The sequence below is a fragment of the Coloeus monedula genome (genome assembly GCF_965178545.1).
Source record: "Coloeus monedula genome assembly, chromosome: 4".
In the NCBI taxonomy this organism is placed as follows: Eukaryota; Metazoa; Chordata; class Aves; order Passeriformes; family Corvidae; genus Coloeus; species Coloeus monedula.
Window position 1 is genome coordinate 32,350,692 of NC_138784.1, and position 69,802 is coordinate 32,420,493.

Sequence of the window (69,802 nt, forward strand, 5' to 3'; positions counted from 1 at the left end):
TTGTCAGTGTCCCTGGAGCTCTGGGCTTTGTGGATTTCTGAGCCCTAATGTAGCGGCTCAGGTGGCTGCAGCTACTCTTTGTCCTGAGGAGAACTCAGGCAAGCAGCTGTGGTGGTTAGCAACCCAAGTTAAGCATGTGACTTTGCAGTCATGGTGTGAACCTATGATTCCCTTGTTTTGCCTTTTGCATGTTTTCCCCTGATTAGTTAATATTTTGTCTCCTTGTTTTTTGTATGAAATGATGTAGATTCATTTTCCTTCTTTAATATGTATTAGCTCTAGAAAGTTCCTTGTTCCTCGACGCCCCATTGGATCCTTCCCTGAGTCCCTCCTATGTGTTGTTCCCATTGGTTCCCTTCCCGTCAATCCCACCTGCTTGTGTCTATACCATTGGCTGAGATCCCTTTCCCCACCTACTCCATACCCAGTATAAGATCCCTGGACCCTCCCAGCAATTGGCCTCTTCGTCCTGTCTTTTCACGGGACTAAACCTGCGTGGAACACATACAGAGAGTCCCCTCCTCCCTTTACTTCTTTCCCTTGGCCTGCGTGCCTGCATAATGGTGACAGGAAGATACAGCCCCTTTGGGTGAGGAGCTCTAACCAGTTTTCACTGAATGCTGGGCACTGAGGGCTGCCTTCCAGAGGGGTTTCAGCGTTGACATCCGGGCTTCTTTGTGTTGGCACGCGAGAGGTGAAACCATCCTTCTGCAAGCTCCCAGGGGCTGAAAATACCTCCACCCGAACCTTCCCCTAAGCCTAACCCTACACCTAGGCACAGTCAGAGAAACTGCATTGGGCTGAGGGGAGTTCAAGTCAGGAAAACATGAAGGCTGCAAGGTTTGGACAGTGCCACGCTCCCCTTGGCATGCCTCTCGCTTTGTCAGTGTCCCTGGAGCTCTGGGCTTTGTGGTTTCCTAAACCCCAACCCTAGGCATATCCCTAACCCTAACCCTAGCTCCAGGCGCAGCCTAAGAAAGAGCAGTGGGCTGAGGCCAGCTCCAGTCAAGAAAAGTGGGAAGCTGCAAGGTTGTTCCAGTTCTGCGCTCCCCTTGGCATGCCTCCCGCATTGTCAGTGTCCCTGGAGCTCTGGGCTTTGTGGTTTTCTGAATCCTAACCCTGGGCGTAACCCTAACCCTAACCCTAGCTCCAGGCGCAGCCTAAGAAAGAGCAGTGGGCTGAGGCCAGCTCCAGTCAAGAAAAGTGGGAAGCTGCAAGGTTGTTCCAGTTCTGCGCTCCCCTTGGCATGCCTCCCGCATTTTCAGTGTCCCTGGAGCTCTGGGCTTTGTGGTTTTCTGAACCCTAACCCTAGGCGTTACCCTTACCCTAACCCTACTCCTAGGCGCAGCCTAAGAAATTGCATGGGGCTGAGGGGAGTTCCAGTCAGGAAAACATGAAGGCTGCAATTTGGGGCAGTGCCGCGCTCCCCTTGGCATGCCTTTCGTATTGTCAGTGTCCCTGGAGCTCTGGGCTTTGTGGTTTTCTGAATCCTAACCCTGGGCGTAACCCTAACCCTAACCCTAGCTCCAGGCGCAGCCTAAGAAACAGCAGTGGCTGAGGCCAGCTCCAGTCAGGAAAAGAGGGAAGCTGTAAGGTTGTTCCAGTTCTGCGCTCCCCTTGGCATGCCTCTCGCATTGTCAGTGTCCCTGGAGCTCTGGGCTTTGTGGTTTTCTGAATCCTAACCCTAGGCGTAACCCTAACCCTAACCCTAGCTCCAGGCACAGCCTAAGAAAGAGCAGTGGGCTGAGGCCAGCTCCAGTCAAGAAAAGTGGGAAGCTGCAAGGTTGTTCCAGTTCTGCGCTCCCCTTGGCATGCCTTTCGTATTGTCAGTGTCCCTGGAGCTCTGGGCTTTGTGGTTTTCTGAATCCTAACCCTGGGCGTAACCCTAACCCTAACCCTAGCTCCAGGCGCAGCCTAAGAAACAGCAGTGGCTGAGGCCAGCTCCAGTCAGGAAAAGAGGGAAGCTGTAAGGTTGTTCCAGTTCTGCGCTCCCCTTGGCATGCCTCTCGCATTGTCAGTGTCCCTGGAGCTCTGGGCTTTGTGGTTTTCTGAATCCTAACCCTAGGCGTAACCCTAACCCTAACCCTAGCTCCAGGCACAGCCTAAGAAAGAGCAGTGGGCTGAGGCCAGCTCCAGTCAAGAAAAGTGGGAAGCTGCAAGGTTGTTCCAGTTCTGCGCTCCCCTTGGCATGCCTTTCGTATTGTCAGTGTCCCTGGAGCTCTGGGCTTTGTGGTTTTCTGAATCCTAACCCTGGGCGTAACCCTAACCCTAACCCTAGCTCCAGGCGCAGCCTAAGAAATTGCATGGGGCTGAGGGGAGTTCCAGTCAGGAAAACATGAAGGCTGCAATTTGGGGCAGTGCCGCGCTCCCCTTGGCATGCCTTTCGTATTGTCAGTGTCCCTGGAGCTCTGGGCTTTGTGGTTTTCTGAATCCTAACCCTGGGCGTAACCCTAACCCTAACCCTAGCTCCAGGCGCAGCCTAAGAAACAGCAGTGGCTGAGGCCAGCTCCAGTCAGGAAAAGAGGGAAGCTGTAAGGTTGTTCCAGTTCTGCGCTCCCCTTGGCATGCCTCTCGCATTGTCAGTGTCCCTGGAGCTCTGGGCTTTGTGGTTTTCTGAATCCTAACCCTAGGCGTAACCCTAACCCTAACCCTAGCTCCAGGCACAGCCTAAGAAAGAGCAGTGGGCTGAGGCCAGCTCCAGTCAAGAAAAGTGGGAAGCTGTAAGGTTGTTCCAGTTCTGCGCTCCCCTTGGCATGCCTTTCGTATTGTCAGTGTCCCTGGAGCTCTGGGCTTTGTGGTTTTCTGAATCCTAACCCTAGGCGTTACCCTTACCCTAACCCTACTCCTAGGCGCAGCCTAAGAAATTGCATGGGGCTGAGGGGAGTTCCAGTCAGGAAAACATGAAGGCTGCAATTTGGGGCAGTGCCGCGCTCCCCTTGGCATGCCTTTCGTATTGTCAGTGTCCCTGGAGCTCTGGGCTTTGTGGTTTTCTGATTCCTAACCCTGGGCGTAACCCTAACCCTAACCCTAGCTCCAGGCGCAGCCTAAGAAACAGCAGTGGCTGAGGCCAGCTCCAGTCAGGAAAAGAGGGAAGCTGTAAGGTTGTTCCAGTTCTGCGCTCCCCTTGGCATGCCTCTCGCATTGTCAGTGTCCCTGGAGCTCTGGGCTTTGTGGTTTTCTGAATCCTAACCCTAGGCGTAACCCTAACCCTAACCCTAGCTCCAGGCACAGCCTAAGAAAGAGCAGTGGGCTGAGGCCAGCTCCAGTCAAGAAAAGAGGGAAGCTGCAAGGTTGTTCCAGTTCTGCGCTCCCCTTGGCATGCCTCCCGCATTGTCAGTGTCCCTGGAGCTCTGGGCTTTGTGGTTTTCTGAACCCTAACCCTAGGCGTTACCCTTACCCTAACCCTACTCCTAGGCGCAGCCTAAGAAATTGCATGGGGCTGAGGGGAGTTCCAGTCAGGAAAACATGAAGGCTGCAATTTGGGGCAGTGCCGCGCTCCCCTTGGCATGCCTTTCGTATTGTCAGTGTCCCTGGAGCTCTGGGCTTTGTGGTTTTCTGAATCCTAACCCTGGGCGTAACCCTAACCCTAACCCTAGCTCCAGGCGCAGCCTAAGAAACAGCAGTGGCTGAGGCCAGCTCCAGTCAGGAAAAGAGGGAAGCTGTAAGGTTGTTCCAGTTCTGCGCTCCCCTTGGCATGCCTCTCGCATTGTCAGTGTCCCTGGAGCTCTGGGCTTTGTGGTTTTCTGAATCCTAACCCTAGGCGTAACCCTAACCCTAACCCTAGCTCCAGGCACAGCCTAAGAAAGAGCAGTGGGCTGAGGCCAGCTCCAGTCAAGAAAAGTGGGAAGCTGCAAGGTTGTTCCAGTTCTGCGCTCCCCTTGGCATGCCTTTCGTATTGTCAGTGTCCCTGGAGCTCTGGGCTTTGTGGTTTTCTGAATCCTAACCCTGGGCGTAACCCTAACCCTAACCCTAGCTCCAGGCGCAGCCTAAGAAACAGCAGTGGCTGAGGCCAGCTCCAGTCAGGAAAAGAGGGAAGCTGTAAGGTTGTTCCAGTTCTGCGCTCCCCTTGGCATGCCTCTCGCATTGTCAGTGTCCCTGGAGCTCTGGGCTTTGTGGTTTTCTGAATCCTAACCCTAGGCGTAACCCTAACCCTAACCCTAGCTCCAGGCACAGCCTAAGAAAGAGCAGTGGGCTGAGGCCAGCTCCAGTCAAGAAAAGTGGGAAGCTGCAAGGTTGTTCCAGTTCTGCGCTCCCCTTGGCATGCCTTTCGTATTGTCAGTGTCCCTGGAGCTCTGGGCTTTGTGGTTTTCTGAATCCTAACCCTGGGCGTAACCCTAACCCTAACCCTAGCTCCAGGCGCAGCCTAAGAAATTGCATGGGGCTGAGGGGAGTTCCAGTCAGGAAAACATGAAGGCTGCAATTTGGGGCAGTGCCGCGCTCCCCTTGGCATGCCTTTCGTATTGTCAGTGTCCCTGGAGCTCTGGGCTTTGTGGTTTTCTGAATCCTAACCCTGGGCGTAACCCTAACCCTAACCCTAGCTCCAGGCGCAGCCTAAGAAACAGCAGTGGCTGAGGCCAGCTCCAGTCAGGAAAAGAGGGAAGCTGTAAGGTTGTTCCAGTTCTGCGCTCCCCTTGGCATGCCTCTCGCATTGTCAGTGTCCCTGGAGCTCTGGGCTTTGTGGTTTTCTGAATCCTAACCCTAGGCGTAACCCTAACCCTAACCCTACTCCAGGCACAGCCTAAGAAAGAGCAGTGGGCTGAGGCCAGCTCCAGTCAAGAAAAGTGGGAAGCTGCAAGGTTGTTCCAGTTCTGCGCTCCCCTTGGCATGCCTCCCGCATTGTCAGTGTCCCTGGAGCTCTGGGCTTTGTGGTTTTCTGAATCCTAACCCTAGGCGTAACCCTAACCCTAACCCTAGCTCCAGGCACAGCCTAAGAAAGAGCAGTGGGCTGAGGCCAGCTCCAGTCAAGAAAAGTGGGAAGCTGCAAGGTTGTTCCAGTTCTGCGCTCCCCTTGGCATGCCTCCCGCATTGTCAGTGTCCCTGGAGCTCTGGGCTTTGTGGTTTTCTGAACCCTAACCCTAGGCGTTCCCCTTACCCTAACCCTACTCCTAGGCGCAGCCTAAGAAATTGCATGGGGCTGAGGGGAGTTCCAGTCAGGAAAACATGAAGGCTGCAATTTGGGGCAGTGCCGCGCTCCCCTTGGCATGCCTTTCGTATTGTCAGTGTCCCTGGAGCTCTGGGCTTTGTGGTTTTCTGAATCCTAACCCTGGGCGTAACCCTAACCCTAACCCTAGCTCCAGGCGCAGCCTAAGAAACAGCAGTGGCTGAGGCCAGCTCCAGTCAGGAAAAGAGGGAAGCTGTAAGGTTGTTCCAGTTCTGCGCTCCCCTTGGCATGCCTCTCGCATTGTCAGTGTCCCTGGAGCTCTGGGCTTTGTGGTTTTCTGAACCCTAACCCTAGGCGTTACCCTTACCCTAACCCTACTCCTAGGCGCAGCCTAAGAAATTGCATGGGGCTGAGGGGAGTTCCAGTCAGGAAAACATGAAGGCTGCAATTTGGGGCAGTGCCGCGCTCCCCTTGGCATGCCTTTCGTATTGTCAGTGTCCCTGGAGCTCTGGGCTTTGTGGTTTTCTGAATCCTAACCCTGGGCGTAACCCTAACCCTAACCCTAGCTCCAGGCGCAGCCTAAGAAAGAGCAGTGGCTGAGGCCAGCTCCAGTCAGGAAAAGAGGGAAGCTGCAAGGTTGTTCCAGTTCGGCGCTCCCCTTGGCATGCCTCTCGCATTGTCAGTGTCCCTGGAGCTCATTGCTTTGTGGTTTTCTGAGCCCTAATGTAGCGGCTCAGGTGGCTGCAGCTACTCTTTGTCCTGAGGAGAACTCAGGCAAGCAGCTGTGGTGGTTAGCAACCCAAGTTAAGCATGTGACTTTGCAGTCATGGTGTGAACCTATGATTCCCTTGTTTTGGCTTTTGCATGTTTTCCCCTGATTAGTTAATATTTTGTCTCCTTGTTTTTTGTATGAAATGATGTAGATTCATTTTCCTTCTTTAATATGTATTAGCTCTAGAAAGTTCCTTGTTCCTCGACGCCCCATTGGATCCTTCCCTGAGTCCCTCCTATGTGTTGTTCCCAGTGGTTCCCTTCCCGTCAATCCCACCTGCTTGTGTCTATACCATTGGCTGAGATCCCTTTCCCCACCTACTCCATACCCAGTATAAGATCCCTGGACCCTCCCAGCAATTGGCCTCTTCGTCCTGTCTTTTCGCGGGAATAAGCCTGCGTGGAACACATACAGAGAGTCCCCTCCTCCCTTTACTTCTTTCCCTTGGCCTGCGTGCCTGCATAATGGTGACAGGAAGATACAGCCCCTTTGGGTGAGGAGCTCTAACCAGTTTTCACTGAATGCTGGGCACTGAGGGCTGCCTTCCAGAGGGGTTTCAGCGTTGACATCCGGGCTTCTTTGTGTTGGCACGCGAGAGGTGAAACCATCCTTCTGCAAGCTCCCAGGGGCTGAAAATACCTCCACCCGAACCTTCCCCTAAGCCTAACCCTACACCTAGGCACAGTCAGAGAAACTGCATTGGGCTGAGGGGAGTTCAAGTCAGGAAAACATGAAGGCTGCAAGGTTTGGCCAGTGCCACGCTCCCCTTGGCATGCCTCTCGCTTTGTCAGTGTCCCTGGAGCTCTGGGCTTTGTGGTTTCCTAAACCCCAACCCTAGGCATAACCCTAACCCTAACCCTAGCTCCAGGCGCAGCCTAAGAAAGAGCAGTGGGCTGAGGCCAGCTCCAGTCAGGAAAAGAGGGAAGCTGTAAGGTTGTTCCAGTTCTGCGCTCCCCTTGGCATGCCTCTCGCATTGTCAGTGTCCCTGGAGCTCTGGGCTTTGTGGTTTTCTGAATCCTAACCCTAGGCGTAACCCTAACCCTAACCCTAGCTCCAGGCACAGCCTAAGAAAGAGCAGTGGGCTGAGGCCAGCTCCAGTCAAGAAAAGTGGGAAGCTGCAAGGTTGTTCCAGTTCTGCGCTCCCCTTGGCATGCCTCCCGCATTGTCAGTGTCCCTGGAGCTCTGGGCTTTGTGGTTTTCTGAACCCTAACCCTAGGCGTTACCCTTACCCTAACCCTACTCCTAGGCGCAGCCTAAGAAATTGCATGGGGCTGAGGGGAGTTCCAGTCAGGAAAACATGAAGGCTGCAATTTGGGGCAGTGCCGCGCTCCCCTTGGCATGCCTTTCGTATTGTCAGTGTCCCTGGAGCTCTGGGCTTTGTGGTTTTCTGAATCCTAACCCTGGGCATAACCCTAACCCTAACCCTAGCTCCAGGCGCAGCCTAAGAAACAGCAGTGGCTGAGGCCAGCTCCAGTCAGGAAAAGAGGGAAGCTGTAAGGTTGTTCCAGTTCTGCGCTCCCCTTGGCATGCCTCTCGCATTGTCAGTGTCCCTGGAGCTCTGGGCTTTGTGGTTTTCTGAATCCTAACCCTAGGCGTAACCCTAACCCTAACCCTAGCTCCAGGCACAGCCTAAGAAAGAGCAGTGGGCTGAGGCCAGCTCCAGTCAAGAAAAGTGGGAAGCTGCAAGGTTGTTCCAGTTCTGCGCTCCCCTTGGCATGCCTCCCGCATTGTCAGTGTCCCTGGAGCTCTGGGCTTTGTGGTTTTCTGAACCCTAACCCTAGGCGTTACCCTTACCCTAACCCTCCTCCTAGGCGCAGCCTAAGAAATTGCATGGGGCTGAGGGGAGTTCCAGTCAGGAAAACATGAAGGCTGCAATTTGGGGCAGTGCCGCGCTCCCCTTGGCATGCCTTTCGTATTGTCAGTGTCCCTGGAGCTCTGGGCTTTGTGGTTTTCTGAATCCTAACCCTGGGCGTAACCCTAACCCTAACCCTAGCTCCAGGCGCAGCCTAAGAAACAGCAGTGGCTGAGGCCAGCTCCAGTCAGGAAAAGAGGGAAGCTGCAAGGTTGTTCCAGTTCGGCGCTCCCCTTGGCATGCCTCTCGCATTGTCAGTGTCCCTGGAGCTCATTGCTTTGTGGTTTTCTGAGCCCTAATGTAGCGGCTCAGGTGGCTGCAGCTACTCTTTGTCCTGAGGAGAACTCAGGCAAGCAGCTGTGGTGGTTAGCAACCCAAGTTAAGCATGTGACTTTGCAGTCATGGTGTGAACCTATGATTCCCTTGTTTTGCCTTTTGCATGTTTTCCCCTGATTAGTTAATATTTTGTCTCCTTGTTTTTTGTATGAAATGATGTAGATTCATTTTCCTTCTTTAATATGTATTAGCTCTAGAAAGTTCCTTGTTCCTCGACGCCCCATTGGATCCTTCCCTGAGTCCCTCCTATGTGTTGTTCCCAGTGGTTCCCTTCCCGTCAATCCCACCTGCTTGTGTCTATACCATTGGCTGAGATCCCTTTCCCCACCTACTCCATACCCAGTATAAGATCCCTGGACCCTCCCAGCAATTGGCCTCTTCGTCCTGTCTTTTCACGGGACTAAACCTGCGTGGAACACATACAGAGAGTCCCCTCCTCCCTTTACTTCTTTCCCTTGGCCTGCGTGCCTGCATAATGGTGACAGGAAGATACAGCCCCTTTGGGTGAGGAGCTCTAACCAGTTTTCACTGAATGCTGGGCACTGAGGGCTGCCTTCCAGAGGGGTTTCAGCGTTGACATCCGGGCTTCTTTGTGTTGGCACGCGAGAGGTGAAACCATCCTTCTGCAAGCTCCCAGGGGCTGAAAATACCTCCACCCGAACCTTCCCCTAAGCCTAACCCTACACCTAGGCACAGTCAGAGAAACTGCATTGGGCTGAGGGGAGTTCAAGTCAGGAAAACATGAAGGCTGCAAGGTTTGGCCAGTGCCACGCTCCCCTTGGCATGCCTCTCGCTTTGTCAGTGTCCCTGGAGCTCTGGGCTTTGTGGTTTCCTAATCCCCAACCCTAGGCATATCCCTTACCCTAACCCTAGCTCCAGGCGCAGCCTAAGAAAGAGCAGTGGGCTGAGGCCAGCTCCAGTCAAGAAAAGAGGGAAGCTGTAAGGTTGTTCCAGTTCTGCGCTCCCCTTGGCATGCCTCTCGCATTGTCAGTGTCCCTGGAGCTCTGGGCTTTGTGGTTTTCTGAATCCTAACCCTAGGCGTAACCCTAACCCTAACCCTAGCTCCAGGCACAGCCTAAGAAAGAGCAGTGGGCTGAGGCCAGCTCCAGTCAAGAAAAGTGGGAAGCTGCAAGGTTGTTCCAGTTCTGCGCTCCCCTTGGCATGCCTCCCGCATTGTCAGTGTCCCTGGAGCTCTGGGCTTTGTGGTTTTCTGAACCCTAACCCTAGGTGTTACCCTTACCCTAACCCTCCTCCTATGCGCAGCCTAAGAAATTGCATGGGGCTGAGGGGAGTTCCAGTCAGGAAAACATGAAGGCTGCAATTTGGGGCAGTGCCGCGCTCCCCTTGGCATGCCTTTCGTATTGTCAGTGTCCCTGGAGCTCTGGGCTTTGTGGTTTTCTGAATCCTAACCCTGGGCGTAACCCTAACCCTAACCCTACTCCAGGCACAGCCTAAGAAAGAGCAGTGGGCTGAGGCCAGCTCCAGTCAAGAAAAGTGGGAAGCTGCAAGGTTGTTCCAGTTCTGCGCTCCCCTTGGCATGCCTCTCGCATTGTCAGTGTCCCTGGAGCTCTGGGCTTTGTGGTTTTCTGAATCCTAACCCTGGGCGTAACCCTAACCCTAACCCTAGCTCCAGGCGCAGCCTAAGAAACAGCAGTGGCTGAGGCCAGCTCCAGTCAGGAAAAGAGGGAAGCTGTAAGGTTGTTCCAGTTCTGCGCTCCCCTTGGCATGCCTCTCGCATTGTCAGTGTCCCTGGAGCTCTGGGCTTTGTGGTTTTCTGAATCCTAACCCTAGGCGTAACCCTAACCCTAACCCTACTCCAGGCACAGCCTAAGAAAGAGCAGTGGGCTGAGGCCAGCTCCAGTCAAGAAAAGTGGGAAGCTGCAAGGTTGTTCCAGTTCTGCGCTCCCCTTGGCATGCCTCCCGCATTGTCAGTGTCCCTGGAGCTCTGGGCTTTGTGGTTTTCTGAACCCTAACCCTAGGCGTTACCCTTACCCTAACCCTACTCCTAGGCGCAGCCTAAGAAATTGCATGGGGCTGAGGGGAGTTCCAGTCAGGAAAACATGAAGGCTGCAATTTGGGGCAGTGCCGCGCTCCCCTTGGCATGCCTTTCGTATTGTCAGTGTCCCTGGAGCTCTGGGCTTTGTGGTTTTCTGAATCCTAACCCTGGGCGTAACCCTAACCCTAACCCTAGCTCCAGGCGCAGCCTAAGAAACAGCAGTGGCTGAGGCCAGCTCCAGTCAGGAAAAGAGGGAAGCTGCAAGGTTGTTCCAGTTCTGCGCTCCCCTTGGCATGCCTCTCGCATTGTCAGTGTCCCTGGAGCTCATTGCTTTGTGGTTTTCTGAGCCCTAATGTAGCGGCTCAGGTGGCTGCAGCTACTCTTTGTCCTGAGGAGAACTCAGGCAAGCAGCTGTGGTGGTTAGCAACCCAAGTTAAGCATGTGACTTTGCAGTCATGGTGTGAACCTATGATTCCCTTGTTTTGCCTTTTGCATGTTTTCCCCTGATTAGTTAATATTTTGTCTCCTTGTTTTTTGTATGAAATGATGTAGATTCATTTTCCTTCTTTAATATGTATTAGCTCTAGAAAGTTCCTTGTTCCTCGACGCCCCATTGGATCCTTCCCTGAGTCCCTCCTATGTGTTGTTCCCATTGGTTCCCTTCCCGTCAATCCCACCTGCTTGTGTCTATACCATTGGCTGAGATCCCTTTCCCCACCTACTCCATACCCAGTATAAGATCCCTGGACCCTCCCAGCAATTGGCCTCTTCGTCCTGTCTTTTCACGGGAATAAGCCTGCGTGGAACACATACAGAGAGTCCCCTCCTCCCTTTACTTCTTTCCCTTGGCCTGCGTGCCTGCATAATGGTGACAGGAAGATACAGCCCCTTTGGGTGAGGAGCTCTAAACAGTTTTCACTGAATGCTGGGCACTGAGGGCTGCCTTCCAGAGGGGTTTCAGCGTTGACATCCGGGCTTCTTTGTGTTGGCACGCGAGAGGTGAAACCATCCTTCTGCAAGCTCCCAGGGGCTGAAAATACCTCCACCCGAACCTTCCCCTAAGCCTAACCCTACACCTAGGCACAGTCAGAGAAACTGCATTGGGCTGAGGGGAGTTCAAGTCAGGAAAACATGAAGGCTGCAAGGTTTGGCCAGTGCCACACTCCCCTTGGCATGCCTCTCGCTTTGTCAGTGTCCCTGGAGCTCTGGGCTTTGTGGTTTTCTGAATCCTAACCCTAGGCGTAACCCTAACCCTAACCCTAGCTCCAGGCACAGCCTAAGAAAGAGCAGTGGGCTGAGGCCAGCTCCAGTCAGGAAAAGAGGGAAGCTGCAAGGTTGTTCCAGTTCGGCGCTCCCCTTGGCATGCCTCCCGCATTGTCAGTGTCCCTGGAGCTCTGGGCTTTGTGGTTTTCTGAACCCTAACCCTAGGCGTTCCCCTTACCCTAACCCTACTCCTAGGCGCAGCCTAAGAAATTGCATGGGGCTGAGGGGAGTTCCAGTCAGGAAAACATGAAGGCTGCAATTTGGGGCAGTGCCGCGCTCCCCTTGGCATGCCTTTCGTATTGTCAGTGTCCCTGGAGCTCTGGGCTTTGTGGTTTTCTGAATCCTAACCCTGGGCGTAACCCTAACCCTAACCCTAGCTCCAGGCGCAGCCTAAGAAACAGCAGTGGCTGAGGCCAGCTCCAGTCAGGAAAAGAGGGAAGCTGTAAGGTTGTTCCAGTTCGGCGCTCCCCTTGGCATGCCTCTCGCATTGTCAGTGTCCCTGGAGCTCTGGGCTTTGTGGATTTCTGAGCCCTAATGTAGCGGCTCAGGTGGCTGCAGCTACTCTTTGTCCTGAGGAGAACTCAGGCAAGCAGCTGTGGTGGTTAGCAACCCAAGTTAAGCATGTGACTTTGCAGTCATGGTGTGAACCTATGATTCCCTTGTTTTGCCTTTTGCATGTTTTCCCCTGATTAGTTAATATTTTGTCTCCTTGTTTTTTGTATGAAATGATGTAGATTCATTTTCCTTCTTTAATATGTATTAGCTCTAGAAAGTTCCTTGTTCCTCGACGCCCCATTGGATCCTTCCCTGAGTCCCTCCTATGTGTTGTTCCCATTGGTTCCCTTCCCGTCAATCCCACCTGCTTGTGTCTATACCATTGGCTGAGATCCCTTTCCCCACCTACTCCATACCCAGTATAAGATCCCTGGACCCTCCCAGCAATTGGCCTCTTCGTCCTGTCTTTTCACGGGACTAAACCTGCGTGGAACACATACAGAGAGTCCCCTCCTCCCTTTACTTCTTTCCCTTGGCCTGCGTGCCTGCATAATGGTGACAGGAAGATACAGCCCCTTTGGGTGAGGAGCTCTAACCAGTTTTCACTGAATGCTGGGCACTGAGGGCTGCCTTCCAGAGGGGTTTCAGCGTTGACATCCGGGCTTCTTTGTGTTGGCACGCGAGAGGTGAAACCATCCTTCTGCAAGCTCCCAGGGGCTGAAAATACCTCCACCCGAACCTTCCCCTAAGCCTAACCCTACACCTAGGCACAGTCAGAGAAACTGCATTGGGCTGAGGGGAGTTCAAGTCAGGAAAACATGAAGGCTGCAAGGTTTGGACAGTGCCACGCTCCCCTTGGCATGCCTCTCGCTTTGTCAGTGTCCCTGGAGCTCTGGGCTTTGTGGTTTCCTAAACCCCAACCCTAGGCATATCCCTAACCCTAACCCTAGCTCCAGGCGCAGCCTAAGAAAGAGCAGTGGGCTGAGGCCAGCTCCAGTCAAGAAAAGTGGGAAGCTGCAAGGTTGTTCCAGTTCTGCGCTCCCCTTGGCATGCCTCCCGCATTGTCAGTGTCCCTGGAGCTCTGGGCTTTGTGGTTTTCTGAATCCTAACCCTGGGCGTAACCCTAACCCTAACCCTAGCTCCAGGCGCAGCCTAAGAAAGAGCAGTGGGCTGAGGCCAGCTCCAGTCAAGAAAAGTGGGAAGCTGCAAGGTTGTTCCAGTTCTGCGCTCCCCTTGGCATGCCTCCCGCATTTTCAGTGTCCCTGGAGCTCTGGGCTTTGTGGTTTTCTGAACCCTAACCCTAGGCGTTACCCTTACCCTAACCCTACTCCTAGGCGCAGCCTAAGAAATTGCATGGGGCTGAGGGGAGTTCCAGTCAGGAAAACATGAAGGCTGCAATTTGGGGCAGTGCCGCGCTCCCCTTGGCATGCCTTTCGTATTGTCAGTGTCCCTGGAGCTCTGGGCTTTGTGGTTTTCTGAATCCTAACCCTGGGCGTAACCCTAACCCTAACCCTAGCTCCAGGCGCAGCCTAAGAAACAGCAGTGGCTGAGGCCAGCTCCAGTCAGGAAAAGAGGGAAGCTGTAAGGTTGTTCCAGTTCTGCGCTCCCCTTGGCATGCCTCTCGCATTGTCAGTGTCCCTGGAGCTCTGGGCTTTGTGGTTTTCTGAATCCTAACCCTAGGCGTAACCCTAACCCTAACCCTAGCTCCAGGCACAGCCTAAGAAAGAGCAGTGGGCTGAGGCCAGCTCCAGTCAAGAAAAGTGGGAAGCTGCAAGGTTGTTCCAGTTCTGCGCTCCCCTTGGCATGCCTTTCGTATTGTCAGTGTCCCTGGAGCTCTGGGCTTTGTGGTTTTCTGAATCCTAACCCTGGGCGTAACCCTAACCCTAACCCTAGCTCCAGGCGCAGCCTAAGAAACAGCAGTGGCTGAGGCCAGCTCCAGTCAGGAAAAGAGGGAAGCTGTAAGGTTGTTCCAGTTCTGCGCTCCCCTTGGCATGCCTCTCGCATTGTCAGTGTCCCTGGAGCTCTGGGCTTTGTGGTTTTCTGAATCCTAACCCTAGGCGTAACCCTAACCCTAACCCTAGCTCCAGGCACAGCCTAAGAAAGAGCAGTGGGCTGAGGCCAGCTCCAGTCAAGAAAAGTGGGAAGCTGCAAGGTTGTTCCAGTTCTGCGCTCCCCTTGGCATGCCTTTCGTATTGTCAGTGTCCCTGGAGCTCTGGGCTTTGTGGTTTTCTGAATCCTAACCCTGGGCGTAACCCTAACCCTAACCCTAGCTCCAGGCGCAGCCTAAGAAATTGCATGGGGCTGAGGGGAGTTCCAGTCAGGAAAACATGAAGGCTGCAATTTGGGGCAGTGCCGCGCTCCCCTTGGCATGCCTTTCGTATTGTCAGTGTCCCTGGAGCTCTGGGCTTTGTGGTTTTCTGAATCCTAACCCTGGGCGTAACCCTAACCCTAACCCTAGCTCCAGGCGCAGCCTAAGAAACAGCAGTGGCTGAGGCCAGCTCCAGTCAGGAAAAGAGGGAAGCTGTAAGGTTGTTCCAGTTCTGCGCTCCCCTTGGCATGCCTCTCGCATTGTCAGTGTCCCTGGAGCTCTGGGCTTTGTGGTTTTCTGAATCCTAACCCTAGGCGTAACCCTAACCCTAACCCTAGCTCCAGGCACAGCCTAAGAAAGAGCAGTGGGCTGAGGCCAGCTCCAGTCAAGAAAAGTGGGAAGCTGTAAGGTTGTTCCAGTTCTGCGCTCCCCTTGGCATGCCTTTCGTATTGTCAGTGTCCCTGGAGCTCTGGGCTTTGTGGTTTTCTGAATCCTAACCCTAGGCGTTACCCTTACCCTAACCCTACTCCTAGGCGCAGCCTAAGAAATTGCATGGGGCTGAGGGGAGTTCCAGTCAGGAAAACATGAAGGCTGCAATTTGGGGCAGTGCCGCGCTCCCCTTGGCATGCCTTTCGTATTGTCAGTGTCCCTGGAGCTCTGGGCTTTGTGGTTTTCTGATTCCTAACCCTGGGCGTAACCCTAACCCTAACCCTAGCTCCAGGCGCAGCCTAAGAAACAGCAGTGGCTGAGGCCAGCTCCAGTCAGGAAAAGAGGGAAGCTGTAAGGTTGTTCCAGTTCTGCGCTCCCCTTGGCATGCCTCTCGCATTGTCAGTGTCCCTGGAGCTCTGGGCTTTGTGGTTTTCTGATTCCTAACCCTAGGCGTAACCCTAACCCTAACCCTAGCTCCAGGCACAGCCTAAGAAAGAGCAGTGGGCTGAGGCCAGCTCCAGTCAAGAAAAGAGGGAAGCTGCAAGGTTGTTCCAGTTCTGCGCTCCCCTTGGCATGCCTCCCGCATTGTCAGTGTCCCTGGAGCTCTGGGCTTTGTGGTTTTCTGAACCCTAACCCTAGGCGTTACCCTTACCCTAACCCTACTCCTAGGCGCAGCCTAAGAAATTGCATGGGGCTGAGGGGAGTTCCAGTCAGGAAAACATGAAGGCTGCAATTTGGGGCAGTGCCGCGCTCCCCTTGGCATGCCTTTCGTATTGTCAGTGTCCCTGGAGCTCTGGGCTTTGTGGTTTTCTGAATCCTAACCCTGGGCGTAACCCTAACCCTAACCCTAGCTCCAGGCGCAGCCTAAGAAACAGCAGTGGCTGAGGCCAGCTCCAGTCAGGAAAAGAGGGAAGCTGTAAGGTTGTTCCAGTTCTGCGCTCCCCTTGGCATGCCTCTCGCATTGTCAGTGTCCCTGGAGCTCTGGGCTTTGTGGTTTTCTGAATCCTAACCCTAGGCGTAACCCTAACCCTAACCCTAGCTCCAGGCACAGCCTAAGAAAGAGCAGTGGGCTGAGGCCAGCTCCAGTCAAGAAAAGTGGGAAGCTGCAAGGTTGTTCCAGTTCTGCGCTCCCCTTGGCATGCCTTTCGTATTGTCAGTGTCCCTGGAGCTCTGGGCTTTGTGGTTTTCTGAATCCTAACCCTGGGCGTAACCCTAACCCTAACCCTAGCTCCAGGCGCAGCCTAAGAAATTGCATGGGGCTGAGGGGAGTTCCAGTCAGGAAAACATGAAGGCTGCAATTTGGGGCAGTGCCGCGCTCCCCTTGGCATGCCTTTCGTATTGTCAGTGTCCCTGGAGCTCTGGGCTTTGTGGTTTTCTGAATCCTAACCCTGGGCGTAACCCTAACCCTAACCCTAGCTCCAGGCGCAGCCTAAGAAACAGCAGTGGCTGAGGCCAGCTCCAGTCAGGAAAAGAGGGAAGCTGTAAGGTTGTTCCAGTTCTGCGCTCCCCTTGGCATGCCTCTCGCATTGTCAGTGTCCCTGGAGCTCTGGGCTTTGTGGTTTTCTGAATCCTAACCCTAGGCGTAACCCTAACCCTAACCCTACTCCAGGCACAGCCTAAGAAAGAGCAGTGGGCTGAGGCCAGCTCCAGTCAAGAAAAGTGGGAAGCTGCAAGGTTGTTCCAGTTCTGCGCTCCCCTTGGCATGCCTCCCGCATTGTCAGTGTCCCTGGAGCTCTGGGCTTTGTGGTTTTCTGAACCCTAACCCTAGGCGTTCCCCTTACCCTAACCCTACTCCTAGGCGCAGCCTAAGAAATTGCATGGGGCTGAGGGGAGTTCCAGTCAGGAAAACATGAAGGCTGCAATTTGGGGCAGTGCCGCGCTCCCCTTGGCATGCCTTTCGTATTGTCAGTGTCCCTGGAGCTCTGGGCTTTGTGGTTTTCTGAATCCTAACCCTGGGCGTAACCCTAACCCTAACCCTAGCTCCAGGCGCAGCCTAAGAAACAGCAGTGGCTGAGGCCAGCTCCAGTCAGGAAAAGAGGGAAGCTGTAAGGTTGTTCCAGTTCTGCGCTCCCCTTGGCATGCCTCTCGCATTGTCAGTGTCCCTGGAGCTCTGGGCTTTGTGGTTTTCTGAATCCTAACCCTAGGCGTAACCCTAACCCTAACCCTAGCTCCAGGCACAGCCTAAGAAAGAGCAGTGGGCTGAGGCCAGCTCCAGTCAGGAAAAGAGGGATGCTGCAAGGTTGTTCCAGTTCGGCGCTCCCCTTGGCATGCCTCCCGCATTGTCAGTGTCCCTGGAGCTCTGGGCTTTGTGGTTTTCTGAACCCTAACCCTAGGCGTTACCCTTACCCTAACCCTACTCCTAGGCGCAGCCTAAGAAATTGCATGGGGCTGAGGGGAGTTCCAGTCAGGAAAACATGAAGGCTGCAATTTGGGGCAGTGCCGCGCTCCCCTTGGCATGCCTTTCGTATTGTCAGTGTCCCTGGAGCTCTGGGCTTTGTGGTTTTCTGAATCCTAACCCTGGGCGTAACCCTAACCCTAACCCTAGCTCCAGGCGCAGCCTAAGAAACAGCAGTGGCTGAGGCCAGCTCCAGTCAGGAAAAGAGGGAAGCTGTAAGGTTGTTCCAGTTCGGCGCTCCCCTTGGCATGCCTCTCGCATTGTCAGTGTCCCTGGAGCTCTGGGCTTTGTGGATTTCTGAGCCCTAATGTAGCGGCTCAGGTGGCTGCAGCTACTCTTTGTCCTGAGGAGAACTCAGGCAAGCAGCTGTGGTGGTTAGCAACCCAAGTTAAGCATGTGACTTTGCAGTCATGGTGTGAACCTATGATTCCCTTGTTTTGCCTTTTGCATGTTTTCCCCTGATTAGTTAATATTTTGTCTCCTTGTTTTTTGTATGAAATGATGTAGATTCATTTTCCTTCTTTAATATGTATTAGCTCTAGAAAGTTCCTTGTTCCTCGACGCCCCATTGGATCCTTCCCTGAGTCCCTCCTATGTGTTGTTCCCATTGGTTCCCTTCCCGTCAATCCCACCTGCTTGTGTCTATACCATTGGCTGAGATCCCTTTCCCCACCTACTCCATACCCAGTATAAGATCCCTGGACCCTCCCAGCAATTGGCCTCTTCGTCCTGTCTTTTCACGGGACTAAACCTGCGTGGAACACATACAGAGAGTCCCCTCCTCCCTTTACTTCTTTCCCTTGGCCTGCGTGCCTGCATAATGGTGACAGGAAGATACAGCCCCTTTGGGTGAGGAGCTCTAACCAGTTTTCACTGAATGCTGGGCACTGAGGGCTGCCTTCCAGAGGGGTTTCAGCGTTGACATCTGGGCTTCTTTGTGTTGGCACGCGAGAGGTGAAACCATCCTTCTGCAAGCTCCCAGGGGCTGAAAATACCTCCACCCGAACCTTCCCCTAAGCCTAACCCTACACCTAGGCACAGTCAGAGAAACTGCATTGGGCTGAGGGGAGTTCAAGTCAGGAAAACATGAAGGCTGCAAGGTTTGGACAGTGCCACGCTCCCCTTGGCATGCCTCTCGCATTGTCAGTGTCCCTGGAGCTCTGGGCTTTGTGGTTTTCTGAATCCTAACCCTAGGCGTAACCCTAACCCTAACCCTAGCTCCAGGCGCAGCCTAAGAAAGAGCAGTGGGCTGAGGCCAGCTCCAGTCAAGAAAAGTGGGAAGCTGCAAGGTTGTTCCAGTTCTGCGCTCCCCTTGGCATGCCTCCCGCATTGTCAGTGTCCCTGGAGCTCTGGGCTTTGTGGTTTTCTGAATCCTAACCCTGGGCGTAACCCTAACCCTAACCCTAGCTCCAGGTGCAGCCTAAGAAAGAGCAGTGGGCTGAGGCCAGCTCCAGTCAGGAAAAGAGGGATGCTGCAAGGTTGTTCCAGTTCGGCGCTCCCCTTGGCATGCCTCCCGCATTGTCAGTGTCCCTGGAGCTCTGGGCTTTGTGGTTTTCTGAATCCTAACCCTGGGCGTAACCCTAACCCTAACCCTAGCTCCAGGCGCAGCCTAAGAAAGAGCAGTGGGCTGAGGCCAGCTCCAGTCAAGAAAAGTGGGAAGCTGCAAGGTTGTTCCAGTTCTGCGCTCCCCTTGGCATGCCTCCCGCATTGTCAGTGTCCCTGGAGCTCTGGGCTTTGTGGTTTTCTGAATCCTAACCCTGGGCGTAACCCTAACCCTAACCCTAGCTCCAGGTGCAGCCTAAGAAAGAGCAGTGGGCTGAGGCCAGCTCCAGTCAAGAAAAGTGGGAAGCTGCAAGGTTGTTCCAGTTCTGCGCTCCCCTTGGCATGCCTCCCGCATTTTCAGTGTCCCTGGAGCTCTGGGCTTTGTGGTTTTCTGAACCCTAACCCTAGGCGTTACCCTTACCCTAACCCTACTCCTAGGCGCAGCCTAAGAAATTGCATGGGGCTGAGGGGAGTTCCAGTCAGGAAAACATGAAGGCTGCAATTTGGGGCAGTGCCGCGCTCCCCTTGGCATGCCTTTCGTATTGTCAGTGTCCCTGGAGCTCTGGGCTTTGTGGTTTTCTGAATCCTAACCCTGGGCGTAACCCTAACCCTAACCCTAGCTCCAGGCGCAGCCTAAGAAACAGCAGTGGCTGAGGCCAGCTCCAGTCAGGAAAAGAGGGAAGCTGTAAGGTTGTTCCAGTTCTGCGCTCCCCTTGGCATGCCTCTCGCATTGTCAGTGTCCCTGGAGCTCTGGGCTTTGTGGTTTTCTGAATCCTAACCCTAGGCGTAACCCTAACCCTAACCCTAGCTCCAGGCACAGCCTAAGAAAGAGCAGTGGGCTGAGGCCAGCTCCAGTCAAGAAAAGTGGGAAGCTGCAAGGTTGTTCCAGTTCTGCGCTCCCCTTGGCATGCCTTTCGTATTGTCAGTGTCCCTGGAGCTCTGGGCTTTGTGGTTTTCTGAATCCTAACCCTGGGCGTAACCCTAACCCTAACCCTAGCTCCAGGCGCAGCCTAAGAAACAGCAGTGGCTGAGGCCAGCTCCAGTCAGGAAAAGAGGGAAGCTGTAAGGTTGTTCCAGTTCTGCGCTCCCCTTGGCATGCCTCTCGCATTGTCAGTGTCCCTGGAGCTCTGGGCTTTGTGGTTTTCTGAATCCTAACCCTAGGCGTAACCCTAACCCTAACCCTAGCTCCAGGCACAGCCTAAGAAAGAGCAGTGGGCTGAGGCCAGCTCCAGTCAAGAAAAGTGGGAAGCTGTAAGGTTGTTCCAGTTCTGCGCTCCCCTTGGCATGCCTTTCGTATTGTCAGTGTCCCTGGAGCTCTGGGCTTTGTGGTTTTCTGAATCCTAACCCTAGGCGTTACCCTTACCCTAACCCTACTCCTAGGCGCAGCCTAAGAAATTGCATGGGGCTGAGGGGAGTTCCAGTCAGGAAAACATGAAGGCTGCAATTTGGGGCAGTGCCGCGCTCCCCTTGGCATGCCTTTCGTATTGTCAGTGTCCCTGGAGCTCTGGGCTTTGTGGTTTTCTGATTCCTAACCCTGGGCGTAACCCTAACCCTAACCCTAGCTCCAGGCGCAGCCTAAGAAACAGCAGTGGCTGAGGCCAGCTCCAGTCAGGAAAAGAGGGAAGCTGTAAGGTTGTTCCAGTTCTGCGCTCCCCTTGGCATGCCTCTCGCATTGTCAGTGTCCCTGGAGCTCTGGGCTTTGTGGTTTTCTGAATCCTAACCCTAGGCGTAACCCTAACCCTAACCCTAGCTCCAGGCACAGCCTAAGAAAGAGCAGTGGGCTGAGGCCAGCTCCAGTCAAGAAAAGTGGGAAGCTGCAAGGTTGTTCCAGTTCTGCGCTCCCCTTGGCATGCCTCCTGCATTGTCAGTGTCCCTGGAGCTCTGGGCTTTGTGGTTTTCTGAACCCTAACCCTAGGCGTTACCCTTACCCTAACCCTACTCCTAGGCGCAGCCTAAGAAATTGCATGGGGCTGAGGGGAGTTCCAGTCAGGAAAACATGAAGGCTGCAATTTGGGGCAGTGCCGCGCTCCCCTTGGCATGCCTTTCGTATTGTCAGTGTCCCTGGAGCTCTGGGCTTTGTGGTTTTCTGAATCCTAACCCTGGGCGTAACCCTAACCCTAACCCTAGCTCCAGGCGCAGCCTAAGAAACAGCAGTGGCTGAGGCCAGCTCCAGTCAGGAAAAGAGGGAAGCTGTAAGGTTGTTCCAGTTCTGCGCTCCCCTTGGCATGCCTCTCGCATTGTCAGTGTCCCTGGAGCTCTGGGCTTTGTGGTTTTCTGAATCCTAACCCTAGGCGTAACCCTAACCCTAACCCTAGCTCCAGGCACAGCCTAAGAAAGAGCAGTGGGCTGAGGCCAGCTCCAGTCAAGAAAAGTGGGAAGCTGCAAGGTTGTTCCAGTTCTGCGCTCCCCTTGGCATGCCTTTCGTATTGTCAGTGTCCCTGGAGCTCTGGGCTTTGTGGTTTTCTGAATCCTAACCCTGGGCGTAACCCTAACCCTAACCCTAGCTCCAGGCGCAGCCTAAGAAACAGCAGTGGCTGAGGCCAGCTCCAGTCAGGAAAAGAGGGAAGCTGTAAGGTTGTTCCAGTTCTGCGCTCCCCTTGGCATGCCTCTCGCATTGTCAGTGTCCCTGGAGCTCTGGGCTTTGTGGTTTTCTGAATCCTAACCCTAGGCGTAACCCTAACCCTAACCCTAGCTCCAGGCGCAGCCTAAGAAAGAGCAGTGGGCTGAGGCCAGCTCCAGTCAAGAAAAGTGGGAAGCTGCAAGGTTGTTCCAGTTCTGCGCTCCCCTTGGCATGCCTCCCGCATTGTCAGTGTCCCTGGAGCTCTGGGCTTTGTGGTTTTCTGAATCCTAACCCTGGGCGTAACCCTAACCCTAACCCTAGCTCCAGGCGCAGCCTAAGAAATTGCATGGGGCTGAGGGGAGTTCCAGTCAGGAAAACATGAAGGCTGCAATTTGGGGCAGTGCCGCGCTCCCCTTGGCATGCCTTTCGTATTGTCAGTGTCCCTGGAGCTCTGGGCTTTGTGGTTTTCTGAATCCTAACCCTGGGCGTAACCCTAACCCTAACCCTAGCTCCAGGCGCAGCCTAAGAAACAGCAGTGGCTGAGGCCAGCTCCAGTCAGGAAAAGAGGGAAGCTGTAAGGTTGTTCCAGTTCTGCGCTCCCCTTGGCATGCCTCTCGCATTGTCAGTGTCCCTGGAGCTCTGGGCTTTGTGGTTTTCTGAATCCTAACCCTAGGCGTAACCCTAACCCTAACCCTAGCTCCAGGCACAGCCTAAGAAAGAGCAGTGGGCTGAGGCCAGCTCCAGTCAAGAAAAGTGGGAAGCTGCAAGGTTGTTCCAGTTCTGCGCTCCCCTTGGCATGCCTTTCGTATTGTCAGTGTCCCTGGAGCTCTGGGCTTTGTGGTTTTCTGAATCCTAACCCTGGGCGTAACCCTAACCCTAACCCTAGCTCCAGGCGCAGCCTAAGAAACAGCAGTGGCTGAGGCCAGCTCCAGTCAGGAAAAGAGGGAAGCTGTAAGGTTGTTCCAGTTCTGCGCTCCCCTTGGCATGCCTCTCGCATTGTCAGTGTCCCTGGAGCTCTGGGCTTTGTGGTTTTCTGAATCCTAACCCTAGGCGTAACCCTAACCCTAACCCTAGCTCCAGGCACAGCCTAAGAAAGAGCAGTGGGCTGAGGCCAGCTCCAGTCAAGAAAAGTGGGAAGCTGCAAGGTTGTTCCAGTTCTGCGCTCCCCTTGGCATGCCTTTCATATTGTCAGTGTCCCTGGAGCTCTGGGCTTTGTGGTTTTCTGAATCCTAACCCTGGGCGTAACCCTAACCCTAACCCTAGCTCCAGGCGCAGCCTAAGAAATTGCATGGGGCTGAGGGGAGTTCCAGTCAGGAAAACATGAAGGCTGCAATTTGGGGCAGTGCCGCGCTCCCCTTGGCATGCCTTTCGTATTGTCAGTGTCCCTGGAGCTCTGGGCTTTGTGGTTTTCTGAATCCTAACCCTGGGCGTAACCCTAACCCTAACCCTAGCTCCAGGCGCAGCCTAAGAAACAGCAGTGGCTGAGGCCAGCTCCAGTCAGGAAAAGAGGGAAGCTGTAAGGTTGTTCCAGTTCTGCGCTCCCCTTGGCATGCCTCTCGCATTGTCAGTGTCCCTGGAGCTCTGGGCTTTGTGGTTTTCTGAATCCTAACCCTGGGCGTAACCCTAACCCTAACCCTAGCTCCAGGCGCAGCCTAAGAAACAGCAGTGGCTGAGGCCAGCTCCAGTCAGGAAAAGAGGGAAGCTGTAAGGTTGTTCCAGTTCTGCGCTCCCCTTGGCATGCCTCTCGCATTGTCAGTGTCCCTGGAGCTCTGGGCTTTGTGGTTTTCTGAATCCTAACCCTAGGCGTAACCCTAACCCTAACCCTAGCTCCAGGCACAGCCTAAGAAAGAGCAGTGGGCTGAGGCCAGCTCCAGTCAAGAAAAGTGGGAAGCTGCAAGGTTGTTCCAGTTCTGCGCTCCCCTTGGCATGCCTTTCGTATTGTCAGTGTCCCTGGAGCTCTGGGCTTTGTGGTTTTCTGAATCCTAACCCTGGGCATAACCCTAACCCTAACCCTAGCTCCAGGCGCAGCCTAAGAAATTGCATGGGGCTGAGGGGAGTTCCAGTCAGGAAAACATGAAGGCTGCAATTTGGGGCAGTGCCGCGCTCCCCTTGGCATGCCTTTCGTATTGTCAGTGTCCCTGGAGCTCTGGGCTTTGTGGTTTTCTGAATCCTAACCCTGGGCGTAACCCTAACCCTAACCCTAGCTCCAGGCGCAGCCTAAGAAACAGCAGTGGCTGAGGCCAGCTCCAGTCAGGAAAAGAGGGAAGCTGTAAGGTTGTTCCAGTTCTGCGCTCCCCTTGGCATGCCTCTCGCATTGTCAGTGTCCCTGGAGCTCTGGGCTTTGTGGTTTTCTGAATCCTAACCCTAGGCGTAACCCTAACCCTAACCCTAGCTCCAGGCACAGCCTAAGAAAGAGCAGTGGGCTGAGGCCAGCTCCAGTCAAGAAAAGTGGGAAGCTGCAAGGTTGTTCCAGTTCTGCGCTCCCCTTGGCATGCCTTTCGTATTGTCAGTGTCCCTGGAGCTCTGGGCTTTGTGGTTTTCTGAATCCTAACCCTGGGCGTAACCCTAACCCTAACCCTAGCTCCAGGCGCAGCCTAAGAAAGAGCAGTGGGCTGAGGCCAGCTCCAGTCAAGAAAAGTGGGAAGCTGCAAGGTTGTTCCAGTTCTGCGCTCCCCTTGGCATGCCTCTCGCATTGTCAGTGTCCCTGGAGCTCTGGGCTTTGTGGTTTTCTGAATCCTAACCCTAGGCGTAACCCTAACCCTAACCCTAGCTCCAGGCACAGCCTAAGAAAGAGCAGTGGGCTGAGGCCAGCTCCAGTCAAGAAAAGTGGGAAGCTGCAAGGTTGTTCCAGTTCTGCGCTCCCCTTGGCATGCCTTTCGTATTGTCAGTGTCCCTGGAGCTCTGGGCTTTGTGGTTTTCTGAATCCTAACCCTGGGCGTAACCCTAACCCTAACCCTAGCTCCAGGCGCAGCCTAAGAAATTGCATGGGGCTGAGGGGAGTTCCAGTCAGGAAAACATGAAGGCTGCAATTTGGGGCAGTGCCGCGCTCCCCTTGGCATGCCTTTCGTATTGTCAGTGTCCCTGGAGCTCTGGGCTTTGTGGTTTTCTGAATCCTAACCCTGGGCGTAACCCTAACCCTAACCCTAGCTCCAGGCGCAGCCTAAGAAACAGCAGTGGCTGAGGCCAGCTCCAGTCAGGAAAAGAGGGAAGCTGTAAGGTTGTTCCAGTTCTGCGCTCCCCTTGGCATGCCTCTCGCATTGTCAGTGTCCCTGGAGCTCTGGGCTTTGTGGTTTTCTGAATCCTAACCCTAGGCGTAACCCTAACCCTAACCCTAGCTCCAGGCACAGCCTAAGAAAGAGCAGTGGGCTGAGGCCAGCTCCAGTCAAGAAAAGAGGGAAGCTGCAAGGTTGTTCCAGTTCTGCGCTCCCCTTGGCATGCCTCCCGCATTGTCAGTGTCCCTGGAGCTCTGGGCTTTGTGGTTTTCTGAACCCTAACCCTAGGCGTTACCCTTACCCTAACCCTACTCCTAGGCGCAGCCTAAGAAATTGCATGGGGCTGAGGGGAGTTCCAGTCAGGAAAACATGAAGGCTGCAATTTGGGGCAGTGCCGCGCTCCCCTTGGCATGCCTTTCGTATTGTCAGTGTCCCTGGAGCTCTGGGCTTTGTGGTTTTCTGAATCCTAACCCTGGGCGTAACCCTAACCCTAACCCTAGCTCCAGGCGCAGCCTAAGAAACAGCAGTGGCTGAGGCCAGCTCCAGTCAGGAAAAGAGGGAAGCTGCAAGGTTGTTCCAGTTCTGCGCTCCCCTTGGCATGCCTCTCGCATTGTCAGTGTCCCTGGAGCTCTGGGCTTTGTGGTTTTCTGAGCCCTAATGTAGCGGCTCAGGTGGCTGCAGCTACTCTTTGTCCTGAGGAGAACTCAGGCAAGCAGCTGTGGTGGTTAGCAACCCAAGTTAAGCATGTGACTTTGCAGTCATGGTGTGCACCTATGATTCCCTTGTTTTGCCTTTTGCATGTTTTCCCCTGATTAGTTAATATTTTGTCTCCTTGTTTTTTGTATGAAATGATGTAGATTCATTTTCCTTCTTTAATATGTATTAGCTCTAGAAAGTTCCTTGTTCCTCGACGCCCCATTGGATCCTTCCCTGAGTCCCTCCTATGTGTTGTTCCCATTGGTTCCCTTCCCGTCAATCCCACCTGCTTGTGTCTATACCATTGGCTGAGATCCCTTTCCCCACCTACTCCATACCCAGTATAAGATCCCTGGACCCTCCCAGCAATTGGCCTCTTCGTCCTGTCTTTTCACGGGACTAAACCTGCGTGGAACACATACAGAGAGTCCCCTCCTCCCTTTACTTCTTTCCCTTGGCCTGCGTGCCTGCATAATGGTGACAGGAAGATACAGCCCCTTTGGGTGAGGAGCTCTAACCAGTTTTCACTGAATGCTGGGCACTGAGGGCTGCCTTCCAGAGGGGTTTCAGCGTTGACATCCGGGCTTCTTTGTGTTGGCACGCGAGAGGTGAAACCATCCTTCTGCAAGCTCCCAGGGGCTGAAAATACCTCCACCCGAACCTTCCCCTAAGCCTAACCCTACACCTAGGCACAGTCAGAGAAACTGCATTGGGCTGAGGGGAGTTCAAGTCAGGAAAACATGAAGGCTGCAAGGTTTGGCCAGTGCCACGCTCCCCTTGGCATGCCTCTCGCTTTGTCAGTGTCCCTGGAGCTCTGGGCTTTGTGGTTTCCTAAACCCCAACCCTAGGCATATCCCTAACCCTAACCCTAGCTCCAGGCGCAGCCTAAGAAAGAGCAGTGGGCTGAGGCCAGCTCCAGTCAGGAAAAGAGGGAAGCTGTAAGGTTGTTCCAGTTCTGCGCTCCCCTTGGCATGCCTCTCGCATTGTCAGTGTCCCTGGAGCTCTGGGCTTTGTGGTTTTCTGAATCCTAACCCTAGGCGTAACCCTAACCCTAACCCTAGCTCCAGGCGCAGCCTAAGAAAGAGCAGTGGGCTGAGGCCAGCTCCAGTCAAGAAAAGTGGGAAGCTGCAAGGTTGTTCCAGTTCTGCGCTCCCCTTGGCATGCCTCCCGCATTGTCAGTGTCCCTGGAGCTCTGGGCTTTGTGGTTTTCTGAACCCTAACCCTAGGCGTTACCCTTACCCTAACCCTACTCCTAGGCGCAGCCTAAGAAATTGCATGGGGCTGAGGGGAGTTCCAGTCAGGAAAACATGAAGGCTGCAATTTGGGGCAGTGCCGCGCTCCCCTTGGCATGCCTTTCGTATTGTCAGTGTCCCTGGAGCTCTGGGCTTTGTGGTTTTCTGAATCCTAACCCTGGGCGTAACCCTAACCCTAACCCTAGCTCCAGGCGCAGCCTAAGAAACAGCAGTGGCTGAGGCCAGCTCCAGTCAGGAAAAGAGGGAAGCTGTAAGGTTGTTCCAGTTCTGCACTCCCCTTGGCATGCCTCTCGCATTGTCAGTGTCCCTGGAGCTCTGGGCTTTGTGGTTTTCTGAACCCTAACTCTAGGCGTTACCCTTACCCTAACCCTACTCCTAGGCGCAGCCTAAGAAATTGCATGGGGCTGAGGGGAGTTCCAGTCAGGAAAACATGAAGGCTGCAATTTGGGGCAGTGCCGCGCTCCCCTTGGCATGCCTTTCGCATTGTCACTGTCCCTGGAGCTCTGGGCTTTGTGGATTTCTGAGCCCTAATGTAGCGGCTCAGGTGGCTGCAGCTACTCTTTGTCCTGAGGAGAACTCAGGCAAGCAGCTGTGGTGGTTAGCAACCCAAGTTAAGCATGTGACTTTGCAGTCATGGTGTGCACCTATGATTCCCTTGTTTTGCCTTTTGCATGTTTTCCCCTGATTAGTTAATATTTTGTCTCCTTGTTTTTTGTATGAAATGATGTAGATTCATTTTCCTTCTTTAATATGTATTAGCTCTAGAAAGTTCCTTGTTCCTCGACGCCCCATTGGATCCTTCCCTGAGTCCCTCCTATGTGTTGTTCCCATTGGTTCCCTTCCCGTCAATCCCACCTGCTTGTGTCTATACCATTGGCTGAGATCCCTTTCCCCACCTACTCCATACCCAGTATAAGATCCCTGGACCCTCCCAGCAATTGGCCTCTTCGTCCTGTCTTTTCACGGGACTAAACCTGCGTGGAACACATACAGAGAGTCCCCTCCTCCCTTTACTTCTTTCCCTTGGCCTGCGTGCCTGCATAATGGTGACAGGAAGATACAGCCCCTTTGGGTGAGGAGCTCTAACCAGTTTTCACTGAATGCTGGGCACTGAGGGCTGCCTTCCAGAGGGGTTTCAGCGTTGACATCCGGGCTTCTTTGTGTTGGCACGCGAGAGGTGAAACCATCCTTCTGCAAGCTCCCAGGGGCTGAAAATACCTCCACCCGAACCTTCCCCTAAGCCTAACCCTACACCTAGGCACAGTCAGAGAAACTGCATTGGGCTGAGGGGAGTTCAAGTCAGGAAAACATGAAGGCTGCAAGGTTTGGCCAGTGCCACGCTCCCCTTGGCATGCCTCTCGCTTTGTCAGTGTCCCTGGAGCTCTGGGCTTTGTGGTTTCCTAAACCCCAACCCTAGGCATATCCCTAACCCTAACCCTAGCTCCAGGCGCAGCCTAAGAAAGAGCAGTGGGCTGAGGCCAGCTCCAGTCAGGAAAAGAGGGAAGCTGTAAGGTTGTTCCAGTTCTGCGCTCCCCTTGGCATGCCTCTCGCATTGTCAGTGTCCCTGGAGCTCTGGGCTTTGTGGTTTTCTGAATCCTAACCCTAGGCGTAACCCTAACCCTAACCCTAGCTCCAGGCGCAGCCTAAGAAAGAGCAGTGGGCTGAGGCCAGCTCCAGTCAAGAAAAGTGGGAAGCTGCAAGGTTGTTCCAGTTCTGCGCTCCCCTTGGCATGCCTCCCGCATTGTCAGTGTCCCTGGAGCTCTGGGCTTTGTGGTTTTCTGAACCCTAACCCTAGGCGTTACCCTTACCCTAACCGTACTCCTAGGCGCAGCCTAAGAAATTGCATGGGGCTGAGGGGAGTTCCAGTCAGGAAAACATGAAGGCTGCAATTTGGGGCAGTGCCGCGCTCCCCTTGGCATGCCTTTCGTATTGTCAGTGTCCCTGGAGCTCTGGGCTTTGTGGTTTTCTGAATCCTAACCCTGGGCGTAACCCTAACCCTAACCCTAGCTCCAGGCGCAGCCTAAGAAACAGCAGTGGCTGAGGCCAGCTCCAGTCAGGAAAAGAGGGAAGCTGTAAGGTTGTTCCAGTTCTGCACTCCCCTTGGCATGCCTCTCGCATTGTCAGTGTCCCTGGAGCTCTGGGCTTTGTGGTTTTCTGAACCCTAACTCTAGGCGTTACCCTTACCCTAACCCTACTCCTAGGCGCAGCCTAAGAAATTGCATGGGGCTGAGGGGAGTTCCAGTCAGGAAAACATGAAGGCTGCAATTTGGGGCAGTGCCGCGCTCCCCTTGGCATGCCTTTCGCATTGTCACTGTCCCTGGAGCTCTGGGCTTTGTGGATTTCTGAGCCCTAATGTAGCGGCTCAGGTGGCTGCAGCTACTCTTTGTCCTGAGGAGAACTCAGGCAAGCAGCTGTGGTGGTTAGCAACCCAAGTTAAGCATGTGACTTTGCAGTCATGGTGTGCACCTATGATTCCCTTGTTTTGCCTTTTGCATGTTTTCCCCTGATTAGTTAATATTTTGTCTCCTTGTTTTTTGTATGAAATGATGTAGATTCATTTTCCTTCTTTAATATGTATTAGCTCTAGAAAGTTCCTTGTTCCTCGACGCCCCATTGGATCCTTCCCTGAGTCCCTCCTATGTGTTGTTCCCATTGGTTCCCTTCCCGTCAATCCCACCTGCTTGTGTCTATACCATTGGCTGAGATCCCTTTCCCCACCTACTCCATACCCAGTATAAGATCCCTGGACCCTCCCAGCAATTGGCCTCTTCGTCCTGTCTTTTCACGGGACTAAACCTGCGTGGAACACATACAGAGAGTCCCCTCCTCCCTTTACTTCTTTCCCTTGGCCTGCGTGCCTGCATAATGGTGACAGGAAGATACAGCCCCTTTGGGTGAGGAGCTCTAACCAGTTTTCACTGAATGCTGGGCACTGAGGGCTGCCTTCCAGAGGGGTTTCAGCGTTGACATCCGGGCTTCTTTGTGTTGGCACGCGAGAGGTGAAACCATCCTTCTGCAAGCTCCCAGGGGCTGAAAATACCTCCACCCGAACCTTCCCCTAAGCCTAACCCTACACCTAGGCACAGTCAGAGAAACTGCATTGGGCTGAGGGGAGTTCAAGTCAGGAAAACATGAAGGCTGCAAGGTTTGGCCAGTGCCACGCTCCCCTTGGCATGCCTCTCGCTTTGTCAGTGTCCCTGGAGCTCTGGGCTTTGTGGTTTCCTAAACCCCAACCCTAGGCATATCCCTAACCCTAACCCTAGCTCCAGGCGCAGCCTAAGAAAGAGCAGTGGGCTGAGGCCAGCTCCAGTCAGGAAAAGAGGGAAGCTGTAAGGTTGTTCCAGTTCTGCGCTCCCCTTGGCATGCCTCTCGCATTGTCAGTGTCCCTGGAGCTCTGGGCTTTGTGGTTTTCTGAATCCTAACCCTAGGCGTAACCCTAACCCTAACCCTAGCTCCAGGCGCAGCCTAAGAAAGAGCAGTGGGCTGAGGCCAGCTCCAGTCAAGAAAAGTGGGAAGCTGCAAGGTTGTTCCAGTTCTGCGCTCCCCTTGGCATGCCTCCCGCATTGTCAGTGTCCCTGGAGCTCTGGGCTTTGTGGTTTTCTGAACCCTAACCCTAGGCGTTACCCTTACCCTAACCGTACTCCTAGGCGCAGCCTAAGAAATTGCATGGGGCTGAGGGGAGTTCCAGTCAGGAAAACATGAAGGCTGCAATTTGGGGCAGTGCCGCGCTCCCCTTGGCATGCCTTTCGTATTGTCAGTGTCCCTGGAGCTCTGGGCTTTGTGGTTTTCTGAATCCTAACCCTGGGCGTAACCCTAACCCTAACCCTAGCTCCAGGCGCAGCCTAAGAAACAGCAGTGGCTGAGGCCAGCTCCAGTCAGGAAAAGAGGGAAGCTGTAAGGTTGTTCCAGTTCTGCACTCCCCTTGGCATGCCTCTCGCATTGTCAGTGTCCCTGGAGCTCTGGGCTTTGTGGTTTTCTGAACCCTAACTCTAGGCGTTACCCTTACCCTAACCCTACTCCTAGGCGCAGCCTAAGAAATTGCATGGGGCTGAGGGGAGTTCCAGTCAGGAAAACATGAAGGCTGCAATTTGGGGCAGTGCCGCGCTCCCCTTGGCATGCCTTTCGCATTGTCACTGTCCCTGGAGCTCTGGGCTTTGTGGATTTCTGAGCCCTAATGTAGCGGCTCAGGTGGCTGCAGCTACTCTTTGTCCTGAGGAGAACTCAGGCAAGCAGCTGTGGTGGTTAGCAACCCAAGTTAAGCATGTGACTTTGCAGTCATGGTGTGAACCTATGATTCCCTTGTTTTGCCTTTTGCATGTTTTCCCCTGATTAGTTAATATTTTGTCTCCTTGTTTTTTGTATGAAATGATGTAGATTCATTTTCCTTCTTTAATATGTATTAGCTCTAGAAAGTTCCTTGTTCCTCGACGCCCCATTGGATCCTTCCCTGAGTCCCTCCTATGTGTTGTTCCCAGTGGTTCCCTTCCCGTCAATCCCACCTGCTTGTGTCTATACCATTGGCTGAGATCCCTTTCCCCACCTACTCCATACCCAGTATAAGATCCCTGGACCCTCCCAGCAATTGGCCTCTTCGTCCTGTCTTTTCACGGGAATAAGCCTGCGTGGAACACATACAGAGAGTCCCCTCCTCCCTTTACTTCTTTCCCTTGGCCTGCGTGCCTGCATAATGGTGACAGGAAGATACAGCCCCTTTGGGTGAGGAGCTCTAACCAGTTTTCACTGAATGCTGGGCACTGAGGGCTGCCTTCCAGAGGGGTTTCAGCGTTGACATCCGGGCTTCTTTGTGTTGGCACGCGAGAGGTGAAACCATCCTTCTGCAAGCTCCCAGGGGCTGAAAATACCTCCACCCGAACCTTCCCCTAAGCCTAACCCTACACCTAGGCACAGTCAGAGAAACTGCATTGGGCTGAGGGGAGTTCAAGTCAGGAAAACATGAAGGCTGCAAGGTTTGGCCAGTGCCACGCTCCCCTTGGCATGCCTCTCGCTTTGTCAGTGTCCCTGGAGCTCTGGGCTTTGTGGTTTCCTAAACCCCAACCCTAGGCATAACCCTAACCCTAACCCTAGCTCCAGGCGCAGCCTAAGAAAGAGCAGTGGGCTGAGGCCAGCTCCAGTCAGGAAAAGAGGGAAGCTGTAAGGTTGTTCCAGTTCTGCGCTCCCCTTGGCATGCCTCTCGCATTGTCAGTGTCCCTGGAGCTCTGGGCTTTGTGGTTTTCTGAATCCTAACCCTAGGCGTAACCCTAACCCTAACCCTAGCTCCAGGCGCAGCCTAAGAAAGAGCAGTGGGCTGAGGCCAGCTCCAGTCAAGAAAAGTGGGAAGCTGCAAGGTTGTTCCAGTTCTGCGCTCCCCTTGGCATGCCTCTCGCATTGTCAGTGTCCCTGGAGCTCTGGGCTTTGTGGTTTTCTGAATCCTAACCCTAGGCGTAACCCTAACCCTAACCCTAGCTCCAGGCACAGCCTAAGAAAGAGCAGTGGGCTGAGGCCAGCTCCAGTCAAGAAAAGTGGGAAGCTGCAAGGTTGTTCCAGTTCTGCGCTCCCCTTGGCATGCCTTTCGTATTGTCAGTGTCCCTGGAGCTCTGGGCTTTGTGGTTTTCTGAATCCTAACCCTGGGCGTAACCCTAACCCTAACCCTAGCTCCAGGCGCAGCCTAAGAAACAGCAGTGGCTGAGGCCAGCTCCAGTCAGGAAAAGAGGGAAGCTGTAAGGTTGTTCCAGTTCTGCGCTCCCCTTGGCATGCCTCTCGCATTGTCAGTGTCCCTGGAGCTCTGGGCTTTGTGGTTTTCTGAATCCTAACCCTAGGCGTAACCCTAACCCTAACCCTAGCTCCAGGCACAGCCTAAGAAAGAGCAGTGGGCTGAGGCCAGCTCCAGTCAAGAAAAGTGGGAAGCTGTAAGGTTGTTCCAGTTCTGCGCTCCCCTTGGCATGCCTTTCGTATTGTCAGTGTCCCTGGAGCTCTGGGCTTTGTGGTTTTCTGAATCCTAACCCTAGGCGTTACCCTTACCCTAACCCTACTCCTAGGCGCAGCCTAAGAAATTGCATGGGGCTGAGGGGAGTTCCAGTCAGGAAAACATGAAGGCTGCAATTTGGGGCAGTGCCGCGCTCCCCTTGGCATGCCTTTCGTATTGTCAGTGTCCCTGGAGCTCTGGGCTTTGTGGTTTTCTGATTCCTAACCCTGGGCGTAACCCTAACCCTAACCCTAGCTCCAGGCGCAGCCTAAGAAACAGCAGTGGCTGAGGCCAGCTCCAGTCAGGAAAAGAGGGAAGCTGTAAGGTTGTTCCAGTTCTGCGCTCCCCTTGGCATGCCTCTCGCATTGTCAGTGTCCCTGGAGCTCTGGGCTTTGTGGTTTTCTGAATCCTAACCCTAGGCGTAACCCTAACCCTAACCCTAGCTCCAGGCACAGCCTAAGAAAGAGCAGTGGGCTGAGGCCAGCTCCAGTCAAGAAAAGAGGGAAGCTGCAAGGTTGTTCCAGTTCTGCGCTCCCCTTGGCATGCCTCCCGCATTGTCAGTGTCCCTGGAGCTCTGGGCTTTGTGGTTTTCTGAACCCTAACCCTAGGCGTTACCCTTACCCTAACCCTACTCCTAGGCGCAGCCTAAGAAATTGCATGGGGCTGAGGGGAGTTCCAGTCAGGAAAACATGAAGGCTGCAATTTGGGGCAGTGCCGCGCTCCCCTTGGCATGCCTTTCGTATTGTCAGTGTCCCTGGAGCTCTGGGCTTTGTGGTTTTCTGAATCCTAACCCTGGGCGTAACCCTAACCCTAACCCTAGCTCCAGGCGCAGCCTAAGAAACAGCAGTGGCTGAGGCCAGCTCCAGTCAGGAAAAGAGGGAAGCTGTAAGGTTGTTCCAGTTCTGCGCTCCCCTTGGCATGCCTCTCGCATTGTCAGTGTCCCTGGAGCTCTGGGCTTTGTGGTTTTCTGAATCCTAACCCTAGGCGTAACCCTAACCCTAACCCTAGCTCCAGGCACAGCCTAAGAAACAGCAGTGGGCTGAGGCCAGCTCCAGTCAAGAAAAGTGGGAAGCTGCAAGGTTGTTCCAGTTCTGCGCTCCCCTTGGCATGCCTTTCGTATTGTCAGTGTCCCTGGAGCTCTGGGCTTTGTGGTTTTCTGAATCCTAACCCTGGGCGTAACCCTAACCCTAACCCTAGCTCCAGGCACAGCCTAAGAAAGAGCAGTGGGCTGAGGCCAGCTCCAGTCAGGAAAAGAGGGAAGCTGTAAGGTTGTTCCAGTTCTGCGCTCCCCTTGGCATGCCTCTCGCATTGTCAGTGTCCCTGGAGCTCTGGGCTTTGTGGTTTTCTGAATCCTAACCCTAGGCGTAACCCTAACCCTAACCCTAGCTCCAGGCACAGCCTAAGAAAGAGCAGTGGGCTGAGGCCAGCTCCAGTCAAGAAAAGTGGGAAGCTGCAAGGTTGTTCCAGTTCTGCGCTCCCCTTGGCATGCCTTTCGTATTGTCAGTGTCCCTGGAGCTCTGGGCTTTGTGGTTTTCTGAATCCTAACCCTGGGCGTAACCCTAACCCTAACCCTAGCTCCAGGCGCAGCCTAAGAAATTGCATGGGGCTGAGGGGAGTTCCAGTCAGGAAAACATGAAGGCTGCAATTTGGGGCAGTGCCGCGCTCCCCTTGGCATGCCTTTCGTATTGTCAGTGTCCCTGGAGCTCTGGGCTTTGTGGTTTTCTGAATCCTAACCCTGGGCGTAACCCTAACCCTAACCCTAGCTCCAGGCGCAGCCTAAGAAACAGCAGTGGCTGAGGCCAGCTCCAGTCAGGAAAAGAGGGAAGCTGTAAGGTTGTTCCAGTTCTGCGCTCCCCTTGGCATGCCTCTCGCATTGTCAGTGTCCCTGGAGCTCTGGGCTTTGTGGTTTTCTGAATCCTAACCCTAGGCGTAACCCTAACCCTAACCCTACTCCAGGCACAGCCTAAGAAAGAGCAGTGGGCTGAGGCCAGCTCCAGTCAAGAAAAGTGGGAAGCTGCAAGGTTGTTCCAGTTCTGCGCTCCCCTTGGCATGCCTCCCGCATTGTCAGTGTCCCTGGAGCTCTGGGCTTTGTGGTTTTCTGAACCCTAACCCTAGGCGTTCCCCTTACCCTAACCCTACTCCTAGGCGCAGCCTAAGAAATTGCATGGGGCTGAGGGGAGTTCCAGTCAGGAAAACATGAAGGCTGCAATTTGGGGCAGTGCCGCGCTCCCCTTGGCATGCCTTTCGTATTGTCAGTGTCCCTGGAGCTCTGGGCTTTGTGGTTTTCTGAATCCTAACCCTGGGCGTAACCCTAACCCTAACCCTAGCTCCAGGCGCAGCCTAAGAAACAGCAGTGGCTGAGGCCAGCTCCAGTCAGGAAAAGAGGGAAGCTGTAAGGTTGTTCCAGTTCTGCGCTCCCCTTGGCATGCCTCTCGCATTGTCAGTGTCCCTGGAGCTCTGGGCTTTGTGGTTTTCTGAATCCTAACCCTAGGCGTAACCCTAACCCTAACCCTAGCTCCAGGCACAGCCTAAGAAAGAGCAGTGGGCTGAGGCCAGCTCCAGTCAGGAAAAGAGGGAAGCTGCAAGGTTGTTCCAGTTCGGCGCTCCCCTTGGCATGCCTCCCGCATTGTCAGTGTCCCTGGAGCTCTGGGCTTTGTGGTTTTCTGAACCCTAACCCTAGGCGTTACCCTTACCCTAACCCTACTCCTAGGCGCAGCCTAAGAAATTGCATGGGGCTGAGGGGAGTTCCAGTCAGGAAAACATGAAGGCTGCAATTTGGGGCAGTGCCGCGCTCCCCTTGGCATGCCTTTCGTATTGTCAGTGTCCCTGGAGCTCTGGGCTTTGTGGTTTTCTGAATCCTAACCCTGGGCGTAACCCTAACCCTAACCCTAGCTCCAGGCGCAGCCTAAGAAAGAGCAGTGGCTGAGGCCAGCTCCAGTCAGGAAAAGAGGGAAGCTGCAAGGTTGTTCCAGTTCGGCGCTCCCCTTGGCATGCCTCTCGCATTGTCAGTGTCCCTGGAGCTCTGGGCTTTGTGGTTTTCTGAGCCCTAATGTAGCGGCTCAGGTGGCTGCAGCTACTCTTTGTCCTGAGGAGAACTCAGGCAAGCAGCTGTGGTGGTTAGCAACCCAAGTTAAGCATGTGACTTTGCAGTCATGGTGTGAACCTATGATTCCCTTGTTTTGCCTTTTGCATGTTTTCCCCTGATTAGTTAATATTTTGTCTCCTTGTTTTTTGTATGAAATGATGTAGATTCATTTTCCTTCTTTAATATGTATTAGCTCTAGAAAGTTCCTTGTTCCTCGACGCCCCATTGGATCCTTCCCTGAGTCCCTCCTATGTGTTGTTCCCATTGGTTCCCTTCCCGTCAATCCCACCTGCTTGTGTCTATACCATTGGCTGAGATCCCTTTCCCCACCTACTCCATACCCAGTATAAGATCCCTGGACCCTCCCAGCAATTGGCCTCTTCGTCCTGTCTTTTCACGGGACTAAACCTGCGTGGAACACATACAGAGAGTCCCCTCCTCCCTTTACTTCTTTCCCTTGGCCTGCGTGCCTGCATAATGGTGACAGGAAGATACAGCCCCTTTGGGTGAGGAGCTCTAACCAGTTTTCACTGAATGCTGGGCACTGAGGGCTGCCTTCCAGAGGGGTTTCAGCGTTGACATCCGGGCTTCTTTGTGTTGGCACGCGAGAGGTGAAACCATCCTTCTGCAAGCTCCCAGGGGCTGAAAATACCTCCACCCGAACCTTCCCCTAAGCCTAACCCTACACCTAGGCACAGTCAGAGAAACTGCATTGGGCTGAGGGGAGTTCAAGTCAGGAAAACATGAAGGCTGCAAGGTTTGGCCAGTGCCACGCTCCCCTTGGCATGCCTCTCGCTTTGTCAGTGTCCCTGGAGCTCTGGGCTTTGTGGTTTCCTAAACCCCAACCCTAGGCATATCCCTAACCCTAACCCTAGCTCCAGGCACAGCCTAAGAAAGAGCAGTGGGCTGAGGCCAGCTCCAGTCAGGAAAAGAGGGAAGCTGTAAGGTTGTTCCAGTTCTGCGCTCCCCTTGGCATGCCTCTCGCATTGTCAGTGTCCCTGGAGCTCTGGGCTTTGTGGTTTTCTGAATCCTAACCCTGGGCGTAACCCTAACCCTAACCCTAGCTCCAGGCGCAGCCTAAGAAAGAGCAGTGGGCTGAGGCCAGCTCCAGTCAAGAAAAGTGGGAAGCTGCAAGGTTGTTCCAGTTCTGCGCTCCCCTTGGCATGCCTCCCGCATTGTCAGTGTCCCTGGAGCTCTGGGCTTTGTGGTTTTCTGAATCCTAACCCTGGGCGTAACCCTAACCCTAACCCTAGCTCCAGGTGCAGCCTAAGAAAGAGCAGTGGGCTGAGGCCAGCTCCAGTCAAGAAAAGTGGGAAGCTGCAAGGTTGTTCCAGTTCTGCACTCCCCTTGGCATGCCTCCCGCATTGTCAGTGTCCCTGGAGCTCTGGGCTTTGTGGTTTTCTGAACCCTAACCCTAGGCGTTACCCTTACCCTAACCCTACTCCTAGGCGCAGCCTAAGAAATTGCATGGGGCTGAGGGGAGTTCCAGTCAGGAAAACATGAAGGCTGCAATTTGGGGCAGTGCCGCGCTCCCCTTGGCATGCCTTTCGTATTGTCAGTGTCCCTGGAGCTCTGGGCTTTGTGGTTTTCTGAATCCTAACCCTGGGCGTAACCCTAACCCTAACCCTAGCTCCAGGCGCAGCCTAAGAAACAGCAGTGGCTGAGGCCAGCTCCAGTCAGGAAAAGAGGGAAGCTGTAAGGTTGTTCCAGTTCTGCGCTCCCCTTGGCATGCCTCTCGCATTGTCAGTGTCCCTGGAGCTCTGGGCTTTGTGGTTTTCTGAATCCTAACCCTAGGCGTAACCCTAACCCTAACCCTAGCTCCAGGCACAGCCTAAGAAAGAGCAGTGGGCTGAGGCCAGCTCCAGTCAAGAAAAGTGGGAAGCTGCAAGGTTGTTCCAGTTCTGCGCTCCCCTTGGCATGCCTCTCGCATTGTCAGTGTCCCTGGAGCTCTGGGCTTTGTGGTTTTCTGAATCCTAACCCTAGGCGTTACCCTTACCCTAACCCTACTCCTAGGCGCAGCCTAAGAAATTGCATGGGGCTGAGGGGAGTTCCAGTCAGGAAAACATGAAGGCTGCAATTTGGGGCAGTGCCGCGCTCCCCTTGGCATGCCTTTCGTATTGTCAGTGTCCCTGGAGCTCTGGGCTTTGTGGTTTTCTGATTCCTAACCCTGGGCGTAACCCTAACCCTAACCCTAGCTCCAGGCGCAGCCTAAGAAACAGCAGTGGCTGAGGCCAGCTCCAGTCAGGAAAAGAGGGAAGCTGTAAGGTTGTTCCAGTTCTGCGCTCCCCTTGGCATGCCTCTCGCATTGTCAGTGTCCCTGGAGCTCTGGGCTTTGTGGTTTTCTGAATCCTAACCCTAGGCGTAACCCTAACCCTAACCCTAGCTCCAGGCACAGCCTAAGAAAGAGCAGTGGGCTGAGGCCAGCTCCAGTCAAGAAAAGAGGGAAGCTGCAAGGTTGTTCCAGTTCTGCGCTCCCCTTGGCATGCCTCCCGCATTGTCAGTGTCCCTGGAGCTCTGGGCTTTGTGGTTTTCTGAACCCTAACCCTAGGCGTTACCCTTACCCTAACCCTACTCCTAGGCGCAGCCTAAGAAATTGCATGGGGCTGAGGGGAGTTCCAGTCAGGAAAACATGAAGGCTGCAATTTGGGGCAGTGCCGCGCTCCCCTTGGCATGCCTTTCGTATTGTCAGTGTCCCTGGAGCTCTGGGCTTTGTGGTTTTCTGAATCCTAACCCTGGGCGTAACCCTAACCCTAACCCTAGCTCCAGGCGCAGCCTAAGAAACAGCAGTGGCTGAGGCCAGCTCCAGTCAGGAAAAGAGGGAAGCTGTAAGGTTGTTCCAGTTCTGCGCTCCCCTTGGCATGCCTCTCGCATTGTCAGTGTCCCTGGAGCTCTGGGCTTTGTGGTTTTCTGAATCCTAACCCTAGGCGTAACCCTAACCCTAACCCTAGCTCCAGGCACAGCCTAAGAAAGAGCAGTGGGCTGAGGCCAGCTCCAGTCAAGAAAAGTGGGAAGCTGCAAGGTTGTTCCAGTTCTGCGCTCCCCTTGGCATGCCTTTCGTATTGTCAGTGTCCCTGGAGCTCTGGGCTTTGTGGTTTTCTGAATCCTAACCCTGGGCATAACCCTAACCCTAACCCTAGCTCCAGGCGCAGCCTAAGAAATTGCATGGGGCTGAGGGGAGTTCCAGTCAGGAAAACATGAAGGCTGCAATTTGGGGCAGTGCCGCGCTCCCCTTGGCATGCCTTTCGTATTGTCAGTGTCCCTGGAGCTCTGGGCTTTGTGGTTTTCTGAATCCTAACCCTGGGCGTAACCCTAACCCTAACCCTAGCTCCAGGCGCAGCCTTAGAAACAGCAGTGGCTGAGGCCAGCTCCAGTCAGGAAAAGAGGGAAGCTGTAAGGTTGTTCCAGTTCTGCGCTCCCCTTGGCATGCCTCTCGCATTGTCAGTGTCCCTGGAGCTCTGGGCTTTGTGGTTTTCTGAATCCTAACCCTAGGCGTAACCCTAACCCTAACCCTAGCTCCAGGCACAGCCTAAGAAAGAGCAGTGGGCTGAGGCCAGCTCCAGTCAAGAAAAGTGGGAAGCTGCAAGGTTGTTCCAGTTCTGCGCTCCCCTTGGCATGCCTTTCGTATTGTCAGTGTCCCTGGAGCTCTGGGCTTTGTGGTTTTCTGAATCCTAACCCTGGGCGTAACCCTAACCCTAACCCTAGCTCCAGGCGCAGCCTAAGAAACAGCAGTGGCTGAGGCCAGCTCCAGTCAGGAAAAGAGGGAAGCTGTAAGGTTGTTCCAGTTCTGCGCTCCCCTTGGCATGCCTCTCGCATTGTCAGTGTCCCTGGAGCTCTGGGCTTTGTGGTTTTCTGAATCCTAACCCTAGGCGTAACCCTAACCCTAACCCTAGCTCCAGGCACAGCCTAAGAAAGAGCAGTGGGCTGAGGCCAGCTCCAGTCAAGAAAAGTGGGAAGCTGCAAGGTTGTTCCAGTTCTGCGCTCCCCTTGGCATGCCTTTCGTATTGTCAGTGTCCCTGGAGCTCTGGGCTTTGTGGTTTTCTGAATCCTAACCCTGGGCGTAACCCTAACCCTAACCCTAGCTCCAGGCGCAGCCTAAGAAATTGCATGGGGCTGAGGGGAGTTCCAGTCAGGAAAACATGAAGGCTGCAATTTGGGGCAGTGCCGCGCTCCCCTTGGCATGCCTTTCGTATTGTCAGTGTCCCTGGAGCTCTGGGCTTTGTGGTTTTCTGAATCCTAACCCTAGGCGTTACCCTTACCCTAACCCTACTCCTAGGCGCAGCCTAAGAAATTGCATGGGGCTGAGGGGAGTTCCAGTCAGGAAAACATGAAGGCTGCAATTTGGGGCAGTGCCGCGCTCCCCTTGGCATGCCTTTCGTATTGTCAGTGTCCCTGGAGCTCTGGGCTTTGTGGTTTTCTGATTCCTAACCCTGGGCGTAACCCTAACCCTAACCCTAGCTCCAGGCGCAGCCTAAGAAACAGCAGTGGCTGAGGCCAGCTCCAGTCAGGAAAAGAGGGAAGCTGTAAGGTTGTTCCAGTTCTGCGCTCCCCTTGGCATGCCTCTCGCATTGTCAGTGTCCCTGGAGCTCTGGGCTTTGTGGTTTTCTGAATCCTAACCCTAGGCGTAACCCTAACCCTAACCCTAGCTCCAGGCACAGCCTAAGAAAGAGCAGTGGGCTGAGGCCAGCTCCAGTCAAGAAAAGAGGGAAGCTGCAAGGTTGTTCCAGTTCTGCGCTCCCCTTGGCATGCCTCCCGCATTGTCAGTGTCCCTGGAGCTCTGGGCTTTGTGGTTTTCTGAACCCTAACCCTAGGCGTTACCCTTACCCTAACCCTACTCCTAGGCGCAGCCTAAGAAATTGCATGGGGCTGAGGGGAGTTCCAGTCAGGAAAACATGAAGGCTGCAATTTGGGGCAGTGCCGCGCTCCCCTTGGCATGCCTTTCGTATTGTCAGTGTCCCTGGAGCTCTGGGCTTTGTGGTTTTCTGAATCCTAACCCTGGGCGTAACCCTAACCCTAACCCTAGCTCCAGGCGCAGCCTAAGAAACAGCAGTGGCTGAGGCCAGCTCCAGTCAGGAAAAGAGGGAAGCTGTAAGGTTGTTCCAGTTCTGCGCTCCCCTTGGCATGCCTCTCGCATTGTCAGTGTCCCTGGAGCTCTGGGCTTTGTGGTTTTCTGAATCCTAACCCTAGGCGTAACCCTAACCCTAACCCTAGCTCCAGGCACAGCCTAAGAAAGAGCAGTGGGCTGAGGCCAGCTCCAGTCAAGAAAAGTGGGAAGCTGCAAGGTTGTTCCAGTTCTGCGCTCCCCTTGGCATGCCTTTCGTATTGTCAGTGTCCCTGGAGCTCTGGGCTTTGTGGTTTTCTGAATCCTAACCCTGGGCGTAACCCTAACCCTAACCCTAGCTCCAGGCGCAGCCTAAGAAACAGCAGTGGCTGAGGCCAGCTCCAGTCAGGAAAAGAGGGAAGCTGTAAGGTTGTTCCAGTTCTGCGCTCCCCTTGGCATGCCTCTCGCATTGTCAGTGTCCCTGGAGCTCTGGGCTTTGTGGTTTTCTGAATCCTAACCCTAGGCGTAACCCTAACCCTAACCCTAGCTCCAGGCACAGCCTAAGAAAGAGCAGTGGGCTGAGGCCAGCTCCAGTCAAGAAAAGTGGGAAGCTGCAAGGTTGTTCCAGTTCTGCGCTCCCCTTGGCATGCCTTTCGTATTGTCAGTGTCCCTGGAGCTCTGGGCTTTGTGGTTTTCTGAATCCTAACCCTGGGCGTAACCCTAACCCTAACCCTAGCTCCAGGCGCAGCCTAAGAAATTGCATGGGGCTGAGGGGAGTTCCAGTCAGGAAAACATGAAGGCTGCAATTTGGGGCAGTGCCGCGCTCCCCTTGGCATGCCTTTCGTATTGTCAGTGTCCCTGGAGCTCTGGGCTTTGTGGTTTTCTGAATCCTAACCCTGGGCGTAACCCTAACCCTAACCCTAGCTCCAGGCGCAGCCTAAGAAACAGCAGTGGCTGAGGCCAGCTCCAGTCAGGAAAAGAGGGAAGCTGTAAGGTTGTTCCAGTTCTGCGCTCCCCTTGGCATGCCTCTCGCATTGTCAGTGTCCCTGGAGCTCTGGGCTTTGTGGTTTTCTGAATCCTAACCCTAGGCGTAACCCTAACCCTAACCCTAGCTCCAGGCACAGCCTAAGAAAGAGCAGTGGGCTGAGGCCAGCTCCAGTCAAGAAAAGAGGGAAGCTGCAAGGTTGTTCCAGTTCTGCGCTCCCCTTGGCATGCCTCCCGCATTGTCAGTGTCCCTGGAGCTCTGGGCTTTGTGGTTTTCTGAACCCTAACCCTAGGCGTTACCCTTACCCTAACCCTACTCCTAGGCGCAGCCTAAGAAATTGCATGGGGCTGAGGGGAGTTCCAGTCAGGAAAACATGAAGGCTGCAATTTGGGGCAGTGCCGCGCTCCCCTTGGCATGCCTTTCGTATTGTCAGTGTCCCTGGAGCTCTGGGCTTTGTGGTTTTCTGAATCCTAACCCTGGGCGTAACCCTAACCCTAACCCTAGCTCCAGGCGCAGCCTAAGAAACAGCAGTGGCTGAGGCCAGCTCCAGTCAGGAAAAGAGGGAAGCTGCAAGGTTGTTCCAGTTCGGCGCTCCCCTTGGCATGCCTCTCGCATTGTCAGTGTCCCTGGAGCTCTGGGCTTTGTGGTTTTCTGAGCCCTAATGTAGCGGCTCAGGTGGCTGCAGCTACTCTTTGTCCTGAGGAGAACTCAGGCAAGCAGCTGTGGTGGTTAGCAACCCAAGTTAAGCATGTGACTTTGCAGTCATGGTGTGCACCTATGATTCCCTTGTTTTGCCTTTTGCATGTTTTCCCCTGATTAGTTAATATTTTGTCTCCTTGTTTTTTGTATGAAATGATGTAGATTCATTTTCCTTCTTTAATATGTATTAGCTCTAGAAAGTTCCTTGTTCCTCAACGCCCCATTGGATCCTTCCCTGAGTCCCTCCTATGTGTTGTTCCCATTGGTTCCCTTCCCGTCAATCCCACCTGCTTGTGTCTATACCATTGGCTGAGATCCCTTTCCCCACCTACTCCATACCCAGTATAAGATCCCTGGACCCTCCCAGCAATTGGCCTCTTCGTCCTGTCTTTTCACGGGACTAAACCTGCGTGGAACACATACAGAGAGTCCCCTCCTCCCTTTACTTCTTTCCCTTGGCCTGCGTGCCTGCATAATGGTGACAGGAAGATACAGCCCCTTTGGGTGAGGAGCTCTAACCAGTTTTCACTGAATGCTGGGCACTGAGGGCTGCCTTCCAGAGGGGTTTCAGCGTTGACATCCGGGCTTCTTTGTGTTGGCACGCGAGAGGTGAAACCATCCTTCTGCAAGCTCCCAGGGGCTGAAAATACCTCCACCCGAACCTTCCCCTAAGCCTAACCCTACACCTAGGCACAGTCAGAGAAACTGCATTGGGCTGAGGGGAGTTCAAGTCAGGAAAACATGAAGGCTGCAAGGTTTGGCCAGTGCCACGCTCCCCTTGGCATGCCTCTCGCTTTGTCAGTGTCCCTGGAGCTCTGGGCTTTGTGGTTTCCTAAACCCCAACCCTAGGCATATCCCTAACCCTAACCCTAGCTCCAGGCGCAGCCTAAGAAAGAGCAGTGGGCTGAGGCCAGCTCCAGTCAGGAAAAGAGGGAAGCTGTAAGGTTGTTCCAGTTCTGCGCTCCCCTTGGCATGCCTCTCGCATTGTCAGTGTCCCTGGAGCTCTGGGCTTTGTGGTTTTCTGAATCCTAACCCTAGGCGTAACCCTAACCCTAACCCTAGCTCCAGGCGCAGCCTAAGAAAGAGCAGTGGGCTGAGGCCAGCTCCAGTCAAGAAAAGTGGGAAGCTGCAAGGTTGTTCCAGTTCTGCGCTCCCCTTGGCATGCCTCCCGCATTGTCAGTGTCCCTGGAGCTCTGGGCTTTGTGGTTTTCTGAACCCTAACCCTAGGCGTTACCCTTACCCTAACCCTACTCCTAGGCGCAGCCTAAGAAATTGCATGGGGCTGAGGGGAGTTCCAGTCAGGAAAACATGAAGGCTGCAATTTGGGGCAGTGCCGCGCTCCCCTTGGCATGCCTTTCGTATTGTCAGTGTCCCTGGAGCTCTGGGCTTTGTGGTTTTCTGAATCCTAACCCTGGGCGTAACCCTAACCCTAACCCTAGCTCCAGGCGCAGCCTAAGAAACAGCAGTGGCTGAGGCCAGCTCCAGTCAGGAAAAGAGGGAAGCTGTAAGGTTGTTCCAGTTCTGCACTCCCCTTGGCATGCCTCTCGCATTGTCAGTGTCCCTGGAGCTCTGGGCTTTGTGGTTTTCTGAACCCTAACTCTAGGCGTTACCCTTACCCTAACCCTACTCCTAGGCGCAGCCTAAGAAATTGCATGGGGCTGAGGGGAGTTCCAGTCAGGAAAACATGAAGGCTGCAATTTGGGGCAGTGCCGCGCTCCCCTTGGCATGCCTTTCGCATTGTCACTGTCCCTGGAGCTCTGGACTTTGTGGATTTCTGAGCCCTAATGTAGCGGCTCAGGTGGCTGCAGCTACTCTTTGTCCTGAGGAGAACTCAGGCAAGCAGCTGTGGTGGTTAGCAACCCAAGTTAAGCATGTGACTTTGCAGTCATGGTGTGCACCTATGATTCCCTTGTTTTGCCTTTTGCATGTTTTCCCCTGATTAGTTAATATTTTGTCTCCTTGTTTTTTGTATGAAATGATGTAGATTCATTTTCCTTCTTTAATATGTATTAGCTCTAGAAAGTTCCTTGTTCCTCGACGCCCCATTGGATCCTTCCCTGAGTCCCTCCTATGTGTTGTTCCCATTGGTTCCCTTCCCGTCAATCCCACCTGCTTGTGTCTATACCATTGGCTGAGATCCCTTTCCCCACCTACTCCATACCCAGTATAAGATCCCTGGACCCTCCCAGCAATTGGCCTCTTCGTCCTGTCTTTTCACGGGACTAAACCTGCGTGGAACACATACAGAGAGTCCCCTCCTCCCTTTACTTCTTTCCCTTGGCCTGCGTGCCTGCATAATGGTGACAGGAAGATACAGCCCCTTTGGGTGAGGAGCTCTAACCAGTTTTCACTGAATGCTGGGCACTGAGGGCTGCCTTCCAGAGGGGTTTCAGCGTTGACATCCGGGCTTCTTTGTGTTGGCACGCGAGAGGTGAAACCATCCTTCTGCAAGCTCCCAGGGGCTGAAAATACCTCCACCCGAACCTTCCCCTAAGCCTAACCCTACACCTAGGCACAGTCAGAGAAACTGCATTGGGCTGAGGGGAGTTCAAGTCAGGAAAACATGAAGGCTGCAAGGTTTGGCCAGTGCCACGCTCCCCTTGGCATGCCTCTCGCTTTGTCAGTGTCCCTGGAGCTCTGGGCTTTGTGGTTTCCTAAACCCCAACCCTAGGCATATCCCTAACCCTAACCCTAGCTCCAGGCGCAGCCTAAGAAAGAGCAGTGGGCTGAGGCCAGCTCCAGTCAGGAAAAGAGGGAAGCTGTAAGGTTGTTCCAGTTCTGCGCTCCCCTTGGCATGCCTCTCGCATTGTCAGTGTCCCTGGAGCTCTGGGCTTTGTGGTTTTCTGAATCCTAACCCTAGGCGTAACCCTAACCCTAACCCTAGCTCCAGGCGCAGCCTAAGAAAGAGCAGTGGGCTGAGGCCAGCTCCAGTCAAGAAAAGTGGGAAGCTGCAAGGTTGTTCCAGTTCTGCGCTCCCCTTGGCATGCCTCCCGCATTGTCAGTGTCCCTGGAGCTCTGGGCTTTGTGGTTTTCTGAACCCTAACCCTAGGCGTTACCCTTACCCTAACCGTACTCCTAGGCGCAGCCTAAGAAATTGCATGGGGCTGAGGGGAGTTCCAGTCAGGAAAACATGAAGGCTGCAATTTGGGGCAGTGCCGCGCTCCCCTTGGCATGCCTTTCGTATTGTCAGTGTCCCTGGAGCTCTGGGCTTTGTGGTTTTCTGAATCCTAACCCTGGGCGTAACCCTAACCCTAACCCTAGCTCCAGGCGCAGCCTAAGAAACAGCAGTGGCTGAGCCCAGCTCCAGTCAGGAAAAGAGGGAAGCTGTAAGGTTGTTCCAGTTCTGCACTCCCCTTGGCATGCCTCTCGCATTGTCAGTGTCCCTGGAGCTCTGGGCTTTGTGGTTTTCTGAACCCTAACTCTAGGCGTTACCCTTACCCTAACCCTACTCCTAGGCGCAGCCTAAGAAATTGCATGGGGCTGAGGGGAGTTCCAGTCAGGAAAACATGAAGGCTGCAATTTGGGGCAGTGCCGCGCTCCCCTTGGCATGCCTTTCGCATTGTCACTGTCCCTGGAGCTCTGGGCTTTGTGGATTTCTGAGCCCTAATGTAGCGGCTCAGGTGGCTGCAGCTACTCTTTGTCCTGAGGAGAACTCAGGCAAGCAGCTGTGGTGGTTAGCAACCCAAGTTAAGCATGTGACTTTGCAGTCATGGTGTGAACCTATGATTCCCTTGTTTTGCCTTTTGCATGTTTTCCCCTGATTAGTTAATATTTTGTCTCCTTGTTTTTTGTATGAAATGATGTAGATTCATTTTCCTTCTTTAATATGTATTAGCTCTAGAAAGTTCCTTGTTCCTCGACGCCCCATTGGATCCTTCCCTGAGTCCCTCCTATGTGTTGTTCCCAGTGGTTCCCTTCCCGTCAATCCCACCTGCTTGTGTCTATACCATTGGCTGAGATCCCTTTCCCCACCTACTCCATACCCAGTATAAGATCCCTGGACCCTCCCAGCAATTGGCCTCTTCGTCCTGTCTTTTCACGGGACTAAACCTGCGTGGAACACATACAGAGAGTCCCCTCCTCCCTTTACTTCTTTCCCTTGGCCTGCGTGCCTGCATAATGGTGACAGGAAGATACAGCCCCTTTGGGTGAGGAGCTCTAACCAGTTTTCACTGAATGCTGGGCACTGAGGGCTGCCTTCCAGAGGGGTTTCAGCGTTGACATCCGGGCTTCTTTGTGTTGGCACGCGAGAGGTGAAACCATCCTTCTGCAAGCTCCCAGGGGCTGAAAATACCTCCACCCGAACCTTCCCCTAAGCCTAACCCTACACCTAGGCACAGTCAGAGAAACTGCATTGGGCTGAGGGGAGTTCAAGTCAGGAAAACATGAAGGCTGCAAGGTTTGGCCAGTGCCACGCTCCCCTTGGCATGCCTCTTGCTTTGTCAGTGTCCCTGGAGCTCTGGGCTTTGTGGTTTTCTGAACCCTAACCCTAACCCTAACCCTTACCCTAACCCTAACCCTACTCCTAGGCGCAGCCTGATATACTGCGTTCGGCTGAGGCGAGTTCCAGTCTGGAAAAGATTACGTCATCAAGGCTGGGGCAGTGCCACGCTTATCTTGGCATGCCTTTCGCATTATCAGTGTCCTTGGGGCTTTGGGCTTTGTGGTTTTCTGAACCCTAAGCCTAGGCGTATGCCCAACCCTAACCCTAATCCTAGGTAGAGCCGGTAACCGTGCATTGAGGCAGCTCATTGTCAGGTGTCTGCCTCTTTCCTTTGGTAATTCACTGTGCCTGTCCCCACGTGCTGTGAATGGAGTCAATCTTCCTGGATATGCCCCGCTGTGATCCAGGTAGAAACGTGGATGGGCACACAAAGTCTTCCTCCGATCCCAGAGGAATCCTGAACGAGACGATGTGTGGTCAGCAGTATAACAAACCTCACTGCAGGTATTGGTGACGGTTCACTTTTTTGTATTATAATCTATTTTTTTAACATTTAGGAAAGAAATCTAGGGTTTAACGTTTTAGCTGCTTTTCTGTCAATGTGCAGTGTTGTCCATATCAGCCTAAAGTGTGTCCTAGTTACTAGCATAATACTGAGATCACTTTTGTGTTTTCCAGCTGGCTGCAGGGCTCCTATCTGTCTGGCTTCCTGGTGGCTCAGATTAAAAGAAGAGTTGAAAATTTCTTTACACAGAGGTATTAAAAAATGCCCTAGGGTATATTACCATGTCCTGCAGCCGTAGGGAGGAGGAGAGAAGATCCAGCAGGCAAGAATTGTGCAGCAAGATTGATTTGCATAATTATTCTACAAACTCTTTTATAGATTTTTTTTTTTCATAATCTAATTGGACAAAGGATAGTCACCCCTTGGGGTGATTGGCTAGAATCCTAAAATATCCATTGTCAAAATATTTTTCTACTATACTATAAACAAGATTTCTCAAGGTTGCAGGTGTTTGGTTGTTTACAGAATTCTGCTACCTCTTCTGTGTGAGAGAAAAGTCTCTCACGGACTTAGAAAATAGCAAGAAAATCCTTGCTAGCAGCATTTTTGTATCCACACAGAGGTATAAAAAATTTGCCTTGTAACAGTGTTCATGAAACTAAACACTGGTGTGGGTGTAAGGGGTAAGTAGCACATCGAACTGATGCCTTGAGAGGCCACCTAAAAAAAGAGACTAGACAAGAATAAGGGAATAAAGGTAGGTATTTATTTTTAAGGCATTCAAAGGTACACCCTGGGGAGCCAGAGGCTACTGCCAAGATGGACCCCAAGATGGATGACAGGTCACGAGTGTTGGGGTGACTCAGCCCACTGCAGGGCTGCGGCTCTGTGATGCCAATCAATCCCAGCCCCTCCCCTGGATCTAGTTCCCTGAAGAGTCAGACTCAGGGGGTGGCTCAGAAGCCTAAGCTGCACCCCTGGGCGGAGCCCGGGTACAAGCCACCTCCCCCGGTTCGGGAAAATTCTTGGTTACTCGGTCGTTCATTGGTTCTGTTATAACTCCTACCTCTTGGTTTACCCCAGTGGTTCTTGTTAAATTGTATCCTCCCCCTGGCTTGTAACTCATTGGTTGTTTTCCCCTCTCACCAGGGTTTTCAAATTCCCTGTAAAACTGAGGACAAGGCTCTGAGGAGGGATCCCATCGATTCCCATCAATCTGATCCCATCCCAGCAATCCAACCTCATCGTGAGTCCATCGCATGAAACCTGTTGGAAGCCAGACCTGAACTGCCTCTCTCTTCCTTTGTCTCTGAGCTAACGTGAGCCGATCCCGTCGGCTCCTGTCGTGTTTCCTCTGCTGAGAAGCCAGCTAGCTAGCCCAGCAAGCAGCTCTTTTCCTGATCCCGAAGTCGCTTCTGCGACGGGCAGAAGTAACACAGCTGGACTGTCTCAGACCTGGGGCACGCCAGAGCTTGTGCCTCGAGCACCAAATGCTGCAATACACGAGTTCTTCACACCTTTATAAGTTTGGTTCATTTGCATATCAGGGTTAATTCTCCAGTTAAAGCTTCAGTTAATGATGTAGTTTTCCTTTAGAGACTTTTGGTTGATACTTCTTGGGCCTAGGATGGTCTGAGTATCCTTGGAGAGCAGGCCTGGAGTGGCTTTGTTATGCCTACCTAGCATGAGAGAGCAGAAGTTAACACGCTACAAGAAACTTCAGAGTTACACACTAGGCAGTAGGATTTGAAAAATATGAAAGTTAAAACCTAAGGCATCACTTCTCTGCACCTTTCTGTGTCCCTCTGCAGAAGTAAAGTAGGCAGCTAGAGGCACTTGCCATTTTCCTATCAGTCCACATATGATTTTGTGAACTGCACTGTCCTTCAGATATGCCTCAACAAGACGGACCAGATACCCTCCAGCAGGCCTCCTAAGGCATCTTGCTCTCTTTGCTGATTGAATATGGAACTTAAACCAGTTTGCTTAAGATGGTTTGGATTGTATGCCTCATTTCACTCTTGGGATGTAATTGTGCTTGCCAAGATTGACTTGAACCAAAGGGAACTGCAAGTACTGTCAAGGAGGAAGTGAAACAATGGCAAGGAGATAAGGCATCTTTGGGTATAACGTCAAAAAGTTAAACAATGGTCAAGCTATTCACTGGGGGAATGTTAATTCTAGGTGTCAAGCAGGGTTGCGTAGGCTACTTGGTAAGGCTAAGGATCAAACTTAAACATCTATCAGTTCAGTTTGGAAAGTTTGAAGTAAAGTGAGATAAAGGTAGGGCTTGGGAGGCAGCGGCTTCATGCAGTACAGGTGAATCAAAACACAACAGTGTGTCCAGAACTGTGCTGCCCCAAGGGGAGAAAGAAACAACAAACTGAATGGGAGTACTAAGCTTGCACATATTTTTGTTCCTGCTTACCGTGGCCTGAGGCAGAATTATTAATGAGTTTCTCTGTAAGAAACTGAGTTGTTTAAATCAGCCTGTGGTCACATCTATAGGCAGCGTTTTCTGAAATGGGCAAAGGGCCTGTGATGTGGTGAGATTAGACAGATTCCCAGGTCACTGGTGGAAGCAGAGGTTTGATTAGCTGGTGGGATTTCTGTTAAGAGAGTGTGGCTGTCCCATCTGGCTTGTGAGCAGGGCGGAGGACTGTGTAGGTCCCAACAAGTCACTTGTGCATGTGGAGACCAGGGAGGAAGGCATGTGAGTCTGGGGAGTTTTTGGTGTGGCAGAGGAGTGGCTCCAATTCCCATATTTTCTCCATGTGCTAGTCTGCTGCTGGTCTGGGGCAGCAGAAGGAAAATTTCTGATGTGTGGCAAATACAGCTGTCCCTGTCACATCAGTCAGGCAGAAAAAAGGGGAAGATTTCATCAGAGGTTGTTATATATTCACCCAGAGATCCAGTCTAAAGTGCTGGTTGCCACAGTTAAAGGAAGTGAAGGAAGCTCAGCCTGTCATGTCTCAAGAATGTGCACAGAAGGAAGGGAAAGGCAGAGTTCACCCTGAGGCCCGGATACCCAGTGACACACTTAGTCCTATAGATGAAGCAGTGGAGGACTCTGCTTTCAGGGTTGAGAAACGTGAGTGTATGGCAATATACATTGGGAAGAGATTATTGCATACAGTACAGTTTATTGTTCCTCTTAAATGATCAGAAAAGAAAAAATTAAGAATTTCTATTAAGCCAGCTATGTTAAAAGGGATTTTATTCAAGATTGCAAACAAAGGAAGTAAGAACCTAGGAAATGTCAAAACAGTCACTTCCTCTGAAGCTGTAATCAATCTGTTGCATGTATGCGTTATGATACAAATCTTTAGTTACACAGCAGTGTGATCTTTGTCTACAGGATTCAGTGCATAGCATAATCAGAACAATGTATAAGAGTTGTTAACAAAAAAAGCCAAAAACTTCTATAAAAAGAGATAAGTTTAAAAATGCATTCTAGCAGAGCTAGTTGGTTTCTACCCAAAGAATCAGTACTAGTCTCCAAATAAAAGTATCTTCATCCATCAAGGAACCCTTGGGATTAAAAAGCCCACCTAGCTAAACAGAAAAATAAAATGTAACTATGTCCACAGAGTCTTGTTGCTGAAATATGTATCACTTTGCTAAATAAAGCTGACACTCTGTGATATTGGAGGAGTGATAAAGAGCCCAAAGCGTATTCTTCCAGTGGAAAAAGCTATATATAAAGGAAAAGGAAAGAGAAGGACTTTTAGTTCATTTGGCCCTATTCACAGTTTATGTGACAAATAACTACAAGCTCAGATGTTCCAGAACTGCTCTTTAAGTCACCTTTAATATTTGTCATATTTGATAAGGTTGCCTCTAAAGTGCCATAGACCAGAGTTTTTTAACATTTGTCCAAGGGAGTATTTATTTGTTGCTTCATTGGTCACATCTTATGGCCACTATTGCCAGTTGCTGAGGTAGTCTACAAGAAGTATAAATACTGTCCAAATATTGTTTCTCCTTGTAAACAATTTCAATGAAAGGGGTCAAGGCTGACATCAGCAGGTGCTGAGAGCTGAGGAGAGAGGCAGAGTGCAGTTCAAGAGGCACCCTGTCTATTAAAGTTGGAGTCTCACCATGAAAGTTCGTAATACTTTTTTGCTAGGTCTGTATAGCTAGATCCAAGACAAGTTTCTACTCCTGTGGTCACCTTCTGTACTAGGTTAAAAGTTAGGCAGGCATGCTTTCATATTTCTCTTTTTTCTCATTTCCCTCTTCTCCTCATTTTCCCCTACACAACCTTCTCCCTGCAGCGAGGAAGCCAGGACTGGGCAGCAGATGCAGAACAGCAGTGGCATGGCCAGGGACAGCTGTGCACCAGGGTGGCCCTCACTAACAGAGACAGCACGGCCCCTGCATCAGCAGTTCATCCACAGGAAGTGTCCTCCCTGCAAAAGCGAAAGGGAGAGTTTCTCAAGGGAAAAAGCAAACCCTGTTTTCCTCCAGGAAAATAGAGATGACAGACAAGGTAGATCCCTGTAGCTAGTCTGGAAAGATGTTGCCAAGAAAAGCAAAAACACACAGGCAAATACCTCTCTCAGCAAGGTGAAAGGCTCTAATTTGCAAACAGATTTAGTTTTCATAGTTCTTTCTCCATGACATAATTTTTTTTGGCCTTGTGTACCTTCGCCGATGATCTTTTTTCCTCAAGCATGACCTTTCCAGGAGATGGAAATCACATTTTCCAACCATCTTCTTTCCATCCATAGCTATAACTACTTCTGGCTTAGGCTCTGGGGTGTTTGATCAGGTGGAGACTTACGAAGTTGCTATGCAGCCCAAGTAGAGCTCAGCTCTGCTAGAGGGCTCCAAAAAGACCCAGTAACCAGTGATCTCTCCAACTGACAGACTGGAGAGTGAGAAAGGATGAGAGTAGCAGGCAGCCTGGTGGATTGGGACCTCTGGTCTCACATGCTGCTGTGCTGAGCAGCGTGTCCTGCAATAATCCTCCTCGATCCTGGGCCTTACTGTGCTCCCCTCTTCCACGGGGCATGCTGGTCTCACATCTTGTATTACGTGTAACCCTGAAAGTGACTGAATCCTTTACTCAAGATCCCCATTCCCACTGACAAAATGAAAAGGGGAGAATTATTTTTGATGCCCAGACTTACTTTTAGCAGCTTCTTAGCAACTCCGCATCAACTGTATCACAAAACTAACACCAGACAGACCTAGCTGCAGCCAAAACAGACAGAAAGAAATCATTTCCCCAGGCCTCCCATTTGCAGCCATACTTGAACTTTTAGAGTTAGGAGAATAACAAAGCCTATGAATCTGGTTAAGTACTGCAAAGGCATTTCCAAGAGAAGGTTTGAGCACCAAAGGTGTACTTCCCTGAGAAGTCTGATCACTCCTTGGGGTAGATCTACCATCAGGGTTAACAGGGATGCAAAGCCAAGGCATCCAGTTGTGGTGGGGCTGTAAAGGGCCTGCAGAGGCAAGGTTTAAGGAATGAAAATAATTTTCCACTCCCCAGTTGTTCACCTTACCCAGAGCTGGAGGTCCTTCAGAAATGCTCAATCTACCCCTAGGTTTAGAGTTGAGGCAACAGAGAGAAAAAACATAGGGGTCCAGTTGAGGGCAGTGGTCCAAAGACTGTTAAGGGAGACCTAAGGCTGCAAGAGGTATTCCTTCACAAGAAGTTTTTCATCCAGGTCACAGCTGTCCTTTGTTGTCTCATTTTCCTAGGACTTTCTCTTGTAGGATATCATGTTTATTTCCATTAAAACACTTGCTGAGAACTATGAAGAGCAGATGTGTCATGATGTCTTGTTATGTGCAAACTGAAAACAAAATTGCAAAACAATCCTTTAGAAAATGCTCTCCAGCTGGAAAATCAAAGTTGAAAAGAAAGGTCCTGTAATGTTATGGAATATAAACTATGTGTTAAAGGGGCCTTTTGAATTTGGAATTAAGTATGTAGGAGGTAAGGAAACGTAAGACTCATAGCAGAGGAGCTAGTGTATGGGGCTGAGTGAAAGACCTCCTAATGGCTTCTAAGACAGGAATAGAAGGAATACAAGGTTCCAATTGCAATCTTGAGCATGGTAAGTCATTTAAAAGTAAGCAGTGACTTTATGGGAGCCACCTATGAATACACATGCTGGTGGTAATTCAGGAAAATCCCCACAATATGAAACAGAAGGAAGCAAGCATAGTCTAAAAGAACCCATCCTAGCTCAAAGTGAACTGCAGACATAAATAACAGGACTGGTAATTTCTTACTCTTACTGTGAAAACCCCACATCTAAGAACTGAAAAGAAACTTGCCCAGAATTCAGAATTTCCCAGAGTTTTAGAACTTAAAGTTTCAAATTCTCTGAAATCCAGATTTTGTGTTCTGGACCCAGTTAGGCTGGTTGGTTTTGTCTTCAGCTTCATAATGCCTGATGAATGCACTGAAAAATAACCTTCTTCCTCTAATAAATTTTTCTGGGGACAGTAACCCTGGAATATATCTCTTGATATCAGTTACTTCTTCTTTTACACTCTTAAAATTAGCTAAAGCCTCACAGGGGCTTCATAAGCATGACAGTGTTTTCATAATGTAGCTGAGGCAGAAACCATGTGCATCACACTGCTGTAACAGTGCTATTCACAGTCTGTTAATCTAGCCCAAACTGAATTGCTCTCTATTGTTGTACTGTAGCAATGAAGAGATGATGGTGTTTTTCTATCATTTCTATTTTCTATTAGGATCTCTTCTGTGTGCAGCTGCTGCAAGTTGCAGCCCCCTTTTCAGCCCTGAGTATCATTTGCCTTCTCTGCCTTATATATTAAGAGGGGACAGAAATTCAAAGGGGGGATGATCACCAGCTCGTGCGGCAGCCCATGTGTACAAAGAGATGGCAACCTGGATACAGAGCAGCATCCTAACCAGCTTCCCCAGCAACAAGAGGTCATAGACAAAAGACTTTGATCATGTGATGAAGCTGATTAGGGCGTCACACAGACAACAAACAAGAAAAATTTCCCGGGGAGGGAAAACAATATTTAGTAGTCTGTTAGGGTGATGAGAAAGAACTAGATTTTATCAAGTAGTGTTTGAGAAAGGAAAATGTCTGTGTATGTGTATTGAGCTGAGTGTTCTAGAGCATACATCAGGAGCAGAGGGACAAGGGCAGAGAAAGGCTCTAGAACTTCCTTGAGAAATGGTGAAGCTGGGACAGGGACACTGGCACAGGACTATCCAAGTGTTGATTAAAAATGTACTGTTTTGCAAAACAGCAGTCCTGATCTTTTAGTGATGAACTCATTTAGCTTTATACCTCTCAAATGTGTCCTGTGTCTTTCCAAAGTTATCTACAAGGCTATACAAATTTCATGTCCGCTCAATGTTTTAACTGTACTACAACAGATAGACCTCAATCATATAAATATTTTTTTCTTGCTTAGTTCTTAGGCAATACAAAAATGTGTTTCCTTCAGAAAGGCAGAGGCATCATCTGATCTTGTTCACTGTGGATGCTGTGTTACATGTAAATCTCCAGCCCCGGGTTGTGGCAAAACAAAGACTGCAGTTTTTCATTTCAGCCTGCCTGCAGATCTGGTTAGTTGTCCTGATACACCTGACTGCAAGCATGAAGTACTGCTCTCCAGGTCTAGTCTGTACCTAGATAAAAAGAGGCCTGTCTCTCCAGCACTTACTTAGCACTTGGCTTTCAGCTGTCCCAAAGAAACCCCTAGTGTAATAAATAGTTTAAAATCTGTTCTTTGCCTCAGAAAAAAACAAATTAACAATAATCAAAAATGCTCCTCATGCAGGCTCACTAATTTTCCTATCCAGTGAAGAACTTATTTTCTGGGCCAAATGGATTAAATGCTCTCTGGTCTTTTTCTCCTGTTGGTCTGAGTGACCTAGCATCTTCCTTTACATATAGCAATGGATTGACGCATATCTAGGTTTAACAGGAGTGGGTTAGCTTTAATTACAAAAATAAACAGTAGACTTGTTTATCAGCACTAACAACTGAAAGCCATTCACTGTTCTTCATGGTATTTAGCCTCTACCACGTCAAGCACTAATGATTCTGAAAAGGATAAACAATTTTCCTTTGCACAGTAGGCACTCTGAGCTCCTCTATCTGGTCTCCTCTGCAATTAACATTGAAATAATGGTGTGTAACGTTTGACACAGAGGGAAGTCATGCAGTAGATTTTCAGAAAGACATTTCTGGTGTGGAGATGAATTATTTATGTATATTAACTGTAGATCTGGCTAATAATTTTGTCATTAAACACTATCTCACCCACTCCTTCTGTCCTATGCCAAAATGGCAAACCCCCTGAAATTAAATTGCTATTTTTAAACTCTAGAGCACTATTTTATTTGTACTTTCACATGTATTTTAATGTAGTGAATTAAAAACTCTGAAATAGTCTGCACAGTTTGATCAAAATGTGTATTTAACACACAATCTGTCTCATTAATGGCAGATACTGAACTTTAACATCAAGAGGTATACATATACATGGATTCTACCCACAAAAATCCTGGAAATCATCTTCAAACTTGGAGCCTATTTGCACACATTCAATACTGTGTTAATAAGTCATAACATCTACCCTTTGTGTTCCTGGAGTATACTTCCAATATGTTTGGATGCTGAGTGGCTAGGAAGATGCACTCAGAACAGATAAGCAAGCATGAGCAAGTTAAGAAAATTCAACTATTTTTGATTATGGTGATTAATTCTCCATCAGTTCTAGTGTTATAACACTATATCTGAGGTCATAAAATTGTTACAAATTGCTGCAATTAAGAATTTCCATTTTCTAGATTGCGATTCCAGTCCTTAAATTCCTTATAAATCTATGCAATACACAGCTTTTCTTAACCATATCTTGTCAATCAGTCTCCACACCCAGTGATTCTGGTTTCAGCTCTTGTATCTCTGATAGTGCATTATTTTTCATCTTACGCACACACAAATGACTTTATGGGACTGGAATATCAAATGATAAATTGTGAAATCCTAAGTGTAATTTCTTTGCATTTTCATTCGGTTTTGTGGTAGTCCAAACTAGGGCTTTACCTCCACACTCCTGTGCTTGTTCGATATCTGGCATGCACAGCTGCTCATGTGCTTCCTCGTGTATGTGCTTTCATTATTGTGACCCATTTAAGATGTGTGGTGAGGGAAAAATGAGCGGCATGTTTTTTGCATATGCATTTGAACTACCTGGCTCTCTCTGTGTGTGTATGTGAGTGCATGCATGGCTGTGTGTGATGGCTGAGAGCAGAGATCACACATGCAACCATGTAATTTGATGTTATGAATGAATATCTACTTCCAGCTTAACTGTTTTTCGGACAAGGGGTTTGGGTATGTTGTGTTTAGAATGGGCTTGCCTGGCATTCATTTCCTGCAGCTAATTCCCTTCAGTGTCTCATTTAAATGTATCCCATTTGCTGTGAATTTGAAGCTGAAGGCCTCTCTTACTATAATAATAACAACGTGCAGCACAGCCCCACAACGTGCCCCCATGATGCCAGTATTACCTGAATTTTACACAACTATCTGCCTTAAATTTTACCAGCTCTTTCCCTGACTGAAATGTATTTAATGGTATATTCCTTGTACACTGCTTTTTTCATAGTAATTGAAGATGTGTTCCACAGTACAGTTTTAAATGCAAGATGCCAAACAACTGTTGTTTCCTATTAATCATCTTAGCTGAAATAATAGAAGTACTTTAAAGTTTGAATGCCAACTATTCTTTTAAAAGCTAAATACCCTCTGTGCCTGTCTGTTCCTTTTAGTGAAGAAAAGAAAAGAAAGGTATTGTGATGATTAGATACATTGGGGCATCTCACAGAAATGCTACTGTTTTGCAGAACATAATGAGACATATTATTTTCCAGGAATTTCAAGGAAATTAAAGGAAACATAAGTCACCCAGGTGTGCTACGACTGAATATGAAGCAAAATGCTTGATGGCAGCTGAGGCAGAACTGCTTATTTACAGTAAAACTTTATCTGATTCATTTTATTTTTATCTGTGCTCCTCCTATTTATTTAAGAAAGGAGAAAAAAGTGGAATTTTGGTTTTCCAAAATTTTAGGTTCTTATTATGACTCATGTTAATGACAACTGTGGGATTATACACTCTCTGGGGCAAAGCCACTAGAATTCAAAGAGTCTATGGATCCCACTATTGTCATGGGATCTTTCAGAAATATGAAAGGCCAAGTGAGAGATCTCATTGACTCAAAGAACAGAGAACTTCTTGCTTTGGACATGAAAATGGAAAGCTAATATCTCTGAGGAAAATAGCTACAATTAACTGCATACTAATATTTTGTCCAAGATTAGTATTTCTGGAGGAAAAATGTGCAGAGCCTTTTGGAGTCTCTGAATTTCTGATGGTAGCTCTTTCATGCCCCAGCAGCTGGTTGCCTTTTTTAGACATGTCATGGATGCTAGAGATTCAGCTTAATCCCAGTTTGAAGTTTTCTTCCCACTCAAAGGCTGAATAGGTATTGTGCTTCCTACCTTACTAAATGCTTGCTGAGATTATCCTCTGTCACTTGCTGCTTATTATCACTGTATCCCCAAAGAACCATCCTCTCTGATGCGGTGCTTTTAGAAGTGTTATTTCATCATTGAAAAGATGGATTCCAAATGAAAAGGCACTCTCTACAGAAATAACATTTCATCTCAGGAAGATAAAAGGAGCTGCCTGTGGCTAGGTCTGGATTGTGCTACTTTTCTTGCACTTCCCTATTGATTTTTGAGCTTCAGGCCTTCACTTAAAGTGGGGGATAATGTGAATTCAGAGAGGCTGCAACCATAGAAAGAACTGAGACAGTCTGAGATGGAAATAAAGACTTATTCTTGGGGTACATGATGATGTCTAGATAGAATCAGTGGCCAGGGAGAAAGGAGAAAGCAGGATGGAGAGCAAAACAGAAGAAAGGAATGTAAGGTCAAGCCTTGAAGGACTTGCTCAAGTTATGGTCATACATGGCAAACCTGTATGTCCTATCCCACATGAGCAATCTGTCTTCTTGGCACTTTACAGTAACAACAAAGTTACTCTTGGATTCCAACAAAACTGGTTTGGTTTCTGTTCAGTCAGAAAAAAATATCATCCTACAGTCAGACTTACCAGGCACACACTGTTCATAGGGTTAAAGAGTGCTTTGGCCTTGCAGCAGCTCTGAGTCAACATGCAAAGCAAGGGAACTTCTATGAAGGAAAGAAGGACATAGAAGCTCACAAGCTCGGTAACTGGAGCAAGGTTACAAATGCTCAGCTGTTAGGCACCCCTTCGTTCACCTCTGCCCTGAGCTGTGAGTGCCCTAAACTGCAGTGAGGCCACCTCCCGCAGCAGTGCAGTTGTACTGCCCTAGCCTGGGCTGACAAAAGGAACAGGGTAGGTCATCCTACTTTGTTCTACTTGTGGTCCTCTTAGTCCCTGGGGAAAAACCAAAAATCTGCTACTGAGAAGTGATTTCTCTGCAACACCATAAATAGCAAAGAGCACTTGAGACCTACTGGCAATATCTTGCTTTCCTCAAGATACAGCAGCTCCCCCAGCCTTCTTCACTCCCACCATCTTCCAAATGAAATTCACATCTGGCAGAGTTAGGGTGACTTAGTCGTGTCTTTGGTGGGTTTATGAGGATTAGTTTGTGTCAAAAACATGCTGGAATGTATTTTTTACTGAAAAAAGTGTTGACAATAAAGAAGCCAATGCTCTCTGCCAGCTAGATCTCCTGATCTGCCTGGCTTCTACTGCTCAAGGCTCCTTGATATGCCCAGCTTCTGAGGCTGACACATTCCTGATCTCTGAATTGATGGCTCCCCAGCCACTTGGCTCACACCTCTGTTGATTTCACAGCAGCTGGCAGTATGGATGATTGAGATTTTGTAGAGATTTACTTCCATTTTTCCCAAACCATTTTTTGAAAATTCCTTTTGTCTAAAATTTGGCATTTTTTAATGACAAAAGGATTTTCCATTATACCATCCACATGCAAGATTCTTCTTTCAGAATGGGGCATTTCTGACAAAGGGAAGAATGTGCTTCCATTGTGGTGCACGAGGCACTGGGGACCTGTGCACTGGGTCTCTCAGGCCTCTTAGTTGCTATGTGAAATTGTGGAGCTGAAGCAAGGATACGCAGTGTCTGAGTTTTGACAGGTCTGCTGTTACAGTCAAATATAGCTTTTACAGAGAAATAAATGATACCCCTTTATTCAACACGTGTGACCTATCAGTTTTCTCACTGCAGGTTAGCACAAAGGAGCTGTAACACAGGCCTGAAGTAGTCCATTATACCAGGGCCTGTGCCAGCTCCAAGAAGAAGATATTTTGGGAAAAACATGAAACAGCATAAAGGCTTGAGGTATGTTAGTCCGACACCGAGAAGCTGGTGTTTCTGGACATCTCCTTTTGCTTCACAGGAATTGTTACTAAAATGGTACAAATTAGAGACACCTCGGAGATACTTCAGTCACTATCCTAGATCCCCTGAACTGGGGAGCTGCAAGATTTTTGTCCCATTTGATGATCTAAATCAGCATTAAAAATATTTAAGACAGACTTCATGAACTGAGAAACAAAACTAAGTGTTTATTAAAGAATGGAATAATTTAAAGCATCACATCTGTCTTACACACGCAGTTGTTCAAAAACATTGTTATCACTTTTGAAAATCTTCATTATAAAGCAGTTCTAGCCTGTTTTGGGTCCTGACTGCATTTCATGCCATAAAATATGAGATGAAGTGAGTCCTTACACAAAGAGTTTGGAATAGAAGTTTAAAATGCTGCAACAGATAAAGACAGGCAGGAGGATTAATGGGGTATCTTACTGATTTTGATCAGTAGCGCACAGAGATCTTATCTCACACACATACTAAACAGCTCAGAAAAGAAAGGAAAGACAGAAGACTTGAAAGCCTAACTTGGAAGGGTAGCAGAGGAAAGGCATGTTTACTAACTGAGGAGGACAGCACTTGCGTCACAACCTTTATTCAATATTTTACTTTTTCTCATTGTTCCATGTGTGACTGTAAGCCTTATGCTCTGGTGACCACTCAAACCCTGTTCTGAATTCTTAAAACAGTTCCTGACATAGTTTTGGCTCATACCAATTCCTCTGGCAATTCCTGAGCACAGGAGTCAAGCAAGGCCAGGAACTAGTCACAGCAGAAACTGTGGAGAAGTCCATGCTCTTTTGGAAGCTGAGAATGGACAGATGCACTCCATGCAGTTGGTCTTGGGAGCAGTGAGTGGTCCTGGGAGCACTAAATAGCTGTAGCCTGTGGTCACGACACAGCTCACACTGGCTCCAGCTACACTTGGAAATGGACCAGTGCTCTGTATTAGATCTCAAGGTGTCAAGCAAAGGACTCCTGTTACAGCTCACTGCCTGTGAAATGTTGATTTGAGGGACAGACCTTGTATCACATCGATAGTCTATGGCTGAAAAAGGGACAGAATTCAATTCTCCAGCCTCTTCAGTGTAAGTTCTCACTTTCTTTCTCTTTCTTTCCCTTATTATTGTCTGGTGAGGAGATGCAAAAATTATCTCAGCTGGAAGAGATGTAGGTGTTTTTCTGTTCTCACTGGATCATTTAATTGATGATTCTCACGTACAAAATACATGAATGTGCTTGGGAGCAGAGACCTTCTCATCTTACCCTTTTCTAATTGTCACCAGTTCTTTTTTCACTTACTTCAATGCCTTAATCAATTGACTGTAGAGTCAGTCCCTACTTGCTTGTTCTCTTGCCCATACAATTCTTACATTTTTTCTTGTATGTTGGCTTATTTCAACAGAGGCTTCAGAAAATGAATTGCAGAGCAGCTCTCTTTTGAACTGGGGTGAATTGCTCGGGGGTTAGAATATTTTCTGCAAGATAAGATTTGTGAATTCAAAGGGCTTTTGAAGTGCTACAACCACTTCATAGGTGTTGCTTTCTCCAAAAGCATGGACATTCCCATAATCACCAGATACTAGCTGTGAGAAGAGCTTTCCTACTGGGACATACACCATACACCAAGGTAGTGAGGCTGAGTTTATGTGTGATACAGGCTTTAGGCTTTCTAGGCACATAGTATTTTTTATCATAGGACCACAGAAAAAATTAGGTCAGAAAGAAATCATCTAGTCCATCTCCCCATTTAGGGCAGGGCCAACTTCCTAAGTTAGGTCAGTTTGCTCAGGGCCTTGTACAGGTGAGCACTTTGGATCTCAAAGAAAGGACAACCCACTGTTCTCAGGGCCCCTCTTTCAGTGCTCCACTACCCGTATTGAAATGTCCTTTTCTGAAGTGTGTGACCACTCACTGCATTTTGTCCTTAAATTGTGCACCTCAGAGAGCTGCCCTCTATGATCCCTTTCAGGCAGTGGAGGACAGTCCTCTTTACGCCTTTTTTCTCCAGCTAAATAAATCCAGTTCCTTTAGCTTCTCCTTTCTACACTTTAGAGCCATTATTCTCTCTTTGGCCCTCCAGAGAACTCTCTCTAGTTTGCCTTGCATGGAAGGGTCCCAAACCATACAGAATATTCCAGATACGAGCTCATAAGTGATAAATAAAAGGAAATAAACACTGCCTATGACTTACTGCTTCTCTTGCTGCAATAATAATCCACTCATTCATGTTCAACTTGTCCACTGTGATCCACCAGAATATTTTCTGCAGAGCTGCTATCTAACCACACAGGTCCCAGCCTCTGTTGCTGCCAGAGGTTATTCCATCTCAGGTGCAGGACTTTGTGTTTCCCTTTATTCAGCATCATGGCCTTCTGCCTAGTTCATACCTCCTGACTTTGGTTCCTTTTGAAAGATGACCCTGTACTCCAGTTTGGTGTCATCCATGAGGGTGCTAAGGGTGTCCTTCTTCACATCACTCAGGTTGCTGTTAGATATAATGCCCCAGAACTGAATCACAGAACACACTCATAACTGGCCACCAGCTGTACTTTGCACCACTGAGTACAAGCCTTCAAGCCCAACAGTCCAGAAGTTCTTCCCAGTTCATGTCCATCCATCTCCTCACATCTCCTCAGCTCTGAGGACACAGTGAAAGAATATGTCAATAGCCTTATGGAAATTGAGTTAAATTTACTGTTCTTCCCTTATCAAGTCTTATTCATCACAGATGGCAATCAGGCTGAACAAACACAATCTTCCTGTGGTAATTCTGTGCAGATTGTTTCCAATTGTTTATTACCCTTCATGCACCAGGGAAAGGCTTCTACAAGCTGTTACTTATCATGTCCTATACTCCACCTTCTGCAAAAAAAAAAAAAAAAAAGAATCCTTGGAAACAACAGCAACTTCTTTCCAGCATCTGAGGCAGTGATTTTATTGTGTTAAAACATTAACATAATTAAATTTCCACATGTGCAGTGAGGAGAATAACAATGTTGGGTAATTCTTTGCAATCTTGATGGTTGTGTGTAATGTACAGCATGAAAGGGTTAACAAGCAGGCTTTGTGCTGTTTCTCATTGGGGCGAGTTCAGCATTCAGCTTTCAGGCTTTAAAGTCTATCTCGTATCATATGTATACTGCCACATATGTAATTTGTTGGGTAGGACTGGTTACATTGCGGACATGGCATAGGAATTCCTAACAATCTTTCCTGCCCGTAATAGCTTTCCAGGAGACAGAACACAGTGCTGTCCATGCACGTTAAATCTTTGGATGAACTAATATGAAATACTTCTGCTGTTCTAATTTCCTCTTGTGTGTATTTTTTCCTGGCTCAGACTCAGTGACCTAATTCTTTTCTTCATTCTGTTCAAGGCTTTTGATTTTTTCCAAGCTACTCACACTGGACTCTTCTCCATTGTGGAAATTGTGCCTTTATTTCTGTTTTGTATTAGCACCCTGGCATAGTTGCACTGACTGTCCTGTTGCTTCTCTGTCTCCAGACCTGACGATGAATACTAATAATTGTATCACGGCATCTCCCAAAAATGGTGACCAAGACATCCTAGTCGGAACACCTAAGGGAGTTCTTTCAAGGCCACAGGAAGATCTTGTAGAGTTTACATTGAAAATATCCCATTTAAAAAGTAGCACCTGAAAGAAAGTTGTTTGCTTTCCCAGTCTCCTGACTGGAGAGATGAACCAGTCAGTGTCTCTCTGTTTACTTGCCTTTGGAAGCTACATGAAGATTTGTTCAAAACCCCTTTCACAAGGTGTGTATGGTCCTACATTTAACTAAACAAAATACACAAAAGGCTTCTTAGTTTTCATAATTGTGAAATCCTCAAGCTAGTATATGCATGTCTCCCAGCCTAGACTGAGGCATGCTTAGGCCGGTTCAAAGACATGTAGAGAGCAGACCCAGCAGTTCTCTGTCTTTGATTCTGATTCAAATGCCCTTTTTTCATTCCAGCACATACAGGAGGTTGACAAAAGGACACTCTTGCTTTTTTTATTTCACTCAGTTGCACTTCTAGACATCTATTTCTTTTTTGTGTTGTGTCTCTCAGTAGTTACTGTGTTGCGGTTCCTTAGGGCTACCTTAATAAATATCTACTTTCAGACTCAGACTTTTTATTGTAAGGACATTCAGTTCATTTGTAAAATAAACTCCATGGAACCACTCAGAGGCTTAGTGTATTAACCATGACATAGATTGTTTTAAACAATCTTCCTGTCTTGACATGAATTGGTATGAGCAGTGTAATCACTGCTTATCTGGCGAGAGAGAGGATGATTCCAGTTAAGAAATAAAACCACCCAAAATTATGAACATGGGTTTGGCGCTTTAGCCGAAGAATTAAATGCATCTTTTCCATTGAAGCTGTATAAAATGAAGTTCTGTAACTTTAGTTGCAAGTTATGCATATGAGAAACTGTTTGCATAATCTGTGTCTGTGCAGCTGATAGAATTTCTTGAGCTGCAGAAGGTTGTATACTTGGACCCTGTGAGAGGCTGACTTCTCCAGTAAAGGCCAGATTTTCCATATTCCTGCAGATATAAAAGAGCAAATAAGCTGCCTGACACAAGTGCTTTACTACCTTTAATTCTCAAGCCTTCCTGTCAATCTAGCAGATATTGCATGGCTCTGCTTCTTCAGTCAGTCTTCCTCACACTCCTTGTCAGCACAATGTTAGGGTTTCCTTATGTGCTGGTGTACATTTATACACATTTTAATTTAAGAGGAGCAGAGACCCCCCTGGTTTGTCACCAAGACAGCACTGAGGAACTCCTGCATCACTTCAGTTTTGGGAACTTTTTAGAAAGAGGGTGGCAGAGAAGTTCCTGTCTCCTAGGTATTTTCTTCAGAACACTGTACTATTCCTTTTCCTGCTGGTGTTACAAAATACTGTGGAAAAGGTATTTTTCATTAAAGGTAAAATCCAAGAACACATGCAACTTTCTGGTTTTGCTTTGCTTCTTTCTGAATGATGAAACCAGAATATGTATTAAAAGGCTTCTCACATTACTTGAAGAACAAAAGCAACTAAGTTGCTGGCTTGTAAAAAAAGGAAAAAGAAAGGCTTGAGATGAAAGAGAGTTATATTTACCTCACTCATAAAAACTCTTTTTTTTGGTTGAGTGGTTGGGGTTTTTTTCTTTTAGTTGAACTCTTGAAAAAGTGCAATTTCATTTCAAGACATTTTGGTTCATATCACAATGTTAATTTTATTAAGCAATTAGACCAGACAGGGCTTGAATTATTGTGCAATAATTTATGCTTAGGTGCATTCTCAGGCATGAGCCTGCAGGCTGAGTGTTATCAAGTCCCAGAGTGTTCCACACATAAATTATGCTGTAGTTAAAAAAAACAACAAACCATAAAAAAACAAAAGAAAACCCAAACTAAGAAAAAAAATATGCTGCAAGGATCTGTGCTTTACAGAGGCCATCACCTGAGAGCTCAGACGGCCTCCATCCTTGGCTGCTGGAGTTGCAGGGGAGAGGTTCAGCACCTATTCCTGTGTAGTGTTTTGGGGAAGGTTCCCCGTCTCTCTGCTCCAGGGGTGGGAAGGCAGGCTGCTGCTCTCCTGTGTCAAGCCTTTCCCCTGCCCAGGACACTTCTCCAGGAGCTGTGGCACTCAAGATGCAGGGAGAATGAGGCCTAAAAAAGATTGAATCATGGACTTGAATTTTGCTGACGGGTGAATGCTGGGATTGCTACAGCTGGGGTTCAAAAAGCACAAAGTGAAACACAGGAGAGCTGGTAGCAAGAACACTTGGCTGAGGGGATCCACTTACTGAATAAATTCCCCCAGTGGTTACCTGAATTTTTAACTAAAATTTGGTTAAACTTGCATCTCACTGTTAGACTAAGTCCCCTATCTAGTGAAGGCTACATAAACCTTCTTCGGAGAAAAACCTTTTCATGACAAGAATGTCACTCACAACATTGATTACTTTGTTTACCCACTCTGAAAAAAAAAGGTCTGAAAACCACCTACAGCAAACAACTCAATCAAACAGAAACATAGAAAATATAAAAGCAACAATGAAAAAACAAATATTCCTCAGGAAACAAAGTTAAATCACCTCTTGGACAGTATTTTAATGCGAAGAGAAAAGGACAGAATGTTTCTAAAGGTCAAGAAAAGTTTTAACATCTCTTCTGATTAATTTTTTTACTTTTGAAGGGACTGAGATATTATTACCTGGGGAACAGTAAGCAATATATTAATAAAAACAGAGTCCTTGGATGTAAAGCAGAAAGAGAGAAGACAGAAAATGTTGAGTGTTGAAGGCTGTGATGATTTTTAGAATGCAGATGATATTTGCCATCAACTTGAGAAGTGAGCAAGCAACAAGAACATTTGTTCTGTGCATAAAACATGCACAAAAATGTTCCCTTAATGGCCATGGAAACCCAGCAGCAAAGTCAGCTACATGGTAGCACTGAAATGAATGGAGAATAACATGTAAAATTGTTTCAAAGAATTATTTTTGGGTTGGAGTTTTTGGGCTTTGGCTGTTTATTTTTTTTTGATGGAGAAGGATAAGGGGAGGACAGCACAACACCAAGGATTAGCCTCTACCCCATAATTTAAGTTAAAGATTCTGTTTTTGGAGCAGGGGTAACACCCTTGAGCTAAAATCTCCAAAATCTCAGCTGAGTACCCTATGCAGAGTATTTTGGCTCTTGAACTCTTGAAACTCTTGAAACCTCAACAATTTGAACCCTAAAATTTTTCCTGCTGAAAATTTAATCCAAGCCAACAAGTTCCCATAAAGAGAACAGTTTTGAAGAACAAGATTTCTAGTAAAGTTCAAGTTTTAAAAGTAATTCTTAGTGAATCTTCGACCTAGCTTAGACAGAAAGCAGACACAATAAACAGTACTGGCATTTTCTGGAAGAGCCAATGACTGTCATGCTACCAAAGACTGAGCAACTTAGGGCGGGAAGAAGAGAATTCCCCCTTCACTCCCTTGGTCCTGCCCTCATTGTAACTGTGGCCAGTTCTCATGCAACATCACAGTCTGCTCATACAGCTTCCTGTGCCTCCTTAAACCTCACGGGGTGCTGAGTCCAACATGTAATAGGTGACTACACCGAAGAGCAAATACAGCCCTCACTGCAAAGTTGTATCCGTGGCATGTACGTGCTGCTGACTTTGCATAGGCAATGGTTTCTTTCCCCCCTCCCCCTTTTTCAGGTTGAAGTTTTTCAATCAGGCTCTCTTTAGAGCTCTCTGTGCATTTTGAAAATCCCTTCCCTGAAGTTCCCATTTGTCCACGTCCTATTTTATGTTCCTTTCCTCCTCTGTATGAATGTAATCCATTTTGTTTGCTGAGCTGCTTGAACGGAGCACAGTCTGCTGGCAACTTCAATGGTACTTCACTGTATCTTCAGTGCTGTGGCTAAGAATTTGGTCACCACAGAGCACAATTCAGAGCTGATGACAGTCACTACTGACCATAAACTCCTTGATCTATTTGTCATTGCTGTAAATTGCAGTTTACAGCTCACTATTTCTTTTGTGAGAAAATACAGCAGCAGTGAATACAGGAGAAGCAGATGGTCCTCTATAGTGCTCCTCATTGTTTCCTGTTACCATTCTACAAACCCAAATGTATGTTCTTATCAGCACAATTTCAGTAATGATTTTGGTTCCTAGGGAGTAGCACAGCATGGGGAATGGGGAACACTGTATTCCATTCCTGGCTCCACAGTGGACTCTGGATCAAACACAGGGAATTCCTAAAAATACCCCTTCCCACTTCTGAGAAGTGTTTTGAGACCTGCAGTTGAAAACTGCCACCAAAAGAACTAGCTGTTACTAATTAATACTTTTTACAAGTGGATATTTTCAAAGTTATTTCAATTTTGCCTGCCTTCCCCCTAAAATATACACAGAGGATGCAGAAAGGGAGTGAGAACAAAAGAGAAAGAAATCTGCTGTATCACAAAGGTTGATCTGGAAATGTGCAAAAGCCACTGCCTTTCAGTGATCATTCTTGGTTTAGTTGTGCCAAATCCAATCCTGATGCAAACCCATTGCCTAGGGATGTTGTTAGGTGCTGTGGCCACAGTATCTTTGCCAATCCTGAAGACTTTATTATTTATAATTATATAATTTATTGCAATAGGCTGGAGAAGAATAATTAAAAGGAAACATTTTCTAGTGACCTATTCATAACAACTCTAAGCCGCAGAAAATGTGGGGCCTAAAACCTTAATGGCTCCTCCTTTAAATATGCATTGTTTCACAGTGGACTGTAATCTCTATTTCCTTGATTGATAGGGCTATAATGCCTGGGAAAGAGTGGAATGGATAAGCCTATCAGAAATAAGGACCAAAGAAAAGGTCAAAATGGTGGAGCACTTCACTGTATTTCTTGAAAGATGTTGGGTATTAAATGTCATATGCAATCTTTGTCATGAAAATGAAGTAACAAGCTACTAGTGTGACCCTTTAGTTCTAATGATAGTCTTGTCACTTTTTCTAATGCTCTTTTGCCAGGATTTAAATTGAGGGAGAACACTGTCTATCTTGCAAGATATTTAAATAATACAATATATTCAGGAAACAGAGGGAAAATGAGGAAAACAAAAAAAAATTTCCTTGTTAGATACTTGCTTTTCAAACTTTGCCTCTTAAATGTATTTCATACTAGTATAAACCAGATACTAAGAGTTCAATACATAGTGGTCGCATTATTGTTTTGTTAAGATGCTTTTTACTTTGGCTTTTGACTGCCTTCTGTCCACCTAGAAGTGGCACCAGCTTTATGGTGTTTGTCTCAGTATGAGCAGACAGGACAGTTTAGTTAGCGAGACAAAGGAAACATCTACTGAAGGGAAAGAAGTTTGACAGTCTTTTCTAGAAACATCACTTCCCAGCTGAGATACAGGGCCTTTTATAATGCTTAGCACTATCTTTTAACGTGTATTTCTGTATCATTGTAGTACTGCCTCAGAGTCTTTCAATCAATAAATCTTAAACTTTCTATAGCAGATTCAGCTTGGTCATCAGTTCTATGCTCAGTACCTCTCTGTTCTGGCAGCCCTTTACACTGCCATGTCCCCCTTGATCTTTGTCAGATGCATCCTCTGCTTTTAAAATTTCCGAGAATAAAAAGTTTTCTGGTCATTGAAGGGTATGTCTGGAGAAGGATATTAAGAGATTGCTACTCTGCTGTCACCCTTTCCTTATAAACATTCTGCTATCTTTTCAGTGGGTGTACTTACTGGCAGAACTGGAAGGGAAAATAATTTGAAAATCTTCTGCTGGAAAGATTTGCCAGGCTTGCCAAAGCTCCAAAGAAACTTGCTTTATTTATGCATATAAGAAAACCAGGAAGCACAGGATGAATGCAAGTGGAAGCTCATGCCTTGTTATAAATTACTCAGCTTGGGTTATCTACTGGAGCATCATGCTTCTACCTCACCCTTCCCACAAACAATCCACTGCTACTTGGGATGGAATCAATAAACAAATAAAATAGTTTTGCAGGTTTAACCCATGACATTATTGCTATTTCTGCCTCCTTGCAGTGTAGTTAGTGTTGGTCATGGTTTAACTTATGTAGAAATGGAAAAAAACTCTTTTGGTTGAGCAGAATTACAGGAAAACTGCCATCAGGACAAAAGCAATTTGTCTCTGACTGTACTGGCAGATAACCCACTGCGGCACTGGCTTGGTGCTGTCAGAGACAAGGTCACAGTGATCGTGTCCAGCCTGCAGAGCAGGAAGACATACAGATACTCCCTGCAGTCCTGTAGACTGGGAATTGGTTGTACACTTTGAAATTCCCCTTCTTGCCTCATGATTCCTTTTTTTTTTGCCTGAATGTGACGGCATGGAAGGATGGGATTTCATACCTTGGCATTTATCTCAGTGTGGGGTAAGGGAGTGGCCAGAAGACCCATCAGAGCTGAGAGCTGTGACCTGGGAAGTTCTCCTAGCCCCTTCTTAAGGATGTATTGTAGACATATCTCCACTTAGACTGGTGGCAAATATATATATGACAAATACTCTAGGCTGAGATTATGGGGTTTTTTTTCCAGACCCTTGGTTTTTCCCATGCTTGGCAAAATAGCAGAGGTCTAACCTGACCCCTTACATGCAAAGTATAAAAGTCAGACACAAACAAGAGCAGAAAGACAAAGTTAGCTCTGTCAAGAGTGAGCTATAGATGCCACTATGTAGAAAAGATAATGAGAAATTAAGGGCCTAAATTGTGAATAATGAAAAGCTAACTTGTTCCACATACTGCATATTTATAGAGTTTAGCAGAAGACTGGAAGTGACTGAATGGAAAACTTCATGTAATGTGCTCCACCTCTTACCCAGTTTTACTCCACTGAGCTTTACTTTTTTCGCCCCTTTTCTGTGAGAAGAACACGGGAGTTTTTACCTAACCTTCCCTGGACTTCTTGAAGTTCTTAAATAATATAT